At 38.8% G+C, this 67,900-nt stretch overlaps 1 protein-coding gene across 2 annotated transcripts; it reads right to left on the bottom strand.

The window, feature by feature from the left end:
• Positions 1-36,975: 36,975 nt before the first annotated feature.
• On the bottom strand, positions 36,976-46,221 carry LOC108673702 (alpha-amylase 1). Of its 2 annotated transcripts, XM_018161566.1 has the most exons (11): positions 46,192-46,221; positions 45,669-45,775; positions 45,205-45,294; positions 44,192-44,349; positions 43,764-43,953; positions 43,283-43,526; positions 42,732-42,979; positions 42,100-42,343; positions 41,610-41,725; positions 37,765-37,920; positions 36,976-37,088 (listed from the first exon to the last, which is right to left on the bottom strand). In XM_018161566.1, exons 2-11 carry the CDS (start codon positions 45,762-45,764, stop codon positions 37,077-37,079), a joined length of 1,554 nt encoding a protein of 517 aa, XP_018017055.1. In that variant the 5' UTR covers positions 45,765-45,775; positions 46,192-46,221; the 3' UTR covers positions 36,976-37,076. The 2 variants fall into 2 exon arrangements, with proteins under 2 accessions (XP_018017055.1, XP_018017054.1); XM_018161565.1 differs by lacking the exons at positions 36,976-37,088; positions 37,765-37,920 and adding an exon at positions 40,764-40,949.
• Between the last annotated feature and the right edge of the window lie 21,679 nt (positions 46,222-67,900).

Raw genomic sequence — 67,900 nt, 5'->3', positions numbered from 1 at the left:
TACATTCGATAATTGAAAAAGATGCGAATGCGGAATTTGCATTGTAGATAAAAAATTAACATAATTGAATGCAATGTTACGAGATTGTACTTTGATATGAAGTACAGCTTTTCAAAGGTAAGCAAGTTGTCTTGATTATTATCTTAAACCATTATCAATTTCAACAAAATTTTAGATAAATTTCCAATATGCATGCTGTTCAATTTAATTTTAGGATTTCTAAACAATTTACAGTAGTTTTCTAGCACTCTATTTTCCTCTTATATCGATATACGGGCCCCGAATTGAAATAATTTACAGAACCATTGATTGTAAATATCCAAAGTCAGTGTTAAAATTCTCGAAGTTTTAGATTTTTGTACTCGGCGCACTATTTACTTTACATAAAATCAATCTAATAACAATTCCACCGATTTAAATGCCTTTTTAATTAGTAAAAGCGTCAGTCTTCGACTATTGGAATACACTTGTTATCAAGTGTTTAAGTTCCGTAGAGTTTCACAGCGCGTGGGTGTTGGGTGAAGAGCAGAGCATGACCGAGGCTCGGTCTTGAGTGTCATTACCTTGGATTAGCTTTATTAGCTGCGTCAGGAACTTATCAGCAGCTATCAGTAGCATATCAGGCCGGCTATAGGTCAGCTCTCGCCACACCCTCCAGCCTCGGCTATTGCGAGCACCACCGAGCCATGAGGTGTCAGGCGTTATCGCTGCTCTCACACTATCTTTTATTTATCTTCTTTTTCTCAGTTCAAAGACATGTTTTCGATAGAAAATTCGGTAACTCAAATGAGGGAGAAGACTGCAGAAAAAGCATCAACAAAGAAATAACTTACACGTTTTATGGGAATGTAAAAAATGAAGAAATCAAATGTTCAACAAACATGTAAAACCAATTCCTCAAATAGAAAGATAAGCAAACATAATCTACCATCAAATTGAAAATTCATTATCAAGTTCCCCACGAAGTTTGCCTTTCTTCTAATTTGAATGCTATGAAATGATATGAGTTAAGTTATAATCAAGGCAATAATAACTTTATGAATAATATGCTAATGAAAAGACTGAGCATGAATCATTAACTGATTTTGAGATTCTTCTTCTTGTCCCTCTTCGTGATATTTCAGTTTCATGATAAACAATAAATGGATGGCGCTTAGATTTGTCCTTGCAACGTTACGTATACATCGAAATGCATGCATCTTCATGAATGTGTCGTGCATATTCTGATCGACACCGGACATATAATAAATACAATAAGTCATCAAATGGACTCCTCTAGCCCGTTTTTTTCAGAGCCTTTGTAACGAAAACGTAGCGTAAACATTACGATACTCGAGATTGAAAAGTAGTGTCATGATGGCAATAAAAATTAAAATGGTTGCTGAACATTTTCTCCCTAGGTGCATAATTGGTTTCGTAAATTTATAACAGTTTTGTCTCAACAAAAAGTTAATAAAACATAATTAAGGAACCTAATCCGAAGTGTACCGATTTGGAACTACATTTATTCAGTTGATGATACGACAACTCTGGATGAAGCTGGTACACGACACAATGAAGTTGATGATTCACCCAATAAATGAATGGTGGGGAATGGATGTGGGTGTGTAGTAGGTTGGGTTATATAATTATATATTTACGATACGTTGATAATAAATTCACGATAATTATCTATTCACGAAGCACTTGAAAATTTAAGTTTATTTTTAATGATAGATTTACTTAAATTAGTGTCAATTCCTTAACTGCGGACAATAGCGCAGGACAAAGAAACTAAGTCTGTGTGAATGACGAGTTGAGAGCTGAGTGTACTCACTTCAAGCACTCATAATCGACTTAGCTGAGACGCTTACACGTTTATACTCATTCAATAGGTATAATTATAAATCTTTGGAGGTCGGTGTTCTGGTAGAAATATCGACCAACACCATTCGCAGTGCACTGCTCTCCATATTCAGTATAGTAAGAAATAAAACACCTTCTAATCTACCGCGAATTTCGTTAACTTAGAAATAAAATTTTGCTGTCGTGGTTTTTGTTCAAAAGAGCTACATGAGTTAATTGAACAGCGCAAAAAAAAGCAAAAATTGTTCATATGAAACCGATTTGGCTTCTTTTAAACCTTGATTCAAAATCCTTATGCATTGATATTATTTCAGTTGATAATCTTACACTTGATGTAAAGAATTGGTTCGGTGCACAGAATAAAAGACTGGATTACTCACTGATATTAAGCAGGAGCCACAAGGCTCTTCCGTGCGCCGACATCTTGAAGCGAGCGCTGTCTCAGCTGGTAAGTGGTCCTGTAGCGGCCAGTTGCCTCCACTCTTGCACGTAATCGCAAACTGGCGTCGATTGCAGGTATTGATGCTTGAAAAATTCTTCGCTAATGAAATTTTTTTCAAGTAACTTGATTTATCAGGATTCAATTTCGAAGGTATATATAGTTTATTCTTGTCTTGCCACCAGAGAGATTATTATAGACTGATAAATTTATTGGTCATTTATGGCTATACATATTAGTGGATAGTAATAATAACTTTAATAGTAACGGTTTTTTGGTAATTTGTTTGCTTGCTTGAGAAAAACATAACAAAATAAACTAGCGTTTACAAAATTTGAGATTTAGTCCAGAGGTCAGGAACATATCAATAGCCTTGCAATCAGAACCAAATTTGCTGGTGGGTGGGTGATTTTCGTCGCTCCATAAATTTTACGCTATAAATTCTAATTTCACTACAAAAATGAAAAGCTCTTCACTGTTGGCAGTTTTAGTTTTGCTATCAACGATTATACATTACTATTTAGTGATATAATTTAATTTCAATTACAGAATCACATCTTGGTATTTAACTCGTAAATCTATGTCGGCAAAACCGATCACGCAAGTCAAGGCCTTAATCACGCATAATTCTGTCCAAAGCCCAGTAGGTTCTAAAGTTCCAGTTTCACCACTTTTTCAAACGCTGTTTTCTTTCAAATTTCCTTAATTTTTACTCTCAGCTAAATGGAATCGGGATTTCTGAACGTGAAAACGCTCATTTCCTGAAAAAAATTAGTTAACACTTAATTAAATTTAATTTTAGTTTGCATTTCCTGAAAGTTTCGTTTACACAATTTCTTGTACTTAATTTTGTGAAAATATTACTACCGACTGTAATGGTTTCTGTGTGTCCACATATTCTCTTTTTTTTGCTATTCTGCCGAAAGCATCAGCTATTCTATATTAGAAAAAATATGTAACTACCAAGACTGAAATTGTCAACATATGCAACTATTTATGGATGGAAATGATAGCACCTCACAATACCCTCCTCTCTATCCTCTCAAAGTTACGGATGCATAGTGTGCATCGTACTATATTATTGTTACCAGCGTCTCCGGTAGCAATAGCATTGTACTTAGGATCCAATCAATCAAATAAATAAGACAGGCTTTGTTTAAATAGCGATGCATTTTTTTCCCGTGTGTGGATCATCTTGATCCGGTTGGGCCGGCAAGGCAAAGTCGTATCGCTGCTACGTCCGCTCTCTGCTCTTGCTGTGAATAAAAATGTGTGTCACTATTAGGACAAGACGACCCAATCATTTTTTAGTGAAGTAGTACCTATCTTCGTGGTCCTGGCAGACAGTGTAGTAATGTTTTCTTCAGTCGGTCTGCTGTCAGGTCGCAGGGAAAGCGCGCCCGATCTAGGCGACCGGGCCGGTCTAGGCGCCAAGGAAGCTGTCTGTCAATAAGTCCAGGAAGCGCTACAAGGGCCTCGTGTGTCCGGAAATGAACAAACGGGGCAATTAATGCCATCGATGAATTTGCCGCCTCGCTGGTAGCATCCGTCCTATTAGATGCCCGAAGGACTGTGAGGGAACTCGTCATCATTTACTAGAAACACCTGAGTTTTTAGTGTTCATTTACCAAAAAAAAAAAATTATTAGGGATTGTGTCATTAGAAGGCATTTACCAAAATTCATTAGCTTTCTGGCCATTTTCTTTTATCACTCCAATGAATGGCTGAAAGTGGATACAATTTTCCCAAAGTGAAGATTTTCTTTCATTCATTAAACACGAAATTACTGTCACCTCAGCACAAGACAGATAATAAAAGGATTTAATTTTCAGTTATTTTCTCTCGATTCAGTAATAAATTTATTTCGGTATATTTCTTTCTTTCACTCAACTTGTATTAGATGCAAGCAACATGCAAGAATCAAGAACAATTATTTACATTTTCTTTTTGACCTTAAACCATATTTATTCAGAGACGTGGGGAGGAAAGCAGGTAGAGTCAACTCCCGCTGAGAAGAATTTCGTCGAAATTCTACCATGAATTATTTCGAAATCTTTCTTATGTCTTTATTTTGACATCAATTCTTCTTCGCTATGGTACGCATCTTTACTTCTTTTCCATGCGTTCCTCCTTACTCATCCAGTGTTCCCCTCACCCGATTTATTCCAACGTGTATGCAAAACACGTCAACAACCTGCACGTGTAAACACAAGAGGCGTTGTTGGCTGTGGGCCTGTAAGAGCAATCAGCTAATCTGATCTGGCGCTAAAAATGTCGCATTTACCGCCGCTACAGCGCCGGCCAGCCGCCGCACTCGGCGTCGCTTGCGCCTATAGTGAAATATGAAACATGACGCAGGGAAAAAATATAAATTTGGTGCACGCATCGCCATGAGATTTGTGGAGTGGCTACAGGCATGTTGCTATTCAGATGAAGAGATGTAGAACCATTTAATGCCATTGATTTAAATCAATGACAAATTATAACCAAAATAGCACTATGATGCAGATGAAGGTAAAAATGCAGATCAGGTTAACGAGCTGAATATAGGACAAAAAGATGAGCTAAATGCGGCAAAAATAAATGATGATAATCAACTGAATCCAGCACTGAGTTATGAGCAAACTTTAGAACAAAATAATGAGCTGAATGCGGGACTAAGATACCAGCTAAGTCTATTTCAGGGTATATACAATTAGCTGAATGTATGACAAACAAAGTTATAAGCTAAATTTAATACAAAGTTTTTCAGTTTTCAGACTGGCCGCCGATCATGGCGGAGTCCACGCTTCAGAAAATGGGTGGTCTTAGTCATCAGTTGTGGTATTATTATTTGTAATGGGAAAGGCCTTGCATAAATCAAAATTAAAATAAATTTTAAATATTCATATTCTATGCATCCGTCATTTAGCTTTTATTTCTCATTAATGAAATTTTTGAAATTTAATGTAGATGTTAAGTATAAATATAAAATTTTTCAAGATTATGGTTACCATTTTATCAAAATATAAGTAGAGATGTTTTACTGATCTATTTCACGGACTCTTAAATTAAATTTCTAATTGTAGCAAAAAAAAACAGATGACTAGAATGCACTTATCGGCAGATCCTGTATTTATTTATATAAAATTATCGTGACGATTTTCAAAATAATAAAATGAAAATAATCTCAGTTTTATTCCAGCCTCTTCTGATAATTATACCTAATAAATTTATTAGTCATTATCATGCGTTATTTATCAATTTAATATATTAGTAGATTTGTTTTTGAGATCTTTCTGTCTGGAGTCGCAGGAAACAATAATTCAACATTTCGATTAAATTTTTCAGATATATTAAGGAAGACTTAGCTATCTGCTAAAAACTAATGAATAACTTAATAACAGAAACAACGTAATATGTGTCTTCCATAAACGATCACATGTAATAGGTTCTGATGAATCCATACCTTAGGAAACACGACACTATTGCATCCCATCTCGTCAGCTTAGGCTGCGAGCGTGGTTTTTAATTCATTTTTACCTAATTTATTTAATTCTCTAGGCACTTTTATAAAACAATAGTTTAGGCTGCCCTGCCACTGTTTGGCTTACAGTGATTTCTGATAATTGAAGCAATAACAAGCAACAGATTTCCCCTATATTTTTCTTTCATGGGGCAATACTTTCACTAAAAATTATTTGAATCACAATTGTTGCGATTGTTATGCCGAAAATCTTACCTTATTTGTATTGTGCGTGTTCATTGCTAAAAGTAGCATAACTACTCGCGCGTAGTTTATTTTAGCATCGTTAACTCAGAGGATTTCCAGCGCCGGCGTTCGACAGTCATAAGTCCGGATAAAAATTTATCAAATGCACAATCTCGGTGAAGCGAAAATCGTGGCATCGGCGCTCAAAAGCAGCGTCATTAATAGCGACGCAGCCGTAAAACTAAGCCGCTATTGACAGTGGCCGAATTAATTTGAACGGCGCACATTTAAACATTTGTACTTGCCTCGCTAAGCACCGGCGCTGAATATCTCATGGCCGCGCAATGGCGTCAAACCCGACACTTTTTCACGCTAAATGTCACACTTAAAAAATCACCGGCGCGAGTAGCGCAGCTGTGTACATTGCCACAGCAAAGCTCGCTGCACATTACGCTCAGCACAGGCGAGGAGGCTGCACATTACAAACACTAAAAGCCCATGGCTACCCGGGGCCAAACTCAGATTTTATAATATTCAAAATACGAATTACAGAGACAGTTGCACTCATCCGTTGTTTATTGATGACGATTCTTTGAATCGAGTTTACTTTTAATCGTGCTAAGTTTCTTTAAATTAATCACTGAAACAAATTATAACATGTGTCGACGTTTCATCCTCTTGTCAACGCAAGTTATTGTATCAAGTATTAATAATATCTAGTACAAGTCTAGATACGCTGATGAATACGTAGATAAATGCCCATGCATAGATACACAGTATACCATCATATCAGACTAGACAATAGGTAACGACATGCATTAATAATAAGTAGCATAAAGTATTAACTGTTAGGAAACTTCATGTATTAATATACAGCACGAGTTCTAAACACTAACTAATGAGGATATTTACATTCTTAAGTTCACTAAACCATTGCCATCACATCCATCCCGCGCAAATGTAACCCGAGCGTTGTGACATCGCGTGGCGGTGTAACCGGTCATCGCGTGACGTTGTAACCGGACATCGCTTGGCGGTGTAACCGGACATCGCGTGGCGGTGTAACCGGACATCGCTTGGCGGTGTAACCGGACATCGCGTGACGTTATCTTAAGATTTTCGAAAAGTCATTCCGGGGAAATAGAGCCATTCTTTGTGCAAAAACTAACACACTATTGTATAGCATGAAATAACAAATATCGATAAATCCATGTATCAGCAGAGACCGGATGAATCCAAGCAACGTTTCTGCACGTATAGAGCGCCACTATACAAACCCTGAGCTGCGATGTTGGACATTACTTTTGGAACCACCGGAAACAAAATAGGATGCAATAGAACCTCGGAAATAAAAAAAGAATATTTAACTTTAAAAATGATTGTATTTCTACAAAAACAATGAATCCAGATATAGAACGATAAGAATTAAATGTGAAACGCTTTCAGTGAGTCAACGAAGATTCATCTATGAAAGTTTCCAGAGTACGATCATGTTAAACATCCATGCTCACGCATATGGAGTAAAAATTTGCTAGCCTTCTCGAGGCAATATTAACAAATTAACTATGTAGCATTAGTGCTACAACAACCCGTACTAATGCTGCTTGTGCTAAGTAGCAGTGCAAGGACAAACTTTGACCGAATTGGACAAAAGACAGCGCGTAGTGGCGAGGGTGGCGAGCCTGACATTCGTGGGCTGCTGCCGTGAATGTCAAAACGAGGGGACATCAACCTGATAGTTGGCCTCAGACAGGGCCTGCTGTTGACCTGATATTTGGCCTCAGACAGGAGCCTGCTGTTGACCTAATATTTGGCCTCTTGGTAACCTTATATTTGGCCTCAAACAGAGCCTCTTTTTGACCTGATATTTGGCCTCAGACTGATGCCTGCTGTTAACCTGATATTTGGCCTCTTGATAACCTGATATTTGGCCTCGAACAGAGCTTCCTGTTGACCTGATATTTGGCCTCAGACAGATGCCTGCTGTTGACCTGACATTTGTCCTCAGACAGATGCCTGCTGTTGACCTGACATTTGTCCTCAGACAGATGCCTGCTGTTGACCTGACATTTGTCCTCNACTTGATCAGTATAACTAATCAGTATAACTTGATCAGTATAGCTTAGCAGTATAACTAATCAGTATAACTTGATCAGTATAACTAATCAGTATAACTTGATCAGTATAACTAATCAGTATAATTTGATCAGTATAACTGATCACTATAACTTGATCAGTATAACTTGATCACCGTAAATGATCAGTATAATTTGATCGGCAAAACTTTGTCAGTATAACTCGATCCGTATAACCTGATGTAACGCAAAGAGAAAATAATGGGCTGTATAATCATTGACAAAGAGAACTCTAAATAAATCTCATTTACGAATAGCGAAAAACCACAATAAACGTATTCCTTGCATCCAAGAAATTATCGGTTTGGCAGCCACGGAGTTACTGAAGCAGTGCGAGCGACTGCCGCGCCTCATTGCACAGCAGAGTATGGAGCGGCCGCTGCACTCACAAAATTCGTCATTAGCGGCGTAATTGTGGGTAATTTGACCCACCCACGCCTCGTTGTGGGGACGAGTGTAGCCTGCACAGCCTGTAACTGCAGGACCTGTCTCTGTACGGCCTGCATCTGCACAGCCTATGCTTGCACAGTCAGCACCTGCACGGCCTGCACCTTAACTTCCTGTAACGGTACAGCCTACATCTGCATTACATGTACCCGCAATTAAGGCCTGTATCTGCACAGTCTGCACCTATATGGCCTGCACTTTAACTTCCTGTAACGGTACAGCCTGCACCTGCACGGCGTGTACCTACACGGCCTGTACCAGTATATAAAATAACTTTAACAATTCCCATATAACGCAGAAAACGTGGCCGGGTTACTAATCTCATTTACTTTCACTTATAAAGTCGCAGGTACAAATTTTCATATTATCTATCATCAATTAAGTACCATTATCACTGAAATTCGCTAGATTAATTAAAATATAATTTATGCATTAAATTATCATAAAAACAACTGGAATTATTATTCTAGCTTGATCTCAATAATCAAAACATTGAGTGATGGTATCGATGCTTAACAAATTTAGCGATCGTTTCTTGTGTATCTAATTTTTATTGTAATCTATTAATACTTACCTGACAATCGTGATTCGGACGAAAAATTTGTTATCATTGCTTATTGACACGTTGTTAATAGCTAATTTTCCTGTCGAAAACTGAAGTGAATAACATCAACATTTTTAAATACTCAAGCAATGTGTAACTCTCGCCAATGCATAACATATATTTTGTAGAACACAAAATATTTTGAGCCTAAAAAGCGATGGTTGTGATCTTGAGTGCCTAGATTTAAAATAAATGACTTTCGCAGGAAAATTTATTCATCAACGTCACAAAACAAAGAACAACAAAACTGGTAATAAAAACTAGCAAGAACATAAGAATATTAAATTGAATTGACCTAAATAAAAAATTGAAAGAGCACAGGAGAAGCGAACAAGACAAGATCCCTCCGCAGATGCCGACGTTCATTACATAAAACTTAGCAACCAAGCCTAGAGCAAAGTATAGTAGCGACGCACGCTGCTACTTGCTACTATAAAGTATTTTATACTGGTTAACTCTACCTGAAGCGACGGTTCGTTTTCTTTTGCTTTCTTGCTCATAAGAAATACAGGATATACATACGAATATTCCAATTAAATGCTAAAGAGAGTAATGGGCAATCTCATAATACGTATTAGAATTCAGATGAAGGGTTCAATCAAGTTACTATATTGCAAACGGTTCGCGAGCAGCCGCAATTTTTTACGCACCTGCATATGATAACATTTGATGGCGTTACGACAGCCTTATAATCGTACGTTATCGAAGACGTTTTTCGTATTTGGTATTTTCACACACAAAAAAAATTATTTCTGATATTTTCCATTCATTATTCTTGACAATTGATGCAAATTGCGAAAGGCAAATTATTCACAGAATCCTTACAAATTCTGAAAAAATTGCGCTGGCTGCTTTACGTTTCTCTATTCTGACTCTCCTGTAATGAAAATATTTACAGTAATTTTGGTACAAATGCTTGAAATTATATTCCGTATATTTTTTCTGTGATACCTAAGCCTGAACATGGTTATTTCGGCTCGACAATGTACCTGTAATCAGATGCTCTCATTTTGCTCATAATTCAGTCGCCGTTCTCAAACTGGTGCGTTTCCAGTTATATGCATGATAATTTTAAAACCTGGACCACGAGTCCAGACTGCAAAGAAGGGTCGGCTGGACACAAGAATTAGCAGCCAGAGATGACAGGCTTTAAGGCAGAACTACGCTGCCACTAACTGAAGGTCTCCACGATATATGGCCAAGGCGGGGCCGACCTCTGGGACGTTCTCTCTCCCGCCCTGTCCCGACCATCGGGAAAACATTTCCGGTGAAAAGTTTTTCAAATGATCGATGGGAAATTGGAAGAAATTTTAGAAAAATATTAGTGATGTGAGATTTAATTTTTGAAGCGTAGAATTCTGGGAAATCAGAACAATATCATTCTAATCACATTCAGACACTACTCAGATTAAGCGTAATTTTCGTGAAAAGACTAGTTCCAAAAATTCATTATGTTGATGTGATACCGTCTTTAGGGAGAGACAAAAAAATCATTTATTTTGGAAACAATTGTTTTTTCAAAATTAATTAAATGGAACCACATTATTAAGAGTTCTTCAAATTCGTGTATGGAATGTAAGCACGTGCCTCTAATTCAAAAATTTTATGAAAATTCTGCGTGGGTTAACTGATTTTACTTAGAAGCACTTAGAGAATTTTTTAAATACCTCAAGGAATTTTTTTAAAATAATCATGGGCTGAAATAATCAAAAATGAATTTAATTTCTTAAAAAATAATAAACGTTTCCCGAGTGCCCCCGATAAACGTTTAAATAAAATTCACCAACGAAATCCCACTGTACTAACTTATTTCTTGTATATTTTAATGATAGTTAATTCAGATGTTACCTTAGCTTTATTAAATTGCATATATCAGACATAAAACTTTGGATTCTTGCCTCGAGATGATTCAAAGGGTGCACCGAAAATATGGCATTCAATCACATAAAACAGAACAAGGAAATCTTAAATTGTTCCCAAATAATGCCTGGTTACAGCGAGCGTTGGCCCAACTTGACTTCAAGGCTGCGTAATGCTCGTACATAACCTCGTGAAACACTGATTATCCAGCCTTGTTCAAAAGCATTCATGATCTTTCGAAAACTCTATTGGTTCCTGGATAATTCAATCCCTATAAATAATTCGTGCATTTGAAGCTACCGTTTGTCCGCAGTTCAGTTTTCCTGTTTGTTTCATATTTCCACACTTGGCCCGAAGCTCCAGGCGGTCGAAAGCTGTGGCACGGCTGATGCAAGGAGCGGTCACTCCGACCGCGCTTTTTAGGCGCTTGTTTTTGCGCGTTGGTTGGCAATTCTGTTTGCCGCTAATTGGCTTGATTGGCCTGATTGGAGTGGGGCGCTGTGAATTGATTGGCTCACTCGCCGGGAGACGTAAACCTCGGACACCCTGCAACGCTCAGCTGACGTTACCACCGAGGAACAGCCAGCAGCTCTTGAAAAGCACGGCTTCAGATTTGCGCGTGACTACAGATACACTACTATAGGACTCAGTAAATAACTGTGGAACTGTACCATTATAGCCGAGATACTACCAGCGACTCATGAAATATGTGTGAAATTGTTCCGTTAACACTGAAACACTACTATAATTTCCTTAAATAGCATAAAAAATGTACTAGGACGCCTAAGATGCTACACTAGCAACTTTTGTAATAGCTTTGAAAAGGATTCTCAGTTAATGTAAAAAGATGATGAGTTTGAAACGCTTCGAAAAGTCACGCTACACGTATATAGACACGCCACGCATGCCACATACATTGGATCTTTTGAAACTGTCGGTTACTCACTACGCATGTAGCTGTCTTACACACTACACAATGATGGTGGCTTACTCACTACGCATGTAACTATCTCCACACTTTGAAAGAGGTATGAGGTCCTTTTCGGTCCACACAGACCGCAGCAGCAGCATCGCGAGGTTGCCTCCAAATCTTGAAAGGGGAATGAGGTCCTCTTAGATCCACAAAGACCGCACCACCAGCTCCGTGAGGTGGCGTCCACATTTTGAAAGAGGAATGTGGTCCTCTTAGGTCCACGCAGACCGCACCACCAGCACCGTGAGGTGGCGTCCATATTTTGAAAGAGAATGTGGTCCTCTTAGATCCACACAGACCGCACCATCATGCAGCACCGTGAGGTGGCGTCCATATTTTGAAAGAGAATGTGGTCCTCTTAGATCCACACAGACCGCACCACCATGCAGCACCGTGAGGTGGCGTCAACATTTTGAAAGAGGAATGAGGTCCTCTTCGGTCCACGCAGACCGCACCACGAGCGTGTGGGGATCTCCACATCTACATAATTTATTGAATTAGAGAGGCGGTTAGACGCTCCAGGATACTCTTACAGTCGCTCTTAAAAATTGCCTCCGACCTCGACGCCAAACATGTCGCAGGCGTGTGCTTCCCTGGCCATAAAGCGAAGCTATCAAAAGAGGAAAGCGTACTTACGTGAATTTATTTTCAATAAATTGAACGAGCGTCCTAATAATCAGTTCAGTAGATAACATTTTTGATAATTTTTTGCTTCAAATTCAAAATAATCACTGAAGTGTTATCTTAGCTAATAATATACATTAAATAGTTTAAATATTATCAGAAAAATATTAGTGAAGTGTCAGCGTGTACTTTTTAACATGCTTCTACAAGTCATAATCGTGCTGGGAATTTTTCAGTATTCCAATCCAGATTATTAATTTGGGAAGGCGCCTCAAAATTGATGCAAATTGTGAAGAATCTCTTCATAAAATTATTTCAGAGACGTGACAAATCGTCGTGCCTAGCATGCGACGATGAATTTACAACTATCTTTCAGACGAGCCAAAAAATGAAAAGACATAATCGAAATATTAAATTTTTAAAATTCATTAAGGTTATTTTATCGCCCCCATTCATGGGGCGATAAAATATTTGATCCCTTTCACGCCTCCCTGTTTTCAAATAGATTAATATCTTATGTGACACCAAATTTAACGTTCTTATGAGAGGCTAGGCTCTCATTCTACAATTTCTATGAATTTTTCTAATGATAAATAAAAAACTGACAGCACATTTAATTTTATGACCTCTTTTAGGTATTTTTCGCCTGAGGCTGATCTTAGAATCATAAAACCGATTGATTGGGTCCAACATAATTGAGGTTTTGGGACTAAACTGGGCAAGATGCCTGTGAGTTTAAGAGGAAAACAAGGTTCACGGAGACGATAAAAAAGACGTTAAAAGTTCCCCTCATTGTAAAGAAGTAAAGCGATGGCTTATACTTGTCCTAGTTAAAAAATGTGGTAAATTAGTTTAGTGTTATTTCAGCTGATATTTACTCCCATTTTGTGTCTTCTATGGGGGACCAAAAAATCATATACAAATTAAATGAATTTCTCCTATTCAGAATCATGAACGTGAACCCGTGGGCCAGAATTCATTCAGTTATTGTGTTTGCACAAAAGGTGTTGTCTCGGAAGATAAATATTCCTGTAATTTATGTATATGACTGATCAAGTTGATATTAGTCATCATAATCGGAGAGGTTGTAAAATGTATTACTCGTCATTCATGATTGTTTGTTGTATAATGAACGATTGAGAGTAAAAGATCATAGATGACGGTAACAAATGTCGTCTTACGCAGCGCGACTGAAGGGTCGAGCTAATATAATGAAAAGCGACCACCGTTCATCTGTCGCCCTGCGGACTGATTGCTTCGTTAAATTTGCAGCTTCTCTGATCTGTGGATGTCATCGAGTGATTACAGAGGCAAACTGACCTTTCATACAGACCGGATTATCGGGACCGCAGGACCTTTCATACAGACCGGATTATCGGGACCGCGGGCCCTTTCATACAGACCGGATTATCGGGACCGCAGGACCTTTCATACAGATCGTATTATCGGGACCGCAGGACCTTTCATACAGACCGGATTATCGGGACCACAGGACCTTTCATACAGACCGGATTATGGGGACCACGGGCGTGTGAATCAGAGATCGCGACATGAGGGTTTGAGAGGACATTGATGATGAGGAGAATGATGAGCGTCAAGTGCTGTAAAATTGTTGAATCATATAACAACAGGACAGTTAACAAGCTTATAATTATTAAAAGAGAAGTACATTAAATTAAATCTATTTCATCTCTAATTCAATCCATTAACTATATTCAAATTGAAAATATATCATATCCAAATCTAACGCAACATGCTGTAGCACATACATCACGAGGAGGCATTGAATAATTTTTCATTATTCATGGGTGAGAAAAATTAAACATAATATATAGTATAACACTAAAATATTAAACATTATATGGAATGAAACTATTATTATAAAACTACGCCATTTCTAAAATTAGCTGGTAGGACTACTTCAATTGTTATGATTTTGCCCAAATCAAATATCCGGCGTTATACCCTCTCAAATATCTGGCGTTATACCCTCTCAAATATCTGGCATTATTACCCTTTAAAATATCTGGCGTTATACCCTCTAAAATATCTGGCATTATTACCCTTTAAAATATCTGGCGTTATACCCTCTCAAATATCTGGCGTTATACCCTCTCAAATATCTCGCATTATACCCTCTCAAATATCTGGCGTTATACCCTCAAATATCTAGCATTTTAACGTTTCAAATATTTGGCGTTAAAACTTCTCAAATATTAAGAATTCGTTAAGATTTGCGCCAATAAAGGGAAGGCAAAGGGGCGACGGCTGAGGCGCCGATGGCAGTTTAGTGGCAGGCTGCAATCTCTTAACAAATAGCACCAATAAAATCTATAATATCAAGGTGCTATTGGAGCCAGCGCGTGCGTGCTCGGACTGGCCCCTGAGCTGGCCGCTTGTTGTGATCTGCGATGCCGATTTTGCGAGCATCAAGATTCAAAAAGACAGAAATTTTTCCTAGGCGAACCCCAATCATGTTTTATTCAATTATAAATTCGTTTAATCACTTCAGCCTAATCTGGATCAATGATACAACTTTTTAGCACTAAGAGAAACTTGTAAAAAAGGCAGTGAATTCACGACAGAATTCTAAACAATGTTGATGAAAAGTTCTTTCATCACAACCTCTAGGAGTGTTTCATACTACCCCATCTCGAGTTTTGTTCGTATCATGTTGGTGAAATAAAATAATCTCATTAACTAAATGTTAGCCCTATAAATCTTCTAAAAACAAGGCATTTTGATATCTTGCTGTTCTTTTCTGCTAAAGATCTTGGAAGACAGCGCAGGCTGCCGACACAGAGCGCTGTAATATCACGTAGCAGTTTACCGCTGCGATGTTGTCTCACTTGCTGTGGCTGTCCGGCGCAGTTTGCTCAGGCCTGTTGACCAGCTCCCTCTATGGCCCGCTCCCCTATTCGATACTCACCTTAAAATGCTCGCACAAACTCTCACAACGCACGATAAACAGCGGTAACAAAATATCTTTCAAATATGAAGGTAAAGCTGGAGCAATCGATATCATAATCTTGTCTGACGATGCCACTCATGATTAATGTTTCCAATAAAAAAACATAATTTTTAATCAGTCCTGTAATGACAGGGAGGAAAGGATCATTTTAATTTGATTTTAAAATAAATTTGAAGAATTACGTGCAATTTAATAGATAAATAATCTAACCCTCTGCATATTTTTGATAATACAGTTGACTCGTCAGACGCCTTTGTTTAGTACAATTAATGATTTACAAAATATATTGCGAAAATGAATTAAATTGAGCTGAGAAAGAGAATAAAATTGAACAATTTCAGTATTGCGAGCTCGGTGCTGATGCGCTTAGTGTCCAAAACGTTGCTTTCATCGCAATCTTGCGCTGCTCGACTTACCAAAATATGTTGGCGGAACATTCAAGAACTAGCGGTGCAGTTCTTTGTGTGCCTCAAAGTTCTGAAGGCAAGCGAGCAGCAACTCGCGTTCGTGGCTTTTGACTCGTCGACTTAACACAGAAGGCCGATCGCTGCAAGCGCTTTGCTGACTTGCCGAGGACAACTTAACGTTGTCTCTGTTTACAAACCATGCGCTCACATCTACTGAATGCTCTTTTGTTTACAGGGCTTAGTGCTTCGTTCAAGAACATAAAGAAATATTTCTCGACGAGTTGTAAATTGAATTGAAATTCAGCAAAGTCAGCGGAATAATTTCTCCAGTCTCTGGCATACTTCAATTATTCATTATATTGTTAATATTACATTTAAAGCCGGCTAACAGCATCTTGGCTTGCCACGTTTATGCGGACTTCTAGGTGAAATTATTTATCTGTGTCAGGAGGCAGACTGATTTTTGAACGCTTCCTGAAAATCTGTGTAAAGAATTTTACTGAACATACTTCTCCCGTATACATAAGGTTGGGACCTTTTAGGTAGGACCAGATCGAGTTAATGACCTCAGACAAAATTCATTTTGAACCAAACTTGACCGAGATCGTTCAGCAATTTGGTACGTTATCATTTACTATGTTATGATCCTTTTATTGCTTGTTAACCTTGGCTATTTTCTCTATATTGTTTATAATCTCGAATAACCTCAATTTGTGTTCAAATTGATCATTCTCTGTTTTCAGAAACCGTTACAATCTACAACGCGTTTTCATCCTGAACAATCCCCCGAACAAAGAGCCATATTCTTTATAATCTGAATTACTTCAAATAACGATTCAGCGAATCATCTGGGCAAATTGAATTCATTCAAAATTAATTTATTTAAGATCAATTTCTATTCAATCCCATAGCTTACTAAATGGTAAATTAGTTTCAATTTAATGTCATGGTTTATCATCAAGGGTTATCATCAATGCAATATTTATTTAAAAAAAAAACTAAAATTGCTCCTATCAATCTCTGGTAACAAATTAATGTCGACCTAGTCAGTTAAAATTAAACCACAGCACCTACAACACCAGTGACAACCACATCTTAGACAAAACTTACACCAGCGACAGTAATAGCTCAAAAAGTCCTTGCAATACCAGTGACACTCACAAATTAATCATACTTCCAACACCACTGACAACAGCGCCAGCAGCACCACCAAGAACATAAGTGTCAGTATCACTTCGAGAGCAGCAGCGTCATCCGCAGCGCCACCATGTAACGTAATCCTAACTACATCTGCCAGCACCGATGAAACCATCACTGCTCTACTGCACATGTGGCGTCTGCTGCTTCTCTGCCAGCACCGATGAAACCATCACTGCTCTACTGCACATGTGGCGTCTGCTGCTTCTCTGCCAGTACCGATGAAACCAACACTGCTCTACTGCACATGTGGTGTCTGCGTCTTCTCTGCCAGCACCGATGAAACCATCGTTTCTCTGCCAGTATACGCCCGCTGTTTCTGTGTCACAACATGTCTACGTCTCCACTGAAGCCGTATCATCTAGTAAACATATGCTGATGTTAATGTTCTATCTAAAATTAACTGCATTAGAATTGCACTTCTGCACAAGCTCTAGTCTAACAACATTTGTCTACAGCACAGATTTTAGCATGTTAATTCTCTGCCACCTATGCCAGTTTCAGAGAGTTTCTTCTCTGCCACAACTGACTGTTTTCATATATATTCCAAAACCACATATGTTTGGCTTCGTTTGCGGTTTCAATCGTCTAGTGTCAGCTTTTACTGCTCAACGTCTACAGTCCACTGTTGTAGCTCCACGTCTACTGCCGTAGAAGTAGATAAACCCTTCTTGGGTATTACAACATTTATCTATACACATTTAATTCAACGCTCGGTCATCTAGATCAGCTTGCAAAGTCGGTTGGCGTTCAATTTTTCCCTGTAGAATTTTGCAGGTTATTTTTAGTTATACGTTAATTGTAAATAAATCACATTATTTTTCTGTATATTGTCTGTTTCAATCGCACTACAAGCCGGGCACTAAAAAGTCGCCATGTTCATCGAGGTCAACATTATTTAAGTTGACCCAACAGCTTTAGAATTGTAGTAGAATTGACCGGGACCGGAGCCGATGATGAAATATTGAATGACGACACACGGCAATCAGACGCGTCCTCCACTGGGCAAACACGATGAACAAGCATCAGCTGGGAACAACAGAAACTATTTTTGTTCGACTGTTTGTTGTTTGGGCTAAAAAAGAGGGATATTGATTCCATATACAGCGAACAACGCAACAGCGTTGTAATTTGGTATGAAGTTCGCCACACACTGTAGTGTTTTTCATTCCCCGCTTGCTCCCAAAGTTGTAATAAAACCATTATTAAAATTAAAAAAATGTTCATTAAAAAATTATTATGCCTGATTTTCATCTCTGTTTATTTGATTGTATTTCCATCATAATTTTGTTTCCCATTTAGCAGAGGACGACAAATTCGTTTGTGACGCAAAAACAACGTGAAGGTGTTTGCTTCAACTCACCGTTGAAGCAAACAACTTCAACTCACTCAACTTCAACTTTCAATTCAACTCACCGTGAGCGCTGCACGCGTGATGAGTTTCTTTGTAACATGATTTTCGTTTCATCGCTAAATTATGAATCACCTTGGAAATCTGAAAATTACTCCATTGACATTCACATTCAGTAAAAAATATGAATAACAAGCAACTGAGTATAAAATAATTTGGAATTTATAACCACAGATTAAAGTTCGATCTCTCTATGATATCATTCATATGATATCATAGAAACATATAATTAATTCATTAAAACTCTGATATAAAGACATCATTCCCATCTGTATGTTACTTTTGATCAAAAAACTATAAGCTGGACTATCAAAGCGATGAAATGTAGAAATGTAGGTATTGGGTCGCTGAATATAATATATATATCGTCCCTGGATCGCTCACGAATGATGTGGTGAAGCTGCTGACATGTCGAACGTACGTGAGGCTCGCATGGCGAGGTAAGGCATGACTTTTCGGTGTAAAATCAGGCTTTCATTTTCTTGTATATTTAATTATCACGTAGATTTCATCAAGTGCATTACATTGCATTTTTCGTCTCATTATTAAGTTTGATAATACGTAGTGCAGTATTAATACTAATATTCCTTTTAATAATAATGGAAGGCAAGCAGAAAAAGCATAGAGCGTAAATTAAATGCTGATATTTAACGCGAGTTATTTTCAGGATTGAACTTTTCAGCAACAAAATTAGCAGGAATATCTTTTAAACATCTGCTTAGTGGACGCCTGATGCAGATTACCATTAGTGAAGGAATTGCGGTGCGAAATAACACTAGTATCTCTCCGGCAGGAGCAACATCGCTCCAATTCTGACCCCGGCATTATTTAATAAGGGTTCCTTACATTTCCACTGCACTTTTAGCACCTGTGAGAGCATATTAATTGGGGTTCATATGAGCTGATGAGAGAATGACAGCGATGGTCTAACTGCACGTAACACGAGTCGCCGCGCTGAAAGCTCCAAAAAAATGCTAACGAATAAAGTTATTGGAATTGTAACATGTGGTTTTGAATTTATTTTAGCGTGATTGAGTTTCTAGCGAGTTCATGTGATAAGCCAATGGATGAGTGGTCAAGTGATGAATCCAACGTTCTAGATTTGTGTTCTTTTATCAATAAATATAAATAATTCTGTGAGCAGAGATGAATTATACAAAATCTCTACGTTAAAATAAACTGACTGACATTAGCGACACATTTGGCATAAGATGGAGGCAACATATACGCTTTCCTGGTTCTTTGTACGCATTTCCTTTGAATTTGCGAAGTGGGAAAAAGGAACATTTGTCGGCTCTCAATGGCTACGAGTTTTTAGGAGTTACCACGTGTAGTTTGAATGCATGTGCAGCAAATGTCTACACAGCAGCGGCAGGTCTACACAGCAGAGGCAGGTCTACACAGCAGCGGCAGGTCTACACAGCAGCAGCAGGTCTGCACAGCAGCGGCAGGTCTGCACAGCAGCGGCAGGTCTACACAGCAGCGGCAGGTCTACACAGCAGCGGCAGGTCTACACAGCAGCGGCAGGTCTACACAGCAGCGGCAGGTCTGCACAGCAGCGGCAGGTCTACACAGCAGCGGCAGGTGCAGCTGATGCTGGTCCCGCTGCAGCTGATGCTGGTACCACTGCAGCTGATGCTGGTCCCACTGCAGCTGACTAACGTTGTTCGCAATGCAGCTGACGCTGGCCTCACTGCAACTGATGCTGGCCCTTCTGCAGCAGATGCGGGCTTCTACTGCAGCTGACGCTGACTTCCAGTGTAGCTGACGCTTGCCTCCAATGCAGCTGATGTTGACCTCCACTTCAGCTGACGCTGGCCTACACTGCAGCTGATGCTAGCCTCCACCGCAGCTGATGCTAGTCATTGGAGCAGCTGACGCTTTCCGCAGCTTCGCATGTGAATTGTATTTAGTACCAAACATTGTCACGATAAAGTGAAACATGGATTTTAATGCAACGTCTTCACTGTTTCGTTTGTTACGCATGCACTTGAGCACTTCACATAATCGCTTCCTGAAAGCACTCGCAGTAGAGCCAGCTATCGAACTGTAAGCGCGACGGTGACTTCCGACCGCTCTTACGTCAGCGCCAGCCAGACAAACGAACTTTAACCGTGCAGGGAAGTGAACTTTGGTAGTCTTCTCACATGAGAAAGAGCGGCATCAGCAGCGACAAGGACACTCTCAACCGCGTCACCCATAAGTGCTACATTAACTTCAGCAAGTTCGCTAGTGAGATCAAGCAGGCGTGCCGGCTCGTCTATCAAAATACCAGACATGCTCCAGGTTTCATCGCACATGCTGAGTATTGCATGCGTTGGAAAAGACTCGGGTTCGGCGTTAGGATCGCTAGACAGTTCACTTATACTAGGAAGGATGTCAGTTCTAGGTTCATTCTGCACATTTCCAACGGAATCATACGAACACCAAACTAAATCATCCGACCTTCTCAACTGCGTCATGGCCGTTATTGATTCCTCAACTTCCGGCAGAGGCTCTTCCGAATCAGCGACAGATTCCGTAGAACTCGTGGTATCAGTGGCGGTTTCCCAGTCAAACGTACATGGGACCTCTTGAAAACTCGGACCAACAGGTTCCGTTCTAACACCGTCATGAGGAGACCCAAGCTCCTCACAAGTAACCTTATAATATGGGTGGTCAGTCAAATACTTTGGAGGTACCTTCCATTCCCGCAACTGTCGGTAATGGGCTCTCACGATTCTAGACGAATCGTTGCAACACTGCAGCTCATATGTCAGTTCGTTTGAGTTGATTGTTTTTATGAAATAGGGACCATCGAACCTATCGGCAAACTTATCGACATTGCGTATGCCCTTGAACGTCACCTTGCGCATCACACGTTGTCCTAATGAAAACGGCGCAAAACGAGGATGGCCTCTCCAATTGCTTAAGGCTTCGCCTGACACAGTAGGAGCGATTACATCATCGTGGGTATTACACAACAAATACTGAGCGGGGCTGGTCTGTAACTCCGCATGCAACGTATTGTTATAAGTTATCACAGCGCGCGGGAGAGCGTCACACCAGTTAGGCGTATCGGATAAGCTTGTCAAAAAGGATTAAATAGTGCGGTTTACCCTCTCGACGGCCCCATTGCTGGACGGCATGAACGGCGTTGAAAATGTATGCTTTATTCCATACCTCTCAACAAAGGCGCTAAAACATGACGATCTAAACTCGGGCCCGTTGTCAGTCAGCAACCGCAACGGGACTCTAGGCAAGTAAGGGAGTACCCGTTCCTCAAATGCTCGAACCACGGTCTCACTCTGCTTATTCCGTATGGGAACAGCGGCAAGCCACTTGGAGTTGTGGTCGACCACCATGAGACAACCAATGTACCCCGACGACGCTCTGCCAAACTCAACCAAGTCCGCTGCAACCAGCTCAAACGGATGCTTGGCTTGAATTCTCAGAGTGGGGGGAGCGACCTGCAATGGATTAGATTTCGTCAGCTGACACTGTTCACAAGTGGAACATACGTCTCGAGCAATTTTATCGATGCTCGGGTGGAACAGCTGACGAGACACAAAATGAATAATTTTATCACGACCCACATGAGCTAGCTGTTTATGAAACACGAGAATCACCTCTACCATTAACGTGAAAGAAATTACAGGAAGGTGCTTATCGCCTGCTCCTACATACCAGATAATATCGTCGATCACAATCAATTTATCGGCATGCTTCCGGAAGAGCGAAACAGCTTTGGGCCATTGCCTGACAGGCAATTTCATTGAGCGCCTTAGAAGCTTTAATTGCGAAGTTCGCTTCTGCAAGCGTTTTATAACATCGTTGCTAATCAAACAATCTACGGCAGAAATCATCGAATCCTCCCATTTGAGCGCTAACCTCACACTCGCATCTGGTGGTCCCACGCACATGGCCGGTGTGTTAACTCTCAATACTCCCACGTAACCGACATGCGGAGCACACGACAGCTGAGGCGAAAGTTGCAAGAATGGGAGAGTCGTATTTAATGGTGGCAAATAACACAATGAATGTTCCATAACCAACGTAACATTATGCATAGCCAAGAAATCGCTCCCTAACAAAACACAAGATGGAAGATTTGCGTCTTCAACTACAAGAAACCTGTGCGTAATGAAATCACCGCCACGATCGAAACGTAACTCAACATCTACGTAGCGAGAGAGCTCTTCAGTTTTACCTGTGATGCCAACCACTGCAATCACGGTACCCGACTGCGGCACATTAATACAATTTAGGCGCTGTCTTACAGAGTCCCTGATGAGGCTTACTTCTGAACCCGTATCAAGTAACGCACACAATGCCTCGTCACCTGAGAAAAACGGAATGACTGGTCGACCAAAGGTGTCATGGTTACAGTTAACCTCAATGGCTTGAAAACAGTCTACACACAAGTCTTCATTGGCAACTACGGGCATCACTTCCCCACAACATTCTACGTCTGGCGGCCTGATAGACACAACACAAGATGGTACCACGCTCTCAAAGTTATAGGAATGAATTGCAATCAATGGGTTAAAGTGTATACCGCTAACACATTGAAGATGTACGATCTGTTCAGGTTCGCTATCACTAACTTCATGAGCACAATACACAACAGGATTCTGGGACCAAAAGTAAACATGAATGCTGACGTTAAACAATCTACTCGCCGCCAGAAGAACTTCCAAACAGGGAAGTTGGTGCGATTTCCGCATACATCGCAGAGCACGTCGCATTTCCCGATTAGATTTTAAATGGTAAAGCTCAGGATGGGCGATTAGCTCGTCGATAAGCAGCTCGCGCAGCTTTACATGGCTGCTAGGTAAATGCAGGTGATCTTTCACCCTGCTGAGAACTCTCAACAAACTCTCAAACAGCGAGTTTCCACCTCCTGGCACGAGGGAGCCATCAATATGCAAATTTGGCGGCAACTCCGGCTGGCCATCAAGAGCTTCAGTCTCTAAGGGCTGCACCAAGGGCCGCAAGCGTGACAGAGTATCAGCAGCTACATTAAGGTGACCAGGAGTGTATTTGATCGTGAAATTAAAATCGGCAAGATCCTCCAGGGTGCGCGCCAAGCGACTATCCACCAACTTCATGTTGTGTAGATATACAAGCGGTTGATGGTCTGTATGCAGCACGAATTCAGTCCCGTACAGGAAAGCTCGAAAGTTTTTCACGCCCCATCGAAGAGCAGCAAGTTCCTTTTCTAGGATTGAATAATTTTTCTGGGCCTGATCAAATGTCATTGATGCGAATGCAATCATTCGCATCTCACCGCCCTGCACCTGCGTCAAACAAGCACCGGCACCACTATGCGAAGCATCTACCCACAGCTCCAGCATTTCTGACTCTGGGTGATAGTCAGGAAATGCGAGCTGAATGTCTTCACTGATTTTTACTTTGAGGGCCTCGAAAGCGTTGTTCATTTCGTCGGTCCACACTAGGCGCTTAGTTTTTGTACCTCCAGACACTGCGGAAAGCGGTTTCTGAAGCTCAGAACAACGGTCAATAAACTTCCTCTGGAAGTTCACGAGTCCTAGGAATTCGCGCAACTGACGAACGTTTTCCGGCCTAGGGAATTTCATAACACGCTCAATATACGCTGCGGTCTTGGACACGCCTCGCTCACTCACCACGTGGCCCAGAAACTCGACACTCTGCTTAAAGTAACCATTCGCACTTATCCGGCCGTATTTTAAGGTTGTGCTTGCTCAACGTATTCAACACCTGCGCAACAAGCGTCAGGTGCTTCTCAAACGAGGTCTCCATTATCAGTATATCGTCAACGTAAACTACGACTTTCTTCCTCGAAAATTCGTGCAAGATTTCGGTCATGCTACGCTGAAAGGCTGAAGGCCCGTTCCTCATACCAAAACTCAAGCGATTAAAATGCCAATGACCATGCGGTGTTGAAAATGCTGTGCACTCTTTGCTCTCGGGTTCTAGAGGCATTTGATAATATCCTCGAATGAGGTCCAACTTAGTAAAATACCGAATGCCGTACAGCCCGAAAATAGAGTCTGTCAAGTTCGGCATTGGGAACTTATCTGGCTTAGTAACCCTGTTCAGCGCTCGGTAATCAACACAAAGACGCAAAGAGCCGTCTTTCTTCCTTATGGGAACTACGGGGGAGGACCACGGTGAGGCACTGGGTTCTATGACGCCTAAATTCATCAGACCCTGACATTGCCTCTCAATTTCCTCTGCAATCGGCGCTGGAAAACGACGGGGCCTCTGATAGATCGGCGTACCGTTCAGCAACTCTATCTTATGCGCAGGTAACGACGACGCACTAACATCGCATTCGCCCTTGCTAAACACTGCCTGGCTATCGGTCAATACATCCATAACACGGAGAGCTTCATCGGCAGGTAAGTGAGACAGGTCTACCTCAGCTGCAAGACGCTCCTTACTCCAGTAAACCTGCGACTCGCTAAAATCAGCACTAAGCGTCAGGGCGGTGCTAACGGTACCTACAACAGATCCTGCTTTCAAATGTCGTGAATGCGCGCCTGTGTTAGTAACCAGGATCGTAGTCGAGTGACCCAAACCATCAACAACACCGGGCAAACAAGAAATTTCACCATGCTTATAAATTGCTGAGTTATCAACATAAAACACGTCGCCAAGACCGGTACACAATTCGGGCCACGAAACATTCACTTCAGCGGTGGAACCGGGCAAAACATGAGTAGACATGGAAACAACACATGGCACACTACGCAACATTTTACACTTGAGGTTACCATCTGGCAAAAAGTAAAGGTCAACGGTACCCTGTAAACACGGAATAGAAATAAATTTCTGTTCAACATTAACCTTAGCTCTAGCAGTCCGTAAAAAGTCACTTCCAAGCACCATGTCAACTGGCAGTTGCACATTACTGGGCAATACTACAGACGATTCTACATTAAATGGAACATCACCAATTAAGAGTTTCAAATCTACTTCACCCTCGGCTGTTACTCCATCTGTCTCGCCAACACCAAACAGCTTTAAATCGTTCACCAGTCTAAAATTAATCGAGGTGGGGATTGAGGATCTATTGATTAGGCTTCTATTTGCGCCTGTATCGATAAGTGCCGTCAGTAAAATAGGCTCACCACCTTCAATCGTAAACTTAATTCTGAACAACTTATCGGACTCGAATGCAGCATGAAAACAAATGGTGCTCGGCTGTAACCATTTATCATGAGTACACTCCTCTGAAACGCACTCACCACCTTGCTCAGGATGAGTAGAGCACTCTAGATCCTTAGTGGCAGGCATCGGTTCCGAGGCCGCATCCAACGAAGTTATTCCAGATGGCGGTAGCTCACCAGAGGAAACGGGCTGTTGGGCCTGAGGCAGAGGATCCGGCAGTATGGTGGCATCCTCTTCGTCTATACACGAGGGTCTGCAACCTTGCAGCTCGGAAGAGTCCCTCTTCTCTTCAGAGCTTAACAGTTTAACTGTCGTGCTGCGGTACACTTGTTCCCGGCGTGGGTCCCGGAGCAGCGGGGACATTTCAGGAGAGTTTGCCTCACACGATACCTGGGGCAGTCGTCCATCGCGTGTTTCAGGTCTCCACAAATTAAGCAGGCTCCGAGCTTTTCCCAACATTTCTCTATCTCATGGCCTCTGCGACCACACCAATGGCACAGCGGCGAACGACGTCGAGGAGCATTGGCCGACGATGCCCGACTACGCGGGCGCGATGCTACTGGCGCATCTTGGCCTCTTGCCGACGATCCCTGGGGGTCTCTCTGTAGGCCAGGCTTCAAGCTGACCGAAGCTCCCTCGCGTATCGCGCCATCGCGGTTCGATTGCTCCCATACACGGTTGGTGTCTTCTCTACTAAACCACACCTGTGATGGTCGAATCGCGTCCTGACTAGGCACGACGAACTCTCGGTTCTCTTGGGCTGTTCTGTCGGCGACATCGATCAATTCGGACCATGTCATCTTAGCACGGCCATCCACCAAACGCAAGACACTGAATTTCTTCTATATATTTCTTCTTGGGCATTCTTCTCTCCCTAGCTGGCTGAAATCGAGGTGACGATGAGCGCGGAGGGAGACCCTCGTTTGGCATAACAGGCGACAGCTCACGTACCAGGTCACTGTGAGGTTTGAATTCCACAGCTACGTCACGTTGAGGCACATCCGCTGGGTTCATATTTCTGGTGTCCACTGCAAGACGTTCGATACACAAAGTCGATGCTGGCGTATGCTTCCAATAATCCGCACTGGATATTTGGTCCTGGTATTTTGCCCAAGCACCGTATGTCCACATTGTAGATGATGACGTCTGCAGATCAAAAATATCCGTCGTGCCACATACCAAAGACATTACATGTTCGCGGGATAAGTCGAGCTGAGCACGCAAAGTGACCGCCGAAGAGCCTCTCCATGGTGGAATAATCACTGCTCTAATACGATCGAGATCATTAAGTAGGCTCTTAGAGGCTTGAACATTGAGAAGTCCACACAGAAAATCACATCTTACTTGAGGGTGAATGAACTGCATTAGGAGAGACTGCAGCTTCAAGACTTCACTTAAGTCCACTGAAGTGGACGTACCCGACCGCTGTCTTTCCAGTGTGGAGCTCCGCTCCCGTGACGTATGAGTGCGGTCGTCAGATGGTGCACAACCCTGTTGCACGGGCAAGTCGTGGTTGCTGGCGCCAAACATATCCGAGTAGATAGCAGTATTTCCCGGACAAGCCCCCAAAATATGTAAGCGCGACGGTGACTTCCGAACGCTCTTACGTCAGCGCCAGCCAGACAAACGAAACTTTATCCATGCAGGGAAGTGAACTTTGGTAGTCTGACGATTTATTGGTAACACAGGCACTGGTAAGAACACAAAATACTCGGAATGAACCCAAAAAAACCAGCGGATGACACCGACTGAATCTATTGTTCGTGGTAGTGAACTAATAGGATTCTGCAAATACAAGAATAACTGTTGAATGATTGCAAAAAAATTATAAGGAAAATCGCGGTACAAAAATTTGCCCTACAATGAGATAATCATGCGCTGTTCTCACTTGAATTTTCCTGATATACTCGTATGTCTTGCAGACATTCGGTCCCTCGAGCCCCATCCAGGGACTGGCTACAAGAACTGAGCGATGTCGATAGGCTGACCTCGTATCCCTGATGGGAGTTGATGCTTCTGAATCTGAATGATTCTTGAATAAAAGAATTTAGTCGCAGATATATTACTTGATCTGTGCAACGCATCAATATCAGCAGGGTGTTTCTCGCAACACAATCTTTTCATCTGGATGAGCCTTGTTTTCAGCCTAACAATATGCACTTCAATTTACTGCCTCATTTTAACTTCTTTGCGTGGGTACAATGCATCATCATTATAAGTTCATTTATTCACGACGACAAATTATCAGCGAATTGGTACTAGCCGTTCACTGGAACTGCAATGCGGAAGAAATTATTCAAATAAATATCATCTATCACTGTCGGCGATGTCAGTAATAGATAGATTTAAAAGCCTGGGCATTTGCATCTGACATAAATCAGTACAAAATATCAAATTACCTGAATTTATGCTGCCAAATATTAACTTTAGATGTGAATGATTATGGCTGTAAACATATAGATATGAGAGTGTTCAGAGAGTAAAAATTTAGTGAACTTGCTCGTCTTTGGCTCGTGTGTTGAACAGCTCCTTCAAAACTCAGTAATTGAGTTGATCAATAACACTCATGCACGCTATTTGATACACATCAGATAGCTTTTCATCACTTCGTTTTGTATCTAAAGACTGCACAGTCTTGTTTAATATCATTATTTATAGAACGCAAAACGACTCTTCGGTTCTAAGGAAGTTTTCGTGATTTTTAGTGAGAGCATGCTCTCGCAAAAAAGTTGCATAGTTCTCAAAATATTGTGAAATGGGTAAAAAAATTAACTCTCAAATTAGGTTATGCTTGGGTTAAATTGCATCGAACTCCTTTTAGTAACAAAAGATTTCGATTTTTTCAACTGCTTCCTATGATACAGACTCTCTTAAGAAAGAATTGTCGGAAAGGACACCGGCCTCAGAGGTCTTGCTCGTAATAATGCATCAGAGATAACTGAATTATATTTACTTATATTTTAATATGTGACCTAAACTAACCTAACAAACCGACAAATGACCCCTAACATGGCTACCTAACCCTTCAATGTTCATTCAATTTCCAATTTTTCCCTTGGTTTGAAGTTCAGATGAGAATCAAACAATACTTGAGGTTCAAGTTTCATGTTCACGAACCCAGCCGTCCCGAAACAAATAACTTTTTATTTTTAAAATACCTAGCTAAAATTATGAATAAAATAATAATAAAGAAGTTGACACAAGAACCAATCAATATAATGAACACTATTTATTGGCATTGCACATCACGAATATAATCACAAGCTATCCATTAAACCAGTGGTTCCCAAACTTTTTCAGGCTGGCGCCCCCTTCGGCTTCCTAGTGAATTTCTAGCGCCCCCCACAGACACATAAAAAAACAAATGCCTCATTCTTGAAATTTACTACGCTGCAATTTTAAAAGATGAAGGTTAAACTCAAATGTGTATTTCACAAATAGAACCCCATTTAGTGAACCAATATGTTTTTCAGCTGTTTTAACTGTTACAGCACTAGAAATCTATATATAGGTCGTCTCGGGCAAATTTACGGCCAGACTCGTGGCCGGTCTCACGACCAATCTCCAAATTGAATTATCAAGTAATATCTCCCAAACTAATGAACGAAGCTCGATGAAACTTGGAACATGTATTCATCATAACCTAACGGTGATGTTTAGCTCGTGAGAATTTTTAAATTTCACCTTCATTCGCGAGTTATATTGCGATACAGGCTGAAATTCGCAGTGATCAAAGAATTTCTTCCAAACTATACTGAACAGATTTGAACGAAATTTTGAATATACATTCCTAACTACCAAACGGTGATTTTTAAGCTTAAAAAAATTTTTTTCGATTTTACCATCGTTTGAAAGTTTTTCTTCATTTCGCCGTCATTCTTCATTTCACACTTCCTTATATTCGGCCCGTATCGCCGGATAATTTGTCGCTTGAATTCGAGGCGATCATTAAATTTCTTCGAAACTACTGAACAGATTTGAACGAAACTTTGTATATAAATACCTAACCTCCCAACGGTGACGTTAAGCTCGTGACAATTTTTCTATTTTGCTTTCGTTCGCGAGTTATACAGATATAGGAGGAACGACCGGCTTTTCTATACCGGCCGGTTTAACCAAGAGCCGTTTACGTATATCCGTATAACTCGCAATTAAACGAAGGCAAACGAGCGAATTAAACATCACCGTTGCTAAGGTTAGGTATTTAAATACTAATTTCCGTTCAAATCTGTTCAGTAGTTTGGAAGAAATTTCTTGATTACTGCGAATTTAAGCACGTATTGCTGTTTCAATCAGGAATGAAGCTGAAATGAAGAAAACTCGCGAACGAAGGCACAATCGAAAAAATTTTCACGAGCTAAACATTACCGTTCGGTAGTTAGGACTGTAAATTCAAAATTTCGTTCGAATCTGTTCTGTAGTTTGGAAGAAATTCTTTGATCACTGTGAATTTCGGCCCGTATTGCCATATAACGATGGCAAAAACAAATGAAGGCAAAATTCAAAAAATTTTCACGAGCTAAACATTACCATTAGGTCCTTATAATGAATACGTGTACCAAGTTTCATCAAGTTAAGTTCATTAGTTTGAGAGATATTCCTTGATCATTGAATTTGGAAATTGACCGTGAGACCGGCCGCGAGTCCGGCCGTTAATTTGTCCGAGACGTAAACCCAGGAGAGGTTAAAAAAACAGATCTGGGTGAAAAAACCATCGTTGGGAATCATGCGCTGCACGTGTTGTGTACAAATCGTCAAAAACACGTTGGAACTTCTGACTTCGACTTCGGACTATCGCCCCCCTACCGCCCGCTTCTTCCTTACCGCCCCCCAAAATCTTTCCACCGCCCCTAGGGGGGCGATATCGCCCACTTTGGGAACCACTGCATTAAACGCACCTCTGCGGAAGGTCAGCACGAGCAATGATGAATACTAGAAGAGGTCATATAAAAACTGATTGAAAACTAAAAATGATTGTGAAAAAATCCTGAAGCATGATGCATCTGAACTTATAAATTATGTTTACAGGTGTAAATTAAACCTATTTGCTCTAAAGCCATATCATGTAACACGAAAAAAAAGTTTTTGAAAGTTCAAAACAACGGGAACGTGGATAATTTATGTGAACCATTTGCGAAAAGTGGAAGTATTGCTAGTGAAATATTCTAATCTTCTATCGACATTGCTATTTTTGAGTAAAGACAAATGGGGTCCATCAATTACATGGAGCTGAAATGTTGAAATGAAACCTTATTTTGATAAACGTTCTTGGGTAAAAAATACTGGTCATTTTAACTGGAATTAAATTCCTCAACCAATTCACACTCTGACTACAGAGCCACGCATAATGACCAGACCGCACGAGGAGCATCAGCTTTATTGGGCAGCCTCGCTATGAAACTTTTTCATTCAGTCATCTTCTTTTTCTTCAGTCGCATTCAGTCATCTTCCGGAAGTACTAGCAGAGAGTCAGTGCCATCCTAGCATTAAACTCTTGCCTTTACCTCCTCCTCTGTAGCTCGTGGTTAATCTAGGTTTAATTCATGCTTAGTGTATTTAAATCTTTAAAAAATAGGATTTTGATTATTATACTGGCTTGCTCTTCACTTCTGCGCTTAGATCTCCAGTTAAGAAAAAGCTATCATCCTCGGTAATTAAGGCTCGTGGAATGAAAATCTCACTCTTTATGTTCAATGCAAGTAAATTCATTGCGAATTAATGCTGAGAAATTGCAATTAGATAATTTTCCATACTGAGTGCCTTTCATTGTAAAACCTAATAGTTGAATACCAAAATAATAAAGGAAACAGCGAGGTGGATGTAATTTTACAATGCGCTACTGTCGTACACCATATAAGGCGGTGGCGCGGCTACTTTAATGCGGCTGCTTTGCATTCGCAATGAGACACTTCGAGCAAATCCAGGCCATCAGCGATGTAGTGCTATGCGGCAATTGCCAGGCATTGACCAATACTCAACACCAACGCTATGCCATGGTTATTGAGCACAGACCAAACTCCTCAATCCCGATCCATCCAGGAAAATGGCGTTGAAACAACGTTGATTTCGTTGAAACCATATTTAATAACGCCATTTCGACGTCTGAAACCTGGTTGATTATAGTACTGGCGTAATGCTACGCGGTATGCCAGGAAGTAACCAATATTGGGCTTTTACGCCATCCCTATAATTGTGGCGCAGGCTGAGCTCATGAACGCCTATGGTACTTGCTGCGATGCGCGGCAGGGTAAATGCCGAAAAGAACAAATTATAATTTAGCAATACTAGTCTCTAAACCATCAGACCATCGTGAATAGATTAAAATATACCGAATCTCATCCATGAAAATGTCCTCGATCTTCATGTCACTCAACGTTGAAAGAACTGGATAAATGGTGCAAAAGAACGAAGCTTCAAGTGCACAAATTCTAAATTTTTCAGTTACATTCTCCAATTATCTATCGTGAACCATGGCTTAAACTATGATGGGCTTAGTGAATTTCCTCTCTGATTAAAAACATGTATTGTTCCTGTATTTTTTCAACCGTTGAGCTTTACAACTCAACTCAGTAAAAAAATTTTTTACTCCAACACTATAATTTTCTGGAATGCAAATATCAAAATTTCGTTTTCCAGACACCCGGACATCCTGGGTCATATGCTTCGTGATGCAACTCAGCCACGGAATAGTCTGTGATGAGGTGTCTATAGGCAGGAAAACTTCTGGCAATGCCCAATGCGTTTATTCTGGAGTGATGGCTCAAAAATTTTGTATACTTAATGATAGCAGCTCAAAAAATGAGCGTTCTCGTGATACAATCCCTGAAGTTCATCAAGAAACGTGGACAAACACGAAAAGTTCCCATTCCTGGAGATTGCTCATTAATTTGAGATTAAGTTTCGCTTTTTGATGTGCGGGTAGCGGTCATTTCAGGGGAAGTTTTGAGACTTTCAGGCATAAATTTTTCCCCTGGGAGCCAAATGACATTGTTTCTACCAATCAATTTTTCAGTATTACTTCAAGATTCAGTTAATTAAGACAGGCTCCATTAAACTATAGCCGTGCAGAAAACTTCTCATTATTATAATCAGATATTTTCACTCGAAGGAAGATAAGATGAAAAAATTTTCCTTCCAAAAAACGAGTTCAACATTACCTTCGGAGCTGTAAAAACAATCTTTCGCAATTTACCAGACGCAATTACCCAGTGAAAATTTACAGACGCGGCAGCTTCTGCTTTGGATTACCAGAAGCTGGGGCGGCTCTAAATTTTGTCAGGGTATCTACCAATTCAATTATTCATAGTCCAACCTAAAACCATCGCTGAATTTCTAAGCTGCAACAAAATTCCAAGTTTACACGAAAACAGAAAAATCGAATGCCAACTCGTTTTCCTCTGCCAGCGCCGCAATTGACCTCTGCCAGCGCCTCTGCTTTCCTCTGCCAGCGCCGCAATTACTGTACAATTGACCACATTCACGAACTTTTTTCTTGTGAACAGCAAACCAAGGAGGGATTGTGGCCGGCAGAGCTCAACAGCGACGTCTTCAACTCTCGGACTGAAAATAACCAAGAGGCAAAGTTATCCAAAAACGCCGTTATTAAATATTTGACAGGGAACTTTGACGCTGAGATACAGTTACTGAATTTTTGAGCGGCTTGGTGGTCCTTAAAGAATCTTCGACGACTTTGTTGGGTGAAATATTTACTGGGAAAAGACGTTTTATGGGGTGAACCATTTATTGGGAACTGATGTTTTATGGGGTGAAACATTTATTTGGTAAGAATTTATAAAGGTAAACCATTTATTGGTACAAGATGTTTTATGAGGTAAATCATTATTGGGATAAGACTTTTTATGGGCTGGCCCGTTTACTGGGACTATGAGTTTTACGGCGCCAACCATTAATTGAGCAAGATATGTTATGTTAATTGTGACTCATTTATTGGGACAAGACGTTTTCTGGGATGAACCATATATTGTGCAAGACTTTATGAGGGCGAACTATTTATTGGGACGATACTTTTAAAAGAATGAATACCTGATCACTAGGAGGTTCATTCAAAGACTCCTATATAGCTGCAAGAGACGTGAAAAATGGGGATTCCTAAAACAAGAAGATAAATGTAGACGAAATTATTGACTCCATTTAACAACGAGGAAAAAATTATTTCCATGTTATGATGTCTGACACAAAATAAATGAGCTTCTGCTGGCTCAACGTTGCATTTAATTCCTCATCCAGGCCTTTATCATCGGCAGAAAAAAGTAGATTTGATTTGTTCACTGTGCTGTGTGATGAGAGGAGTCCGATATAACTACGGCGATAAAGCATAGGTTTACTCCACGGTATTATAAAATGGGAATCAATTTGTTATTTTAGGTCATGTAATGCCCTCATGCTTCATAGAAATCTTGTAATTATTTTTTGAATTTGGATGAGCGTAATTCATTTGTATGCTGCTACAAAACGAATGTTTTAATTGCAAGAGAACAAATTTTTCTCAGCTATGTGATATAAGGCAGCCTTTGCATTCAAGCCGAGGAAGTCGAATTCATTCAAAGTTCCGGGAGCAGAATATCGTTGAGATGTAGTCAGTCCTCCTACTTACACGTTCTTATTTGAGATTGAAACCTATAACGCTTTCGGCACGGTTCCTTGAAAAATGTAATTTCAATTCTCGACAGATTGTGCTGACAGTCATCATATATATAAGTAGGAGTATGAATTATGTGTTTTATTTGAAAATTAAGCGCCGGCGTTTAGCGTTTTTTTCCGTAAATCAGATAAAATTCATTATAAGTGGTTAAAACAAAGGAATCAAATAACAAATCATACGCTAAGTACTGTAACCTGACTCACTCTGTTGGGGACTATTCAATAAATAAGCATTCTAACCCCAAACACTTGGCCAATGATCGCAAATAATATGGATGAATAAAAACTGGTAAATAAAGAACTATAATAATAAATGAAAGATAAATACAAGAAAACAAATTACAAAACTATAAACCGCGTGTCTCTCTAGCCCTTGCCCAGTAATTCCTAATCACGTCCTAAGTTCGGAGCCCCGCTGAAAAAACACAAATAAATACAAATTATGGACTTGAATTAACGCAACACATAACAAATGAATATAGCACACATAAATAATAAACTAATATAAATAACAATATTCAGTATCACCAATAAAGGCCACCACTATATCAACACTGAAGATTAACACGATAAACAATATGCCAGCACTAACCTCTGTGGTGGATCACACAGCAATGACAGGATACAAGACAAGAGGTCACGTAATATTCAACTTAAAAACAAAATGACAAAACCCGTAGCCTAACTATCTATGAAATTATTACATTGAAAAGCTATCCCTAACAACTCGACATAAACTTGATTCAATCGCCGGTCATTAATCAGAACCTACATAGTGTAGTCAACATTACAGGCACATAGGCGCGACCCTGCAGCCGACAACGGCGAGGGAGCAATAATTGTAGCGCCGGTCGTTGTATAGCAAGCATTGTAGCACCGGTCGTTGTACAGCAAGCATTGTAGCACCGGTCGTTGTACAGCAAGCATTGTAGCGCCGGTCGTTGTACAGCAAGCATTGTAGCGCCGGTCGTTGTATAGCAAGCATTGTAGCGCCGGTCGTTGTATAGCAAGCATTGTAGCGCCGGTCGTTGTAAAGCAAGCATTGTAGNGGTTTCCGGTCTGGTGGAATAAGGCCATTGATAGTCTAAGATAAGAGTATTTAACAGCTTAATATCGGTGGACTGCATTGCATAGGTACGGTTTTAGCGTAAAATTAGGCCGTCTAATTAGGATCAATAGATTGATTATAATCCTGACCCTGACACCTTGCACACCTGACCCTGTGACCCTCCGCTCCTGACCCAATGATGTTCACATATGTTCATATGATGTCGATAGTCTGTCTCTTATACACATCTAGATGTGTATAAGAGACAGGCATTGTAGCGCTCATCTTTGCGAGGTTTTTTCACCGGCATCCACTTGTCGAAAAAGACTCGTTAAAGTCTAGTCATCTTTTCCTTTGAACTTAATGATCCCGGCTTTCCTTTCCAAGCTCAGGTAATTTATGGGACCTACATTTGGAGTGCACGTATCACTTTGATTTAGGATCTGAAGATACAGGGTGGAGCGATTTAATTTGCTTATTTGCACTGCATGCTGTGGCGGCACTGGCGGTCGAAGACAGACGAGAGTGGCCATGGCTTACAGTGGGTGGCGGGAAATTTGTATTCGTCTGGCTCTCAGTTGCCATCATGCAGTGGACACGTGAGGAGAGGTCATTTTGTGTAGAAGCGTATTTTTCAAATGCCTACTCGATCATTGCAGTGCAGCGTGCTTTTCGTTCACGATTCGCTGTTCCTTCACGCGGACGTGTTCCTGGACGGCAATCAATTGTAAATTGGGTGAATGCATTCAGCACAGCAGAGACTGTGTCATGTCTACAAAGGGGACCTGAGAGAAGGATTACAACACCACGAAACATCGAGAGAGTTAGAGCAGCAGTACTGCAGTCTCCGAAACGCTCTGCTCGGAAGCAATCATTTGCTCTTGGCATTTGTCCATGTCTTGGCATTTGTCTATTTGTCTATTATACAGGATTATTTTCAGCCAGCTCTTGAGGCAATGGAATTAGAGGATACATGGTTCCAACAGGATGGTACCACCGCACACACAGCAAGGGTGACCATGAATTGTTTGAGGCAAATGTTTCCTGGACGGCTTATTTCTTTGAGGGGTGATGTGACCTGGCCAGCACGCTCACCAGATTTAGCCCCATGCAATTTTTTTCTTGGGGGTTACCTGGAGTCTGAGGTGTATATCAACCGCTCCAACACCTTGGAAAACCTTAGGAACAATATTGAAGCTGAAATTGGCAGAATACCAGTAGGCATGCTTGTAAGAGTTCATGAAAACTTCAGAAAACGTATGCAGCAGTGTGTGGAATGCGAAGGTTGACATTTGCCAGATACACTATTTAAAACCATGCAATTTATAAATTCCATTGCCGTTCAGTATAATTCAAATATCAAATAAATTTTTCTAGTGATCATAATTTTTTTATTTCATTCCCAAATCAGCAAATTACCGCGCGCCACCCTGTACTTAACAGTGCTCCTGAACCGACTGATGATTTTCTTACTCATCCTTACTAGCTTAATCATGTTAAAAAGTCGTGCATAATGAAGACAAAGTTGTTGGTTGAAATTTATTCATACAAAATAATGGATGGAACCGTGGTCACACTTGACCGATGTCCGCTGCCACGCGCTATAGCTTGTCCTACCCAGCCTCCTTAGATCTTCGACTGTACGAAACGAAGAGAAGCAATTGTTTAGGAAATTTCAGATGACCTAAAATTTCAGTGAATTAAAATTAAATTCGTCAAAATTAAGCGCAATAATCTTATTTTTTCATTATTTTGTATTTTTCACAAGTGTATTTGATTAACCTTCGAATTTGCTTTCAGGTGCCACGCGTGTTGCTTGGAAAATGTGCCGAACGGGCACGAATACAAAATTATTATATGCAAGATATTATCAGGAAAATTAAAATGGAAGTTATATTTCTTCCCAACCAACAAAAAATAAAGGTCACCTCAAGACGAAAGGACAAACCCTGTCGATGTCACAAGATTGAATTCCAATAAAAATTATTTTTTTTTGGCCCAAACATAAAAAATTTAGTTCAAGTCCTGGCTTACCTGAGCATATATGACTGACGCACCGTCGTTCTTTTTGTTACTTACTCTAAAGATTTTATTTCCTAGAAGAAGCTAATATTTCTTATTTCAAAACCAAAAATTAAATTGCACTTGCTCATGAATCCATTATGAAGGTTCACCTGAGCATTGATTTCCTAGGCTCCGTCGTAATTTTTCTCTATTTATTCAAAAGCTTCAGCTTAAAGAAGAGACCAATATTTTTCATCCTTAACCAAAAGTTAAGTTACACATGTTCATTATCTCCATAATTAAGGCTGACCTGGGCATGGATGGCCAAGACGCCATCATCCTCGGAAGTGAGGATCTCAATGTAAGCCGTGCCGTCACTGCCGACCGTGACGCTCTTGCCGGTACACGAGCCTCCAGATACGTTGCCAGAGATCACGTCACAATACGTGCCCGCAGGCAGGCAAGTCTGGCAACGATGTTAGTCGATCTTATTATATATGAGAACAGTAATAAATTTAAATGGAATTTTTTCACCGGGGCTATATTCATATTCATAACATATTTATTAATTTTTATACGTGGAGATAATATTTTCCAGATCAATTTTTGATTAGTCTAAATTCATATAGTCAATTTTATTTATAATATATCTGTGTAATATTTCAAATTATTTGTCTGTTATTAATAACGATGGAAATTTTGAAGCATCCATTAGATGAATGAAATTTGGTATAAATTTATTTTATTTCCATTCCATACAAATTATCAATAAATGCTTATCTCTGTTTGGTCAAAGTATTTCCTAGTTAAAGAAATATTGATCGGGCATAATAATCATGTGAGCCATTTTCCTTCAATAACTTTTATCAACACAGGGCGTAACTTTAGCAGCTATAAACGCAAAAATATTACCGGACGGTTTTGTTACATGGAATGACTCGTTACATGAACTAAATTGACTGTTTATATAGAATTATAAAAAATTATTTTTTATTTTAAGAACAATTTTAAGAAATCAATTCTATTTCACAGTTAACACGCAATATGGGTAAAGTTCCAGTTCCATGACCCTGTCAGTAATCATAACGCCGGGCAGCTTGGAATTACCAGCTAAAGAGATTAATCACCTGGAGAGTCTGCTTGAGGTCATAGCTCTCGTTGTTGATGGCCAAGAAGCCTTTGTTGCCACGGCAGAAAGCTATTTGGTTGTTGCCGTTGTCCCACCAATCGTTCGAGTCAGTCCCTAAAAACATATTTCCGAATACATTACAAATTTTTTCATCCATTAATAAAGCGCTGCAGAAATAATTGCCCGAATTATAAACATGAGGAAAATATACCAAAAAATTAGAGAGTTGTGCTTTTTCGCAGTGGATCTTCATCTGCAGAAAATCTCTGCTTCGGTTCTTGATAATGAAGGTTGTGCAGATTTGGTATATTTGGACACATTCAGTGCTCCGATTTTTCTTGTTGACGAGTCATTAACCCAAGAGGCTTTCATATTAACTCGAACTTTGTTGGGGGACTATCTCTTATCAAACTCGCGTCTCCCCGACACATAGCACGTGATCGTTCTGCAAGACTTTAATTGACTTCTTAAGACCAAGGATTCGCGTACGTTCATGGACATCATAGGCCAAGAGAACTGCCTTGTGGGAGACTGTAGGTGGCAGCACTTCAACAATGACGTGCACGCGCTGCGTTGATCAGCGTCGCAATTCAAGCTCGGCGGTTCATATATTCTCTTAAACGCAAATTTAAAGGGAAAATGGTTAATAATTTATTTCGTGTTATAATCGATATTTTGAGATATGAAATAATGATTACGAAAAATCTTTTCTGAAAAAATTGAATATAAATAATTCAGTTGAAGGTGAATGTTTGCTCAAATTGAACGATAACATGAAAGATATAATTTTTGTTAGAAGGTTTGGCTAGGTTAGATTTAGTCAGAACACATTTTTAGCGCATTTTCTCATTTATGAAAAAATGTGCTATTGTGCCCGTCATGTAGGTCCGTCTGTTGACGGGCACAACCGCGGACATTTCAATCGCTCGGTCATGAAGAAGTATTTGATGTTCAAATAGTTGTTAAGACAAAGCCTATATCCCTTTGCTAAAATCATTGAATAACTCGGCCAAACTAACTTCGTGTGGTCGAAGGTTTATGCCGGCGATTGCGCTCCACTGGCGACTCAGCCAATTATACCATAGCGATAACTTGGTGAATGATATTTCTTATGGCAGTGCTTCTCAGTGCTTCGAAATTATTTAAAATTTTCTTTCTACAAACTTATCGCGCATTAATAATTCTTAAACCACCTTCAATTGTTGTTATTGAACGGAGGTAGCTTTAATAATGCATTTCAGATGATATATTATCGCAAAACAATATATTATATAAAATGACAGATGCGTCTTATGAGGGAAGAAAGTTTCTGATTTATATATTTTAACATTTCAATTGGCATTCAACTTTGGCATCCGTCTTCGACGAAAAAATGCGCTCTCTGTGACTCACTGCACTGAGTACTGAGTTACATTTTTTCAGTTACCTCTAAATTTTTAAAGCTTATTTTCCAAATTTAAGTCTGTTAGTTACGAGATTTTTCTTCTTTGAAATCAAACTTAATTGTCAACTTGCTGCTCAAAAATTATTGAATTGTCGTAATATTTCTCCATAAATGCTCACATAAATTTTACAGGATTTCAATACTTATTCGCAGTGCATAAATAACTTGAAATTTTACGCGCGTTTTAGCGAGTTAGGGCGAAACAAAAATGGTAATATGCTTTGGTATTAGTGCAAAGTATTGCACAACATCCTTATGCTGTGGACCATCTATTATACTGACACTATTTTGTAGAATTCCATTGCGACTTTCCTCGAAGAGTTTTATCAAACCGAATGGTAACGACTCAGATCTATGATAAGGTTGTTCAACTTTTACCTGATCTATTTCTTATAAACCCTGTCGATGTCACAAGATTGAATTTCCAATAAAAATTATTTTTTTTTTGGCCCAAACATAAAAAATTTAGTTCGAGTCCTGGCTTACCTGAGCATATATGACTGACGCACCGTCGTTCTTTTTGTTACTTACTCTAAAGATTTTATTTCCTAGAAGAAGCTAATATTTCTTATCTCAAAACCAAACATTAAATTGCACTTGCTCATGAATCCGTTATGAAGGTTCACCTGAGCATTGATTTCCTAGGCTCAGTCGTCATTTTTCTCTATTTATTCAAAAGGTTCAGCTTAAAGAAGAGACCAATATTTTTCATCCTTAACCAAAAGTTAAGTGACACATGTTCATTTTCTCCCTAATTAAGGCTGACCTGGGCATGGATGGCCAAGACGCCATCATCCTCGGAAGTGAGGATCTCAATGTAAGCCGTGCCGTCACTGCCGACCGTGACGCTCTTGCCGGTACACGAGCCTCCAGATACGTTGCCAGAGATGACGTCACAATACGTGCCCTCAGGCAGGCAAGTCTGGCAACGATGTTAGTCGATCTTATTATATATGAGAACAGTTATAAATTTAAATGGATTTTTTTCACCGGGGCTATATTCATATTCATAACATATTTATTAATTTTTATACGTGGAGATAATATTTTCCAGATCAATTTTTGATTAGTCTAAATTCATATAGTCAATTTTATTTATAATATATCTGTGTAATATTTCAAATTATTTGTCTGTTATTAATAACGATGGAAATTTTGAAGCATCCATTAGATGAATGAAATTTGGTATAAATTTATTTTATTTCCATTCCATACAAATTATCAATAAATGCTTATCTCTGTTTGGTCAAAGTATTTCCTAGTTAAAGAAATATTGGTCGGGCATAATAATCATGTGAGCCATTTTCCTTCAATAACTTTTATCAACACAGGGCGTAACTTTAGCTGCTATAAACGCAAAAATATTACCGGACGGTTTTGTTACATGGAATGACTCGTTTCATGAACTAAATTGACTGTCTATCTAAATTATAAAAAAATATTTGTTATTTTAAGAACAATTTTAAGAAATCAATTCTATTTCACAGTTAACACGCAATATGGGTAAAGTTCCAGTTCCATGACCCTGTCAGTAATCATAACGCCGGGCAGCTTGGAATTACCAGCTAAAGAGATTAATCACCTGGAGAGTCTGCTTGAGGTCATAGCTCTCGTTGTTGATGGCCAAGAAGCCTTTGTTGCCACGGCAGAAAGCTATTTGGTTGTTGCCGTTGTCCCACCAATCGTTCGAGTCAGTCCCTAAAAACATATTTCCGAATACATTACAAATTTTTTCATCCATTAATAAAGCGCTGCAGAAATAATTGCCCGAATTATAAACATGAGGAAAATATACCAAAAAATTAGAGAGTTGTGCTTTTTCGCAGTGGATCTTCATCTGCAGAAAATCTCTGCTTCGGTTCTTGATAATGAAGGTTGTGCAGATTTGGTATATTTGGACACATTCAGTGCTCCGATTTTTCTTGTTGACGAGTCATTAACCCAAGAGGCTTTCATATTAACTCGAACTTGACCATGTTGGTATCTAGATATTCACCGTGGGTGACTTTCCTTAACTAGATCATGTTGGTAGCTACTTTTTCCTGAACATGACCATGTTGGTAGCCACTCACCGTGGACGACTTTCCTGAACATGACCATGTTGTAGATCTGCCGCCAGCGATGCTCGCAAACCCAGTCGCCTTGGCAGGCGCCGTCGGCCCCAAACGTGGGAGAGATGATGTTGTAGTTGCTGTCGTGGGGCGGGCCGATCCAGTCGTTGTTGTCGTGGCCGTTCTGGATGTCCTGGGGCCAGTTGTAGGATGACATGATCCTCGTGTAGCCGTAGGGCCAGCCAAGGGTGAAAGCAGTGGCCATCTTGCGGAAAATAAATTTCATTCGAATTATTGTCAATCGATTACGTTTCATCCAAGCTCTCTATCAGGCCACCGGTGTTAAGAGAGATAGCAATTTGATTTTTCTCTTTACGAATTTGAACACACACGATTGAAAAACAGTTTAGCATTAGAGAGAAGATGGTCAGGAATTACATGGTCATGTCGAAAATGATTTATAATAAAGTCAAGATAACAATTTTCCCAAAATTATCGAATTTTAATAACTTTGACTGAATTGCATCCCTTGACCTTCAGCAACACATGTTAAAAGAAAAAATTAAAATTGAATACTCAAATGAAATTAACTAACGAGTATGAACCGATGTATTCACTTTAATCTGAATACTGAATAGTTATCTGAAAGTTACCTTGTACCATCTGGGAGTGCGGAAAGTGAGAATTTGGTCGCCGCCGCCACCATTTCCTCTCTGGTTGTCGTGGTTGTCCACAAAGACCAGGGAATATGCCCGGGGCAGGAAGCCCCAGCCCTCGCCGAAGTTACTGAGGTACGTGAGCTTGTTGTTGCCACGGAACGCAGAGCCGAGGCTCAGGCCGTACTTGAACTCTGTCACGCGGCCGAGGCCGGTGTACTGAGAGGCTGTCACTGGCTCGCCGCCTGGACACAATATATACGTATACCATATAATACATCTATTGAACTTCAGTTCATGTAGAATGATGATTCACGGAAAATGAATGTGGATATTTATGAATGATTCAAGAGATGATTCAACTTAAATTAATGGTATCACTTCCAACATTGAAACAACTATAGAAATGGAAACACCTCGCGAATTGTTCGGTATATCGTAAATTTTTGTTTATAAGAAGTCAGTAATAATGACTGCCTTCATTAATTGTTTTACATGAGCAGGAGATCATCAATTTCAAGAACCAGAGTAGAGTGAAGGTGACACACCTTGGTCGATGACCTCCTGGAAGATCGTGGGTCGTGATCCAGCTGGGAAGTAATCCGTGTTGAGGTTGTTGAGGCCGTTGAAGATCACGTCCAGATCCCCAGGCCACATGTGCTTGCAAGCGTCCACTCGGAAGCCAGCCACTCCGATATCGATGAGGTGGTTGAGGTAGCCCATGATCATGCCTCTCACATATTCCGAACCTTGGTTCAGGTCGTTCATACCTGACAGCTTGCAGTTCCTAACCTATAATTGTATATACTGAACGTTAACGAACGTAATAATACTTGAGCTGACCGTGAATAATCGTGAAATTATATAAACTGAACGTGAGTGAACACGATGAACTTTCGTGAACCCCTCTGAATTCAATCTCTCAGTTGAGGTTCACATCGAAAATACATAATTTTCGATGTCTAATCACGTTGGGATGAATTTATAGGTTGAGTTCACAGTATTTAATTTGAAGTATCATTTCTATACCTGGTTGGCATCCTGGTAGCTTTCAATGCTGCCAGAGCCGCTGTTGCAGTTGCCGTCATTGAAGTCGAAGCCCGAGTACGGCACGCCAGGGTAATTCTCCGACCCTGAGTCGAAGCTGCTGCCACCAACGCCTGGGGTGCCAGAGGGCCAACTACCCGTCATATGGTTGAACACTGCGTCCGGATATATTCTAGCAACAAATCAGTTTTTATGATTCTGAGAATTCATTTTTATGGTGAGTGTTCATTGTTTCAGCTCATTCAAGCTCTGATAATTGAATGCAAAACTTCCAGTGTGTTACATGGCATTAAATTATTGTTTCAAATTTTTGTCAGATTCTAAAACAAATTCCATTCCCTGACGCGGGACACTGACAAGAAAATTGTTTCCAAGGAGACAAGTCCCAAACATGAACTTATCTCATTTACCTGACGCCAACAGCATTGCATCGCTGGACCATGTCTTTGAAGGCGTTTTCGTCACCAGATCTGGAGACAATTTTGTAGGAGACAGGCTGGTAGCGCTCCCACCACGGCCTCTTAATAACATCCTGCATTGCTACTATATACTCGTTGGGTGGAGACGTCTGATGAGATAGAGAAACCGGAATAGATGAAACATTTTTGCCTCTATGAAACAGATTATATTCTTTCGGAAAATTTCGAATGATTCTGCTGATTTTACGTTTAATAGCAATAGTGTTAACTGAGCATCCACGAGAGTGGGTTGTGTGGTGCCTAAGAGCTCTTCGATTGCTTGTTGTTTGCTTTGTAGCCTTGCGCGTACGTAGCCCCCCATTCTCTCTTCTCGTTCTTGCTGACGCAGCGATTTTATTATTGACACGTCTTTCTACTGAGTGTGCTCGTTATTCTTTTGCGGCGTGCCACTTGCTTGACTAGTTGCACGTAGTATTCGATATAGTATAAGCGTAATTGTGATTGTAGCCACAGCAGCCGTTCCGTCTTGGTTTTCGCCTAACCTCGTGGAAACGGCCGAGGGATGGAGGGGAGAGGACGCTGGTGCCTGAGTTGCTCGACTGTTAACAACAGGAAGAGGACAGTTAATTGTTCTTCGTGTGAGGGATGTTACCATCTCTCATGCGTAGGGCTGACTAGAGCACAGGCAGACGCCTTCGGGCGTTGGCTGTGCCCAGGTTGCTTGGGTTGAGCCAGTGTCGGTATAACAGAAAGACCCGTAGATTTTGACTTCTTGGGGTATGTTTCTCGGTGTTGTGCCAATGGTAGAGCACTGAAATAAAAAAAGTTTAATAGCAATTCGCCTACTGAAATATTTCAAATTGTAGTTTTTGTTAACTGAGAAACTTCCATTTTTGGTTTGCTATAATTAATTAAGTATCTAAATAGACATTTTTACACAAAGTTTGAAGAGCCTACGCGATTTAGTGTAGTCCCTCCTTGAAACCGGCTACTGGAGCTCTCACCTGAACACCTGCGAAGCCTTTAGGCCCGAGGAAGTTTTCGCACTCCGCGGCAATGTCCGCCCACTTCCACTCGAAGAGATGTACAATCACCTGCAGTAATTTATTATCATGTTTAAGCTAAAAATAATTCTTTTGTTATAATATAGATATGATATCAGTCGAGAGTGATATCAGCTGGTGATGAATCGTTCCGAAATGAGCCTCTGGAATCGTAATAATTTATTAACTACATTAGTAATTGGATTTTTCTTGCAATCTAAAAGACTATTTTTTACCATTGAATCATTTTTAATTGTGTTTTAGCTATTTTTAGGTGTTGAAAATAATTATGGAATCATAATGCAAATAATTACGGAATAATGAAGTGCATTATTTTTAAATGTAATTAAATACCTTAGTTTCAGTTCTATACTGCCATTTAGTTAATGTTAAGGAGCACAATATGCGTGATAAAAGGAATTTACCTCTCCGTTGTCAGAGTTAGAGTCCCACTGAGCGTTGGCTGCGGCGACACAGAGCAGCAGCAGCGCTGCCGTCATTGACAGGCCTTTCATCTTCATCAACACCGTTCCTTGAAATAAAATTAAGTACTTTAATATACAGTTAGAATAATTAATATCAATAATAATGCTAATAATAATTATAGTAACAAAACATGATAATAATTACATTAATTATATTATTATTAATAATAATAATACTTGACCTATATGCTTCATTGTTCAAAATTCATCAAGATTAATCTTTACCGTCGAAAATCGAGACAATTCGTATTCTTGCCTCCAATTAAGTCTTGTCATGAGGCTATTTTTGCAATGATATATCTAATTGAAGAGTCCAATTGAAAATTATTGATTAATGGTTGAAGTAAAAGATCAGATTTCAGCGGCGAATTACGGTATACGGTAAATATTATCAATCAGTTGATGATTTACGCTAGCAATATCTTATATTAAAATCCCAAACAAATTAGTAAGAGAAACTTACGCTAATATCTCCTCTATGCTCGAAGATAGTTAATGATATACTGTCCCACAAGAGTGCGCATTTATAGCTGAAAAATTGTGTTATCGCACCAACAGATGTTGATAGTCATGCGAAAACAAGTAGCAGAAATCTAGAAAATCCCAGGTGAAAAAAGTGCTTGATGTCATCTTCGATATCCAAGGTAATTATAATTGCGCATTAGTCGTATTCTCTTGATTGTTACATAGCCGCCAGTCAATTTTTCTGATTCGATTTTGTCTTTGAAATGATTCGTCTGGTGAAGGGGCTAGTAATATTATTTATTCACAATGATATTAAAGATATTTTTTAAAGATACAATTATATTTTGAATACAATAATACGCTAGGGTATAATTTGCTTCAGTATGGTACGAAGTTCATTGTAAATATCTCGGAGGGAATGGTATAGTTTGTTGGTGTTGCTTTTCGCTGTCGATTGTGATGAATTTTAATAAAGGTATTTTCTTCAAGTGCCTCGTGCAAAGATCGAACCACGGACAATGCACCTTAACTCCACACCAACGCGTCCACCTTTTTAAATAATTGTATAAAATAATAGCAGTATTATTTGTGCTTTAAGAATTGAAAGTGGCAAATTTGACCTATTTCCTATTTCAGGCAGAATATCCATATGCATTCTTAGTCGTTATCGGCAGCTGCCATACAATATAAAATATACAATATTGAAAATGGTCGATAGATCTTAGAATGAATTTCGCTCTACAAATTGGAATAAGAAGTTACATTGAACTAAGATACGTTAATTTAAACAAATCATAACAGAAAAAATCTAATTATTAACATAGAATCATTTAGACAAGCGAAATACATCATACTTCGAGATCTACACCATCTTTTAGCCAAGAATGTTGGCTGTATATAAATCATAATATAATCTATAATGAAATAAACGTCGCTGTTCTTACTCTTATCATCTACTAAACTACGAATTTACCAACGCTTGCATTCAATTTTCAGTTATATTCAAATATTTTGAAGACTGAACCTATCCTAATTTTTGCTCTCCTCCAAGAGTCATTCCGAAGGCCTAAATTATATTTAAAAATCAACTTCACGTCCATCAGCACTTATTTGGAGAACAATTTAAATTCAACTACGGACTCTGATACAATTTTTCTTGTTACCTTAATTTTTTCTTTGCAAAATAAATTTGTCTGGAATTGTTTCTTTAAAGAACAACGTTAAAATTATTGTGCTCGTCGGAAAAAAACGCTACACCATGAGTAACCTCACAACACCAACAACAACAACAACGATACTTTGAATGTTGTCGCTATTCTCTGCTTGTTTTGCTATTAGAGAATTTTAAGCAATACTTTGTTCGAGCTCCAAACCAAGCATCATATTTTCGTTGATGATTTGCAGTGAACGGCTGGGGCGCCCGAATGGAATGCGAGTATTTATGTTTAGCTAGTATTGTATTAAGTTAGATATTGCATTGCAAAGTGATAGCGGTAACTAATGCACTTGTGGATTGTATATTAAAAATAAAAAATTAGCACGCGTATCAAAACATTAGAATGAGAAAATTCGTTTTCCCTTTTCATTCGACGATCATTTCCAGCTTTCCTTCAATGTTCAATACTTTCATGTTCAAACGAAAATTGTGCTGTCATGAGACAAAGTGCGCCCTTGCAAATTTTTCCCATCATTATCGCCTGTTGTCATCAGCGTGAGATCCTCAAACTTGATGTGTCATTTTGATTCCAAACGTAATATAAGTTTCTTTTATATCAGACGAGCTGGTAATAAATGTAGTATAATATATACTGTAGTATATATATATATATATACTATTAATGTAGTATTTATATAAATAAATATACTGCTATTATCTCTTCATTGAATCCAGAATTTATTGCCGAGCAATATTTTGTTTTTAGATTGCAGCATTTTTTCCTCTTGATATACCACACAAAATTAATTGTTATCCGGCAAGGAAGGAATCACGATGTTTTTTAATGATTAATATCCATTAGAGTGTCACACACGTAAACTAAATTTTTCTACCCAGTCGAATTACATCTACACGCGTTCTCTAAATGTTAAACCTAAATATTATTAGTCCTGTTCTTGAAGTAGCTAAGTGTTTTTTCTGAACATCATTGTTACATGTAAGTGGATATTTCCTGATCCTAAGCCAACCATCTTAACTTTGGTGAATTAGAGGACGCTAAAATGCTTGTATGCACTTTCTCGAGGCCGCGTACGTTCATGGACATCATAGGCCAAGAGAACTGCCTTGTGGGAGACTGTAGGTGGCAGCACTTCAACAATGACGTGCACGCGCTGCGTTGAACAGCGTCGCATTTCAAGCTCGGCGGTTCATATATTCTCTTGAACGCAAATTAAAAGGAAAAATGGTTAATAATTTCTTTCGTGTTATAATCGATATTTTGAGATATGAAATAATGATTACGAAAAATCCTTTCTGAAAAAATCGAATATAAATAATTCAGTTGAAGGTGAATGATTGCTCAAATTGAACGATAACATGAAAGATATATAATTTTTGTTAGAAGGTTTGGCTAGGTTAGATTTAGTCAGATCACATTTTTAGCGCATTTTCTCATTTATGAAAAAATGTGCTATTGTGCCCGTCATGTCCGTCCATCTGTTTGTCTGTCCGTGACTTCACGCTATCTTCGACGAAAAAATGCGCTCTCTGTGACTCACTGCAGTGAGTACTGAGTTACATTTTTTTCAGTTACCTCTAAATTTTTAAAGCTTATTTTCCAAATTTAAGTCTGCTAGTTACGTGATTTTTATTTTTTGAAATCAAACTTAATTGTCAACTTGCTGCTCAAAAATTATTGAATTGTTGTAATATTTCTCTTTAAATGCTCACATAAATTTTACAGGATTTCAATACTTATTCGCAGTGCATAAATAACTTGAAATTTTACGCGCGTTTTAGCGAGTTAGGGCAAAACAAAAATGGGAATATGCTTTGGTATTAGTGCAAAGTATTGCAGAACATCCTTATGCTGTGGACCATCTATTATACTGACACTATTTTGTAGAATGCCATTGCGACTTTCCTCGAAGAGTTTTATCAAACCGAATGGTAACGACTCAGATCTATGATAAGGTTGTTCAACTTTTACCTGATCTATTTCTTAAACTCAAATAATCAAGTCAATAATTGACAATTTACAGATTATAATTTTATTTTTATTGCTACAGACAGAAATTTACCAGTTCAAGGTTACCAAATATATAGAGCGGAAAATATTTATAGCCTAGTTGTTCAAATAAAGGCATTACTTTCCATATTCAGATCATAAACATATTCTTCGAAGGATAGGTAGTGGTCGGCCATGGATGGCTTAATGCTAACACTGTTTGTAGGATTGTGTGATGAGTTTCCAATTTTGAATTTTTAAAGTTCATTCTCCCAGTTTCGGTCAGGAAATAATATGAGTTTTCTTTTTATAAATAGAACTTGACTGCCAAGCTGCTCTTCAAACTATTATTGTGTGTCGGTTTGTGAAAACATATTCCATGTGTCACTATCACTTGATATAATTTTGTGCTAGAGTATTTGTGAAATTCTGACAATAAAAATCTTTGTTCTGGATAATCTTCGTGGTGCTATTTATTCGAAATTTAATTGATACATAGATTTTAAAGGCAGTACAAGTTTATTTAACGGCAGCAGGAAAAAATGAGAAATAAAAAAATAGAATAATTTGATGAGGGTCTCAAATAACGAGTGATTGAAATTAATGACTTTGTTTGTCTTTCTTTGGTTTGTTAATTGCTTCGTCGAAATTTTTCAATGCTATGCTCTGAACAAACTGTTTGATTGGGCATAGATAACTTTTACTCGGAGATCAATTTGGTGACTTCATAACAAATCAAAACAATAAGAAAATTAATATATGAAAGAATATAAAATAATGATATTTTAAAGCAGATCTGTTTCAAAATTGAACTAAAATCATATGTGTTGTTTCAGAAAATTACTTGGTCACTAGAAAATTTACATTTTTGCAAATTACGTTGTCAAAAATTCGTGAATGTTTTTTTTTTGTAAGAAATACTAAGAAAAAATTCTGCCTCCATTAAATTTTTATTTCCAGTAGTCGAGATTGTTGTGATCCCCGCTACAGCTTCGCCTGCAAGTAAAAAATCATGATCGTATTAAATGTATTAAAAACATTTTCATGGTTTCATTATGTTAATTTGCCACTATAGATCTAACGATTTTAAGAGCCAATTTTATAATTAAAACATCTTTGCTGCAAATTTTAGAGGGGATAAAATTCAAAGAATTTGAAATTACGGCGGAATTTCTTACATTTTATATAACCAGAAATGACTACAAAATTTGTAAAAGGGAAGTGTTTTTTTTCAAGCGTTCATATAATGATCGTCAACTTCTAAAATCAAGTTAAAAACTGTAAATAATTTTCATAGATACTAATAAAATAAATCAACAGCAAAGGTTATTGAGACTTTTAATGATTAATTTACTATGCTTTTCATAACATAGAGTCAAATACCTCAGCATGCATGGCAAGAACTCCATCATGATCAGAAGTTTTCGGGTCGATGTAGGCCAAGCCGTTGGTTCCGACCGTGACAGTTTTGCCTGTGCAGCTGCCGTTCTCGACGTTGCCAGAGATGACGTCACAATACATGCCTGCAGGCAGGCATGTCTACGACTTGCAACGAGTCATTGTGTCATTCAATTATATATTTTATTATGGAGACAAAATCATATTGCTCGGAGACAAAACTATATAAACTACGTAACATGTAAAAATAAGTATCCACGCTTCGTTGGGCGGGATCATTGGAACACTTTATAATGACCAAAAACTAAACCAAGCCTTTTATAACTTAGAAAAAAATAATTGCAAATAATCCTTATATAATTATTCCTATAATGATACGATGTGGTATTCGTAGAGGTTTTACTAGCATACGAGTCTTTTCTATGGTTAATTTTTTTAATTCCATGTGATGTGAAAGAAAAATTCGTATGCTTCAAGCAGCGATGAATAAAATAATGTAAAACAGGTTCAGTTTTTAGATTGGAATTCAATACTGAATAGAAAATAAGAATTCCAAAATTACTAACCTGAAGCGTTTTCTTTAGATCGTAACCGTCATTGTTGATTGCGATGAAGCCTTTGTTGCCGCGACAGAACGCGATTTGGTTGTTGCCGTTGTCCCACCAATCGTTCACGTTGGTGCCTGGGGGTCCACGTCTAATGTGAATTAGTCAATGATATAGCAAGCTTTAAACGAAAAAAGTTTAAATCGACGGCTATCAGGAATAAAGAAAATAATATCGTTATAATTATTATATTTTTAAATAAATACTTGGAATTTTATCATAACCTGAAAAACACTCGTAAGTGTGACGAGGGTGGTTTATTATTCATTAAAATCTTAAAAGTATACATTGTGGTTAACCAAATGTTTGCAAATCAGTGACACAATAGTCTGATAATTGGATCCAGCAATCATTTTGTAAGCGCGACTGCTATGCCTGCCGCTTTTACTTCAGCGCCGACCAGACAAACGAAACTTTATCCGTGCAGGGAAGTGAACTTTGGCTTTTTGACGATTTATTGGTAACGAAGGCACAGGAAAACGCGGTGAAGGGAAAAATGAAAATAAGCTCAAAATGAACACAAAGTGAACTCAGCGGAGGGCTCGTACTGAATATATGGCTCGGGTTAGTAAACTAATATGATTCTGCAAACAAAAATAATAAATAATCTTGACAAGATGCGGACATAATACTTAACTTAAATTATTCCAAATAAAATAATTACAATTCACAAATATCACAGTACAAATTTAGATCTCACAACATTCACACAAATCACAGCACAAATTTAGATCTCACAATATTCACAAATATCATGCACAAATTTACATGTCACAATATAACTACTATTCACAAAAAATTCACCAACAGTGTAGCGCCAAGTGCTTCACGACTAACAGAATGACATGACGCGCTTCGGATGATCAAGGTGAACAGACTTTTTTTCTAAATGAAAATGCTAGTAATCGACAGAAAAAAACATTAATGGAAAAACGAGTACAAATTTAACACCAAAAATATAATCAATAACTGTTGGAATGATCGCAAAAAATGACAAGGAAAATCGCGGCACAAAAATTATTGACGTGCGAGGCGCGGCTACAATTTCCCTGTATGAAGTATTAAATCAAGGATTCGCATTATAACCTTTGCATTATAATCTGTAAGCGTCAAGTTTGTAAGTCCGATCAAATGTGCGAAATTCTTTTACAATTGAGATGAAGAACATCTCAGAATTCTTGTTCTCTCCACTAATATGAAGCCATCGGCATAATTTATTCGATACAATCATATTGTATCTTAATTTCAGTAATAATGCTAAATTCAACCGAAGTCATTCATACCGTGAGCGATTTTCCTGAATGTTGTAGATCTGTTCCATGTTGTAGATCTGCCGCCAGCGGTGCTCGCACACCCAGTCGCCTTGGCAGGCGCCGTCGGCCCCAAACGTGGGAGAGATGATGTTGTAGTTGCTGTCGTGGGGCGGGCCGATCCAGTCGTTGTTGTCGTGGCCGTTCTGGATGTCCTGGGGCCAGTTGTAGGATGACATGATCCTCGTGAAGCCATGAGGCCATGCTAGCTTGAAGGCTGCGGCCATCTGTGTGCATCATATGAGAAATATTTTTGAATAGGAATGAATAGGAAGAATTGAGCGCTGGGAAGGCCAAATACATGGTTAGTGAAAACAGGTAAAGAATAATCATAGCAAGAAAAAAATCAACAACCATGCACGCTAGCCAATCTATTTGATTATGAATTACAAATAAAAACTAAATTCTCACTTTGTACAGCCGTGGTACCCGGAAGGTCAAGATTTGATCGCCACCGCCACCATGTCCTCGCTGGTTGTCGTGGTTATTCACAAAGACCAGGGAATTAATAAGCCCTGACCAGGAAGCCCCAGGCCTCACCGAAGTTATTCAAGTACATGAGCTTGTCGTTACCTCAGAAAGCTATGCCCAACTTGAGGCCGTACTTGAATTCCGTTGTTCCGGGGCCCTTATTGACTGGGCGTAATTCAAAACCATAACCTATTCCTCAATAACCCTTCAGGTTCGACACGCTTCACGCAGTTCATCACAAAGACGACTAAATATTAAGATTTCATTCAACACGAAAGATGACAACAAGTATGTAAGAATCGAAGTCGAGTCTAGGCTTCGAAGGTCTCCCTGCATGAGAGATGAACATTACGGCTAAGTTTACAAATTGGACAAGCCATAGAGACAATAATTCCTAAATCCTAAACTTGAACAATTATAATTTCACACACTTAATTGCAAAATCATGAAATACAATACAACAGCATTGGTCCTACTTTAAAATATCCGATGATAAAGTACACAGTACACACCTGTTCCCTGCGGTGGCGCAAACAGAATAAGGCTATTAATGTCTACTATAACCCGGACTTCAGGGTCAATCCAGCATTATCGCAAACACATCTGGTTTATTTATTAAAAAGACATTCAAGGTGTTGATTTAGTATTTTAGTCGTCCTATGCACCGCTGACTGACTTTGAAGTGAGAAACCGCTTACTTTTGGTATCTAAGCTACGTTACATGCCTTTACATAGCGCGCCACGGTTTTTCGCCTCTACTGAAAAGTTTGAAAACATGAAAACCTCTCTCACGGCAAATCTATCTCCTCCTAGAGTTTTGAAGCTACAACAATGAGACATATGTATATAATTCGATTCGCATTCTAATTTCATTATAGTTTGTTTTCGTTTTCTAATTTCATTATAGTTTGGATTTTACTTAGTAAAAAGTGGGGAGAAAATCGAAAAATTTCTGGAAAATTTACGAAAAATAGCCCCCACCTGCAAAAATTAGAATTTCAAAAAATGCCTACCCAGTTTTGTAGAATGGTCCTTACGCATCGAATAATTTGTGTCTCGATGTCGTGGCTTGAAAATCCTAGGAGATAGATTTCAAATGTACACCCTTTTTGGCCGTTTTCTTAGAATTTCACGTCATCTTTTATTTATATCGAAAAATTCACATGAGCAAAATGCGAGTTTTTTTCTAATTTACGTATGTGTACCAAGTTTCAGTTCAGAGTGATCCGTCTGTAAATAGCCGAGATAAATTTTAAGATAGACGTTCCCCTTACCTCCTTCAACCACACTGAATTAGTCTTTTGACATATACTGTAAACCCCATACGCTTGATAGCGATGGGGTTTCAAAAAATATGCGAAAACGAACAAGCTATCTTTATAAAGCTGAGACTGTGACCCCGACACGTCACTACTGAGCACTCTGGTCGAAAGCAGAGCAGATGCGTGCATTTGTACCCTAAACTAAAGTATTCTCAACAGCGATACGGCAAGGACATTAAGATCTCGGAAATTTTTTAAAACATCGTTCAATTGCCCATTCCCATTCACTTCCGCAAGCATCTACCCCTTACTCACCTTAAGGTAATAAAAGTAATTGCTCTTATTCACCTCGTCCTTACCTTCACTGACCGTAAGTCATACAGTTACATATCCTACATTCCTACTTACCCTTACTCACCATGTCTCTGCCTTGTCTCACCCCAAGTCAATTTGCCTGTTATTTTAATACTCATAATGTTTACGAAACTACACACCGAACATTGGCTGAGTTTATATTCCCACAAAACCATTCAATGCAACAGTGAAACACCTATGAGGCAAAGCCGACACGAAGGTGATTATTTTTGGCTGTGATTCAGAGTTTATTATATTAATTACTACGTTACTATATTAAAAAAGATATGCGGCCTGCACTGTCTGCACCAAGTCATGTGGCCCGATATACATTGTGTGTAATTTTCACCCTATTTTTAGATATTTTCAGCTTGCTGAGAATATTAAATGCTCCCAAGCCCCGAAACATTCATTGTAGCCGCACGGTGACGGCGTGACGCGGATGTACCTGGAATGTATACATCCGCGTACACATCATACAACAATTTTTTGCCCCATGTACACCAAGGTGTACGCTAGTACACTTTCGTTTACGACAGATTAATCCATGGAAAACAGAAAATCTTAGTTGTGGACTTGTGACGACTATATAAAATGTAAAGTAATATAATAGTGTTAGTGCTATGAAGTTTTCTATGCATTGAATTCTCTACCATAATTAACAGCGTAGACTGTGTTAAAAGAGGCGCATCTAATCCCTATCAGTCTGAAATTCATGAGTCGAATACGCTATAGTAAATCCAGCAACATTAATTAATATAGTCACGATTGAGTTTAATAATATCTATGTAGTTTTTTAAAGGCCTGAGAGTTAAGGTTATTCTTGAAGATAGAGCTTTTTCCCCAAAAAATTCATGTATTTTCGCTCGGAAGGTCTGCGTGGCAGTAAACTTGAGTGAAGCAACTGCTCGATATGTATGATGAATGTAGCACGTCATACATCATATGGTTTTGTATAATTTACGCAATTTACATGTAGTTCGTTGGAGCAGTCCTATGATATCCCATAAACTATGGAAAAATAAATGGTAAATTTTCAAATATGGATAACGTAGAAGCGTCATTCCCAACAAATGCGCTGTCTTATCTTTCAGCCTAATAGATATTTAAAAATTTTACCCGTTCCGCTATGCAACTTGAGGGCTACAAAAATGTGGCAATCTTATTTTTTGCGGGGCGGCAGCTAATTTTAAGGGGACCGACCGGGCATACGGAAAACTTCTACAGTTATTATCCGATTGTCATGAAACTTCACATACATACGTAAAATGTAAAATAAAAAACATTTTGCTCCTATGAATTTTTCGAAAAAATTTATAGAAAACGTGAAATTCATAGAAAACGGCAAAAAAAGGGGTACTTCAGAAAATCTATCTCCTCCCACAAATATCATCCTACAACATCGAGACACGTATCATTCGATTCGTAAAGACCATATCTATCGACTCTAACATCACTTTTTTCATTTTCCACCTAGTTTTTTTTTATTCCAGATGCACCCAGATATGTAGTCTTGCCGCTGTAATTATCTCTCGTCTATTTACTTAAGGAACTCCATCCCCCGCCCCCAAATAAAGGCGGGCCATCTGCGTCAATATTGCCGTATATAGATGGCAGTAGTATCGTTGGAAAGCTCAGAATGTCAGCTTTAAGATGAGACTAAGCATGTAACTGCAGCACAACTCAAGTAGAAACTATATTCAAAGATTTCAGCAGCTAATTAATTTATATCTAATTTCTTAAAGAACTCTCCCACCCGCTTCCCTTTAAAGAGACGTCATGAACGTAAATATTGGCGTACAGCAATGGCAGTGGTACCATTGGAAAGAGCAGAATTGCAGCTTTCAGATGAGCACAAAAACCGAAAAACGCCAAAATTGAAAATTTTAGCCCGGTCGGTCCCCTTAACGATGAATTGTACCACGACCTATAACTACTGAAAACTTTGGTCAAAATCAGAGTCCAAACACTATTGTATCCGTGACTAAACTAATCTCTTAATAATGCATCAATGACTATTTGAAACCATAAATTTTACACTTGAACCTGTAATAATTTCTTGTACATCTCCATATAGTCATGCTTTTTAATCATGTGAACTGTATTAATCCAATTAAAATAAATAAATATAAAAACCGTTTTTAAAAACCATGTTTTTCTGGTGGTTACAAAAGTAAAAACAATTAAATGAAAGAAAAAAACTTTTAAAAACCACATTTTCTTAACGGACAAAAAATAAACATTAACTTTTTCAGTAAGTTGTCCTAAATTTTATTCTTGACCTAAAATGAAGTCTAAAGTTTAGTTTTTCAAATCTTATGCACAGAAAATACAAAAATCGTGAGGCGGGCACTGTGAAGATCTAAATATCATATATTTTGGGGAGCTACAGATTAAATATTATGATTAATAGAACTTGGGTAATGGATGTGTCTTACAGCCCGCCCTACGTTTTTTTGTGTTTTCTCAGCATAAGATTTGAAAAACTAAACTTTAGACTTCATTTTAGGTCAAGAATAAAATTTAGGACAACTCACTGAAAAAGTTTATGTTTATTTTTTGTCCGGTAAGAAAACGTGGTTTTTAAAAGTATTTATTTATTTATTTTATTTCATTGCTTTTAGTTTTGTAACCACAAGACAAACGTGGTTTCTAAAAACTGTTTTTATATTTATTTATTTACCATTGAAGAAAGCCTATTATAATAATTAATTCGCGTCAAGTTAACTTACAGGCTCCGTGCCCCGTGCATAGTTTTTTAATTAAACAAAATTTACTCTGGTACCATCTAAAGACGTGCAACAACGTTCATAATCCACAAAGTTTGGAGGCTTAAAATACATTTTCTGTAAATGAAAAAAAAAACTTTTATGTTTTATGTGCATTTTTCACTACCTGACCGAGAAAGCTATTACGATATTACGAAGTCATATTATAAATATGAATCCTATTTTTTATTGATACACCAAGGAATTGTGTGCGTTTAGAAGACAATTTATATGCCAAACGAATAACGAGAAACGATTAATTTTCCAATGTATATCTCCAAATTGTTTGGAGAAATATGCAGGGGAACCATCAATGACACTGCTACCGAGGGAACATCAATGACACTAGTTGTTGCCTTCCAATTCTTTCAAATTATAACAATACATTATACGGAGATAACTGCTATGGAACAATGTGATGAAAATTAAAAATTTGCTTCGTTAATTTTTAATTATCGAACAAAATTAATTGGAAATTCCTACAGCTGCCTTCTCTTTTGAATGGAAATGTAGCGACTTCGTAATTAAATATAATCAGCAATACGCATCTCACTGTCATTGGTGATAAGCCGTTTGAATTTTCTTTGCATCACCCGACCACACCAATTTGCTTGCCTTTCCTCTTAAAAAATTTTAAATTTAGAAATATTTGATGATCGAAGTCATGTTCTGGGTAGAATTCATCGCAAATACTTTAATCTGAGTAACTCCATTGCCATGTTTCATCTCTAATTTTTCGTATAATATCTCTTCTAGACCCAAAATGGGGTCAGAAATGACCCCAGAATGTAAAATTTTGCAATAATTTGTTAACTACCTCCTGAAAATTTACCAAACTTTGGTTTTCTTTCTGAAATGAAGTCTAAAACATTAGAAGAAAATGTCTAGAGAATTACTATGATATAGATATATGATAGATATGATGTCAGGGTCATTTTTGACCCCATTTCAGGAAGAGAAATTTCCTCCTAAAAATTATTCTATATTAAAATTAACTATTTTTTAGCCTTTTACAGATTTAATTACCTTAGCAATGTCTCGTAAATTTCTTACTGATGATGAAATAGGAGAAATTATGAATAATATTTATCAGATTTGGAGGTCGATAGTGAAGAAGAACTCAAATGTGACGAAGATTCAGAATATGAAGAAAAGCTCTTGCCTAATGAAGAGGATTCTTCAGCTTCTAGTTCTGTAGAAAACTCTGATGGAGACAACGATGATGATGAATACATACAGTCAAGAGATGGGACAAACTGGAAGAAAAAGCCCCTTTCACTAACCGAAGAACTTTGAGGCGAAATGCGCGTGGCATATCTGGACTTACTGGCATCAGTAAAAACATAGATACGCCAATAAGTGCATTCCAACTACTGTTTGATGGTAGTATCATGAATATGATAAATACTTGCTCAGAAAAGAAGGCAGTAGAATATAGAATCCAATGTAATCACTTGCACAAACTGTGATGTTTAACTATTTGTATAACCACTATGAAGTGTTTTCTGGAAGTTTGATTCCGTTCTTATAAATAAAAGTTTTGGCATGTTAACATTTCTAAGTAAAGCTTCAAAATGGTCCAACTAGTATTTTTATCCATTATTATTGAAGAAAAGACTATAATTGCATGTTAAAAGGGATATAAGAGACTGGGGTCAAATATGACCCCATTTTGGTAATCTGTGTATCAAAAGATGTATTGGATAGACGAAGGATATAGAGCTTAATTACGAACTGTTTGATTCGCCCTATAATTAGAAAATGATCGCTGCCATGATAGATTAATTGTCATGATTAACCATATAACTTGGTCTATAATAATTGCGATTCTTATGCATTATAACTGATGGCTAAGATCTTCCTCGAAGAAGAAGTCTTTTCGGTACCCTCATTTGTACGAAATCCAAATCGTATATAAATTGAAAGTGCTTCGCAATGGTATTTGAGGAAAATCATTTTATTATGTCATTCAGCACTGTTAATGTAAACATTCGGTAATTAAATAGTCAATGCTGAACCTCATTACTTACCCTATCTTCGTAACCAAAAGCTCATATAATGGTAGTCATTTGGAGCTGCATTGTCTAGCAGGATTGAAATTAAATGCGACGCAATGCATCGCTTTGAAAGAAAATGAGATTATGGTTCCGACCCTGCAGGCAAAATTATTCTGTTTGGTCAATCGGCACAGAGTGCGTGTCTAATTTCTAAGTAGGGAATGATAGCAGTGACAGCCCAGAATAAAGAGCCCAGTAGAAACACTATAGCTAGTCGCTCAGAATATTTCACATGTAAATGGGGATGCCCGGGAGATTATATGTTCACTTCGTACGAGCTTCCATGACGTTGATCATGACGAATAACTGTTTCATTATTCCTGACCATCAATTTAGATAATATTGGAAACAAAACCGAGGCCATAAGCTGCATTGTCTCCACACTGAGCTGTGTAGTTTGGTTGGCGTTACTTCGTATCTATGACACGAGATATTGATTCTAAATCAGAATTACTTCTGAAAAAAAAGATTGATTGGCAAATGCTTTAATATTAGTTTAACTTTGAGCATCTAAATAAAGTTTTGTCAGGGCAAGTATTTTTTACCTGCCAAACGATTTTCACCTCACCATATTGCTCTCTTCTATGTACTTCGCGCGTCTGTCAGTCATTTTCATTACGTGCTAATATATTCACGAAAATAAAGTACCAGCGAGATGGTCCAATCACCTCTGATGATGTTGATAATAGATTAGAAGTATAATAGCATTAGCTTCTGAAAGGAACCAATCCAAAAAGAACGACTTACTCAAATTTATGATACCATAAAGAAACTTTTGATGAAGTGAAAGTTACCTTAAAAACAGATAAAAAATGATCATTAAGTGAGAAAAGATTTCGTTAAATGACTACGCAGCTGTTGAAATATGATTTTAATATAATCAGATATTAACTCATGTATAGAATAAGTAATTTGTTAGACCAATCCGCTAAAATTCATTAATGCAGATGACCGGCAGGAGACACGGCAACACATTTGTATATTTCTTAGGAGAATTGTTGGAAAGCAATCGATATTTCCGGATGGAATTTCTTTTGAACTTGACTAGTGAGACAATAAATTACTGGAAATTAGAGCTCAATTAACTTGGAAAACATTTTCAAGTTACATTTTACGACTACTTCCATTTTTAATGGCATTCTTATGACCCTGCTTCAAGGGCCTAACTTGAAATAAAACTCACAATATACGAACGATCTCGTAATTGCTCTCGTACCGAATTATACAGTAATTCAGCTTGAAGTAATATACATTCAGAAGGCTTGAAGCTTAGAGCCTTATCATGGGACTCGAAAAAATATTTTTTGAAAGCTCAAAATTCATTTAAATAATAGTTCGCGCAAACCATTTAACACAAATGAAACGAGTGCAAGATAATAAAGGTATTCTTATATCTGAGTTAAGACAAATGTGTCTTTCTTGCAATTAATTAGAAACTTACAATTATAAGGGTTGATAATTAAAAAAGACCTGTCATTGAATTGAAATATAATTAATTTCTCATTTCATTCGAACTGCGACTACAGTTCAACGTACTGCGACTACGTACAGTTCTACGTAATTCGGCATTTCATGTTACAGCAATTAGACCCGAGTTCATAATTAAAAGTTGCAGATGTATGGCAGTAATCTTCCTCGGCTCTTTTTTCATATATGTCTTTGTTTTCATCCCTAAAGAATTCCTCGGACCGTTAGCATGTTTTTGTTTTTATAAAGAACGGTAAATTAAAATATGTACTACTCAGTTGCACACCATATCGGAAGCAAAAGCTATGTATAATACGAGTGCCATGTGCCCTGAAGGGCCAATGTTGCATGAAACAGCAATGGTCTTCGAACTGAGAGTGTTGTTTGAGTGCTGGATCTCACAATTGCTCTTCTGAATGTAGATGCAACCCGCATTATTTCATAATCGGAACATCATTTATCAACACAATGCATTAGCTCATGATACATTGATCCCTCACATGCAGTTAATTGCACTCTCTCATTGCATTACTTAATGCTTCAGAGATAATTGAGTTCATATATACTTATATATTTTTATGTGGCCTAAACCAACCTAACAAACCAAACCATAACACATAACAAGCTTGCCTAACCCTTCAATGTTCATTCAATTTCCAATTCGTTCTTTGGTTTCATGTTCAGATTAGAATCGAACAATACTTGAGGTTCAAGTTTCATGTTCACGAATCCAGCAATAGAAAATAAATAAATAAGTAAAATGAGAATAAATAACTTCACGTTTTAAAAATACTTAGCTAAAACTATGAATAAAATAATAATAAACAAATTGACACACGAAACAATCAATATAATGAACGCGATTCATTAGCATTGCACATCACTAATATAATCACGAGCTATCCATTAAACGCACCTCTGCGGCAAGGTCAGCACGAACAATGATGAATACTAGAAGAGGTCATACAAAAACTGATTGAAAACTAAAAATGATTGTGAAAACATCCTGAATCATGATGCACATGAACTTATAAATTATGAGTTCAGGTGTAAATTAAATCTATTTCGTCTCAAACCATGTCATGTAACACGAAAAAACAGTTTTTGAAGTTTCAAAACATCAGGAACGTGTATAGTTTATGTGAACCATTTACGAAAAGTGGTACCATTGCTAAATTAAATATTTTAACCTTCCATCGGCATTATTATTTTTTGAGTAAAGACAAATGGGGTCCATCAATTAAATGGAGCTGAAATGTTGAAATGAAACTTTATTTTGATAAACGATCATGGATAAAAAATATCGGTCATTTTAACTGGAATTAAATTCCTCAATCAATTCACTCTCTGACTACAGAGCCACGCAGACTGCTGGTGAATATTTTAGGTCCAAATAATACGACTGAAATTCGTTAATCAAAAAATTTCAGATAAATGTCACTAATCGTCATCCGTTATGTTTTTATCTGTTGTTATTTCATCCTCAAAAATTTACATTCATAGCAAACGGTTTTCTGCAGATGTATAAAACTTTAAATTATAACACTCCAACAGTATGTTAGAAATATGAACAATATTGTAGTGCAATGTACGACGAATGACCAATGTGTGAAGGAACAGCAAAGTACGTCGAATTGAAGGAGTTCCTGGAGTGTGCCTTACAATTGCCTCACTAAAATATGGTTGCACTCACATAATTTCATAATCTGAACATCATTTCTCTGTAAATTACATGGTATATTGATCACTCATGCTGAAGTATAGCATCTTGCTCTCTGAAAGCAGAGTATTATGGCTGAGTAGTGAACTTTGCCTGTGCAATTTACTACAAGAGAGCAGTACACTCGAGCTGTGGCCAGAGCAATGTACATTGTGCAGTGAGATGGCAATATATTCCTGGGTATTTTTGTCTTTCATTTTCTAGTTTTTGTGCAATTTAAGAAAATAATTTTCCTGCAAAAATTTATTTATTATTTTGAACAGTTCTTAATATAACAGGCGTGATCGAAATTTTGTAATCGTAATCATAATGCATTGCAATGCTAAAGAATTGATTAAAACTGCTCACTTCTGTTTTGTTTAGTAGTCTATTCATATAGTTTCATTAGACCAAAGAGTATATTTTATACTTTTATACGCAAAGCTAACTCGTACTAAGACAAAGTAGATTGAGATTTTTAATAATAATTATAGCTTGCTAAATAATATTGTATTTCTGAGCTCAACTGTTTATGCAAACATAAACTGCGGCTGTTTTTGAGACGTTGAACAATTAAATGCAAGATGTAGCCTTAATCTCAATAATTCGAGAGACGGTCAGGGGCACGATTATTTTTGGGCACTTCGAGGCATGAAAATCCTGCATTCTATACGAAACCTATCAGGTAATGGAAAAGTTATAAGGCTGAGTAAGACTGAAAAACTTATCACGGTCTAGCACATTAGAAGAATTTTAGCATATAAAGTATATAAAGAGATGTCGCCTAGAACCTGCAGCGTCAGGAGAGGCCGAACTCTGGAGTACGTGTTGACCTTCGGAGCGCTGCCTTGCTGCCCCTGAAGTATACTGTAAAAGGACTCAGTGCCACAACCATGTTCGGTTCAGTAAACTAGATCAACGAAGTTTGATGGAGTAACGACGAGCAACTAACTTAGGATGAGTGAAGGACAGCCACCACGTTCGGTTGAGTGGAGTAGATCAACGAAGAAAAATTGGGTTAGAAGAGAAACAAAGTTATGTTGAGTGACGGAGAACAACCTTATTCGGTTGAGTAAAGAAGAACAACCAAGTCCTTTGAAATATGAAACAGCTCCGAGCTCTGTGTAATGAAGGAAAGCAAACAGTCGGAAAACCGAACCACTAACAAAGATAGCACCACGGATTATCGTCTTCTGGTAGAGTATAGGGAGTTGGAGTGACGTAAAATAGGGAGAGATGCTTAACTTGAAATTTATTCGAATGTTCTTCCTTTTCCTTGCGATATTGATCACGTAAGTATGTGCATTGTGCACTTGTTTCCTCCGTGTAATTTTAAGTGGAACCATTGTTTCATTGGAACACACTTTCTTTGGACTATATGATTGCCGCGGCCATTAAATATATATAGACACGTTGAATCACGAAGTCTGGTAAGACTGACGATACTCAGAACAAACAAACCCCTGTTTCGATAAAGATATAAATTTCAACAATTTCAATTATCACAAGGCTTGCTATAAACTATAAAGCAACAAAATAATTTACTACCCTTGCCAGCGATGTCTGTTTGTATGTAATGCGGGGTTAAATGAAAGTCATAATGAGTGTTTGGGTTGCATATATTTGGAGATGGTGAGGAATATATAACCATAAGAACAAATAGATTCAAATGTACGCCTTGAAACAAACTTTAGTGTAATGCGATATAAAATACATTTTGGAGAGACTCATCGATTGCCAGAGACCAGCTTATAGAGCCGTTCTGGCCAGAGGCAGATGTTGGCGTTAGTAGAAGCGGTGCAGTTCACATCTAGATATACGTAAGTAGAAGCGGTGCAGTTCACATCTATATATTGGTAGAATGTGTCCATTATAAGAGAGTTGAGATAAATTTTTAGGTATGCTGCTTCATGGCAATTCCGCATTCTGTACGGAACCTCTCAAGTACTGGGAAAGTCAAGGCTGAGTAAGGCCTGGAATTTTTTAACTTCTAGTACAATGGGGGAATTTCAGCACTTGATGTATATTAGGAGATCCCGCCATGAATCGTTGGGAGAGTTTGAACTCTGGAGTGGTGATGAACAAGGCATCGCCGGGCGGCTGCCAGGCTGCCTGAGGTAAACAGCAACTGACTTACATTCACAACCAAGTTCGGTTGAGTGAAGAAGATCAACGTAGGCGGATGAAGTGATCAGGAGCAATCAGGTTCAATTGAGTCATGAATAGCAGCCAAGTTCGGTTGACTATGGAACATCAACGAAGTTAGATAACGTAACGAAGAGCAGCAAAGTTAGGTTGAGTGATTGATAGCCACCATGTTCGGTTGACTAGCGAAAATACTTGAAGAAATATAGGGTATAGATCGAAGAGCAACCAAGTGCTGTAAAATACAAAATAGACACAAGCTAGAAATACAAAATAGATACCAGAAGAAAGCAAACCGTACGGAAAATGCACCTTTCTCGAGGACCGCACCACGGATTAACGTCTTCTAGTTGAGTGGGGAGTTGGAGTGACGTAAATAAGGATAGATGTTCAATTTGAAATTTATTTGCTAGTTATTTTCATTTACTTGCAATTTTGATCACGAAAGGATGTTCACTTGTTTTCTCAATGTAAGTTTAATTGTAAGCATCGTTTCATTGGGACTTCGTACAATTAGTGCCGCGGCTTCATCGCTTGAGAAATTAAATCACGCCTCCCGGGAAGACTGACGCTAAACGCTTTAAATCAAGATTCAATTTCAACAAAATACATCAAAGAAGTTTTCAGTTAAATTTATCATCTTTTAATTGGCGCAGGTCTTGCTATGATCACCTTATTTCTGAATAATCCTTGCCAGCAAAGTCTGTTTCATGTGATTTGAGTGTGAAGAAAGCAAAGTCAAATAAACGTCAAAATGAGCGCATGAGTGAGTGAGTGACTTGAGTGAGTCAATATGAGTTACTTCAAGGAGGTGATGAATGTGTAACTAATAGAACAGATAAAATCAGGGGCATACCAGAAAAAGGTTCTTGGTATAATGCCGGGCCAAATTCCGTTCGATGAGAGGCATGAATTGCCACATACCAGCTTACAGCAATTCAGGCCACAGGCAGATGCTGGCGTAACTAGAAGCGGTGCAGTTCACATCCGAATACTGGTAGTAGACGTTAAATAAGGGAGCGAAGAAGATCGCCGCACAGTCGGAAATATTTTTTGGGTCTGGGGACTCCACGGAGCCACACCTCGAGTGTCCATCACGGTGCGGTTGTCGTCGTACGTCCAGACGCCGGCTTTCTTCTGGAATCCCGACCAGAAGGCCTTGGCTACAGCTGTTACGAAGGGCATTGTCAATAAAGCTTCATGAGTCAACTGAATAATTGGTCATAAGTGCAATTCACTGTTATTCAAATTATCACACATGTTGCCATATGACGGATCTTGACATTCAAATGTTGAATATCATGAACAGTTTGTGTTCAAAATTTCTAAGCACAAAAATATTTTCATATTCAAGAAAAAATTGGAATTACTCCTGTAGTTGATACACGTAGGGCAGGTGCAGTCGGAGGTGGTACCTCCACAAACACCTGTCGCGTTGCAGCAGGTGGCTGTTCCAACAGGGCGGCAGGGACCAGGGTAACCGTCCGGCAGAGGGACCGAAGATCCACACACTCCTCCAGCGGGGGCAGCGTACCCTGAAATTTAAAAATGTCTCTCATTAATGGTATGTTTCGATGAAAAATAGTTTTTAAAATACATTGTTGTGGAGTTTCGTAGTGGTATTAAAAAAAGAAGTTTAACAGCTGTCCTTCAACGACGATAAATTAAAATTGTCGTCATACCAATGCATCAGTTTTACATGATGTGAAGAACTGTGATTTCAGACCGATGGCGAAACCAAGTAATGAAAAATGAATAACAGGGAATAGGAACTTTTTAAATTCACTATTTTCAATGATAGATGAGCAAGCCTTGAGATCGAAACAACACATTGAGTACTCACTCTCGTTGGTGAGGTAGTCGGCGATGGTTGCGGCCTGTTCGTCGGACTTGGGGTACCAGAGGGTGGCGGGGGGCGGGCAGGCGGTCCTCGCAGCTGAGAAATTCATCCGATTGTTGATGTCGAACTGAAGGCAGCCCAAGTCCCGTACTTGCATGAAGGGGGTACGGCACCACGGGCCTGTGATGCCATGAAACAGGAAATACCGTTTTTTCCAGTTATAGAAATGCTGCTGTCATTTTTTCTGTGTGATTGTAGCAAGTAATAATTGAATAAACTAAAGTTTATTGCAATTTCCAGGGAGGTACAGACTCACCTCTCAAGAAGCAGTTCCACGCGTGGTTGGTCACACCCAGGATCCCAACCAGGGACGTCGTCAGGACGATCACACACGCCATCACACCGTCGTGGCAGAGCAGATCAGAGCCGCGCTGCGCGGCCTGCGCTGCGCAGGCAATCGGCGAGGCAGAACTGAGTTCCAATTTACCAGCAACTGCCCCGTCAGGGTTGGCAGGCACCTTCTTCCAGAGCCACGATTGTGCTGCAACTGCCAGCGTTGTGTCCATGGCCAGAAGCAGGATGATGACGTTGAACGTTATACTATAAGGGGAAGGGAGAAATAAAATATCTTAATTCGTGATCTGTTTGATCCACAAGTTGGTTATAGACTCATGCAATACGTAAGTTTAAATTATAGGACAGTGAGCTCATAATAAAAATGGGGGCAAAATTATATATTCGAGAAAAATAATTCGAAAATTTCAATAATAAGCACAACTTTCCTAGACTTAAGTTTCAGTTTTTTTCAATCTGAAAAATGGACTAAGTTAAATTATAGCTATCGTTAAATAGTCAGACACATTGAAACAAGAAAATCAGTTAAGGTATTGGAGTTACTTACATGTTCATTGTGCGTGAAGCGTGTGACCAGAGATTGTAACGATGCAAGTGACAACTCTCGCAGTACAGAGCAGTGCGTCGAAATGACGAACTATTCATACTTTCACAAAACTATTTGTCATACGAGAATAAAATACGTAATTGTACACTATTTAATGAATGTTCAGATGATTTCAGAGTTTGATGCAGGTTTCATCAACGGTAATTTTGACAAACGTTTCAAATCTCAAACGACAGTTATTTCGTGAACCTTGTACGAAAAAGAAA

The sequence above is a fragment of the Hyalella azteca genome, unplaced genomic scaffold, assembly GCF_000764305.2.
Source record: "Hyalella azteca isolate HAZT.00-mixed unplaced genomic scaffold, Hazt_2.0.2 contig385, whole genome shotgun sequence".
In the NCBI taxonomy this organism is placed as follows: Eukaryota; Metazoa; Arthropoda; class Malacostraca; order Amphipoda; family Hyalellidae; genus Hyalella; species Hyalella azteca.
Note: the sequence above shows the minus strand (reverse complement) of the source record. Positions and strands in the feature narration are given on the sequence as shown.

What these genes read in the sequence shown, in the direction of transcription:
- LOC108673702 (XM_018161565.1), bottom strand. Translation starts at nt 45,764, where the DNA reads ATGAAGATGAAAGGCCTGTCAATGACGGCAGCGCTGCTGCTGCTCTGT. An exon ending in CTAACTCTGACAACGGAGAG is followed by an intron (nt 45,295 to 45,668) that starts GTAAATTCCTTT and finishes AAATTACTGCAG; the next exon opens with GTGATTGTACATCTCTTCGA. An exon ending in ACCTCAAGCAGACTCTCCAG is followed by an intron (nt 40,950 to 41,609) that starts GTGATTAATCTC and finishes CATCGTTGCCAG; the next exon opens with ACTTGCCTGCCTGAGGGCAC.